The sequence below is a fragment of the Manacus candei genome, unplaced genomic scaffold (assembly GCF_025592945.1).
Source record: "Manacus candei isolate 608988 ecotype Guabito, Panama unplaced genomic scaffold, ASM2559294v1 h1tg000126l, whole genome shotgun sequence".
NCBI classification, from domain to species: domain Eukaryota; kingdom Metazoa; phylum Chordata; class Aves; order Passeriformes; family Pipridae; genus Manacus; species Manacus candei.
In genome coordinates this window covers 1-72,089 of record NW_026138174.1, presented here as the reverse complement: position 1 = coordinate 72,089, position 72,089 = coordinate 1, and the positions used below count along the sequence as shown (strand labels likewise).

General features: G+C 41.6%; 1 protein-coding gene across 1 annotated transcript; it reads left to right on the top strand.

Annotated features, from left to right (window-relative positions):
* The first annotated feature begins 20,335 nt into the window (after positions 1–20,335).
* On the top strand, positions 20,336–71,174 carry EFHC2 (EF-hand domain containing 2). The gene is made up of 13 exons (XM_051770880.1): positions 20,336–20,449; positions 30,238–30,423; positions 34,682–34,832; positions 42,511–42,734; positions 45,752–46,006; positions 47,572–47,682; positions 48,010–48,148; positions 56,240–56,405; positions 57,419–57,561; positions 61,518–61,714; positions 65,790–65,923; positions 70,288–70,485; positions 71,048–71,174. The coding sequence occupies exons 1-13, from the start codon at positions 20,408–20,410 to the stop codon at positions 71,142–71,144; spliced, it is 2,043 nt and encodes a 680-aa protein (XP_051626840.1). The 5' UTR covers positions 20,336–20,407; the 3' UTR covers positions 71,145–71,174.
* Positions 71,175–72,089: the final 915 nt, after the last annotated feature.

Genomic DNA, 72,089 nt, shown 5'->3' with positions numbered 1-72,089 from the left:
TTACAGGATTTGGCTGAACAAACCCACAGCTGACTTGTCCCAACCTGGTTGGTGACCAACCCTCCTCCTGTGAGCAGAAGACTCCAGTGGTCCCCTCCAGACATCACATCAACAGGACTGTGAAAGTCAGATGTTATCCCACTCAGCCCCTCCGTCCTTCTGGGTTTAGCCTTGTGTTCCCTCACATCTGAACAAATGACATAAATGCTTCCTATGCTTGATCTCTTCATACTGTTCACACTGAGCAGGAAAAAAAATGCCGAGTGTTTGTGATACTGTGATTAATTCTCGTTTTTCACAAAAAAAAAATAATAAAAAATCTTAAAAAAAATATTTATTGTGTCGGCATAGGAAAGGTTAGAGATCTGCCAATTTTTTTTTTTTTGTGATATTAGGTTTGCTTTCAGAAATAAGATCCTCTGGTAGGTGACATACAGGAATTTGTGTATGCGTGTGGTTTGCTTGGAGCTGTTGCAGCAAATTCTTAAATATGGAACAGCCAGAAAAATGCGTTTATTGCTTTTTTTTTTTTTCCAATAAGCACTCCTACACTAATTTAAAAATAGCAAACTGGGGCAAGGTAAGTATCACAGAGCCTGATGTGAAAAAGTACATTGATAGAAAATAAGGAATAGAATATGTGATGAAGATTGACACCACAAGTGAAAAGGAAGATGAAAAAAAATAACACAGAATAACAGAAGATGCAAAGTGGTGAGGGAGCACCGAGAGAGATGGGAATGGAAAGTTGGTGACAGATGAGGCTGATAAGGCAAAGGGCCTAAAGGAATTCCTTGCCCCAGTAATCACAGAGGCAGCAGAAGGCAATATCCCAGGAACTGGGATTTGTTTTCCCGAGGGAAGGAAGGAAAATGTCAAAAGGTTTTACTCTTGCACGGCAGTGGGTAATAAGGCAATTAGTACTATTAAAAAGTTCTCAGAGCACCCAGACTGGAGTAATAAATCACATCCCAAGATTGTAAAGAGAGAGGGAGATGCTTGAAAGCTTTTGTGGGATAATTGTGATAACTTACTGGAAAGGGAATTACTGAGGACTGGTGAGTGTTTAACGAAGTTTTGGCATTTACAGATTTGTAAGCTTGACTGCACTTGACTTCAGGAGAAACTAGACACTGGTGAGTCATGGCTTTGTGGATTTATAAGTGTCAACATGAACATACTATTAAAAATACATTATTCTAACATATGTGCCACAAGAGAAGTATATATAATACAAGCAATTTGGAGTCTGCTGCACAAAAGATTTCTACAAATAACCTCTATTAATAGAATTTCTCATTGCAAATCCTTTCTTGTTGATAGGAGAAGAGGTTTTGGCAATGTTACACTCATGAATTAGTTTTCCAAAGGGTTTCTGACATTTTTACAATTTCAGATGTTATTTTTCCCTACATTAATATACATTATAGAGGAAGTAACTGTTAACCTTTTGCAGAGCTCTGTAAATATGTGAACTATGTAAGGTCCCATTACCCCCATCCATCCCCAGGGAATGGGGCTGTGGGGGATGCCCATGGCAGGGGGGACAGGGTATGGCCTGGCAGCCCAGGCTTATCCCACCCCCAGCCTGGAGCAGCTGGAGGCACTGGAGCAGCTGGAGATGAAGAAGGGCTGAAGGAGTGAGACCAGGCAGGAGGGAGGGCACAAGCTGCAGAGGGTGTTTCATTTCTATGGGGACCTCTGCTTGAGAGGAAAAAAGGAGATAAGGAAATGGAATGGAAAAATCTGAACCTCTCGAGGGGAGCAGCCTCTGCAGAGGGAGGTTGAGCAAACCAGTCCAGCTCCAGCTGGCAGGAGGAATCATCTGCCAGAAGACACCAGCTGAAGCATAGAAAAGATGCTTTCCAGAGTGCTTTCCACAGTGCCCAGCACCAGCAGCACAGCTCTGACTGGGCTGGCTGGAGAAAACCAGTGAAGCAAGAGCTGTGGGAGCACCAGCCTGTGTGGGAATAGTCACCACTGGGGAACTGAGAGGAGCGTTCAGGGACACAAAGGCATCCTTCAGGTCTTCTCTATCCACAGCAGCCACTCTGCCCAGTACACTTACACAGCACCTGCCATGGGGGGCTTCTTCTCCAGGACTTGTGCAGGCCCAAATTCTGAACAGAGTCGGTGGGACATGATCATCCCTGCAGGGTGGCCAGCAGACCCTCATAGATCCTGCAGTTCTTGTGTGGTTCCCAAGGCTGGGAGACTTGACAGGACCACCTTGCAGCTGCACTGCAGAGGCAAAAGAGCTGCCAAGGCCAACCCTGACAAGATGCCTGGAGACGTGGCCACCCAGAGCTGGGACCTTGGGCAGCTCCCATCTGAGGAGAAACCCCCCTCCTCCTCAGCTTCCCATGGACACCAGCTCATCTTCCAACACGGCCTCTGCTCTGCTTGGCAGCTGCTGTGCTGTTTTGGATGTCCAAACTCATCTTTGGCTGAATTTCAGCACTTGGGGGAAAAAAAATAAGGCACATCTGAGTCCAGCTGGAATTATCTCACTGAGGGCCAGAAAATCTGGGAGTGACCCAGTGCGTGGCTGTGTGTGAGCACGTGTGTGTCCAGACACACACCACCCTCCTGGGGTTTGTGCACTGGTCCAGCAAACATGACCCACCTGAGCCCTTGCTTCACCTCAAGGTGTCAATTCCTGCTTTTCCACGCTGTGGAACACGGACAGGACACAGCCATACCCCTGGTGTTTTGCAGCAGCATCTCTCCCTGTGTGGAACAGAACCCCTGAGGCTGGCAGGGACATCAGGGCCTCAAAGCACCTTTACCTCAAGGGATGACAGGCATCCCAAAAAAGCTGGTTATTCCTGTGCAGTGGGAGGTAACACCAAGGACATGACCTGACACTCCCCTATTTTCTGACCAGCTCTCCAGTAGCCTCACCTTGTTGTTGTTGTTGTTGTTGTTGTTTTAAAGGATTCAATATGTTTCCCTGTGGGTGTTTTCCCACTTGAATTCTTGATCTCTACAACAAGCCTGTCTGAGCATCCCTACCTCTGACTGTAATTGTACCTCTCTTATCTGTGTGCTGACTTTCTCGGGGCTTTCTCAGCAGCCTGACTCAAGGTTACAGAGCTGTGCTGTGTCACAGCTGGGCCTTGGGTCCTACATACACAGGCAGCCCAGCTCCCTGGGGGAGGCCACAGAGACAGGGGGGCACAGCACTGCACTGCTGGTGTGGGTATTTTGGGAAAGATAAGCAAGCCTACACACACAGCTGTGCTGTGCTCCTCAGGTCACACAATGGATGGGCATTGCTCCAACTCCTGTTGACCTGGGGGTAGTAACAAGGCAGGGCCCACCTCTGTCACCCATTATTTTTGTTCCTCTTGCTAACATGTCACACCACCAAGGAGCCACGTAACATGCAAAACTGGTGTTTGCTGAGTGAAATCTGAGCACGAGTATTTCTACAAATTGCTAAAAGTGAAACCATTCATGTGCAATATGTATTATTCTCAGTTTGGGGTTTCAGTTTCTTCCAGCCTACTTGCATCGGGAGGCACACAGTCCTGTTTGCTCTTTGCTTCTTCCTCACACCAATCCCCTTCAGGGGATGGACTTGATCTCCCCAGCCCCATAACCTGAACTGCAGTGGTGGTGTGAGGCACCCACAGGTTTTGTGTTGCTTTTCAAAGGCTGCCAGCACTTTTCGTGGGTGAGCAGCAGCAATGCCAGCTGATTATGGATTTCAGAGAGGGTTCCTGTTCCTTTCCATTTTTCAGAGAAAGCAAATCGAGTTTTGTGCAAGAAGTTTCTCTCTGAAGAGATGAGGAGGTGTGGACAGTGAGGTTCACACCCAGAGCCACACGTGCAGCTGAAGTGGCCTCATTGGTCCTACACGGATGAGAAAATGCTCCTGAGTGATTCCTAAAATCATTGTATTTTGGTTTTGTTGATTATCTGCGCTGCTTTTCCTGATCTCCAGCTTTGTAAGAAGTAGGAATTCTGTTGTGTAACTACCCAGATTACCTAAGGTACCTTTCCTTGGCTCAGCAGCTGGGGACTTGTGCCACTGCAAGTTCCATGGGGGATCAGAGGCACCAGTCGGTTAAAGTCTCCAAACATTTTTGTTGGAGCGAAATTGCAAACCTTTATCTCACTAAAAGAATTTACAGATTGCACATGGCACTGTTAAATAAGAGTATCAATTTAATGTCTGTCAGGTCTCCTTTCAGCGAACTAAAGATTGTGTTTGCAGAGGGATAGAGATGGTTATCAAATGACCACTCCCATCTCTTTCTTTTATCAAAATTGCCTATTTTGTGGCCAAGTGGCCCAAAAGCAAAATAATTTGGAAGAGTTATTTTAAGGCAAAAATCAGGTTCTCAGAAAATCTGTCTCCCAGTCTTCCAGCAGGTACAAAGTTGTTATAAAGAGGATTATCATCAACTGCTCATCATGTCCATCAAAAGAATGACAAGAAGAAATCAGCTTAAACTGAAGTAAAGAAGATTTAGGTTGGGGAATAGAGAAAACTTCCTAATGATGGGAATCATGCAGCACTGGAAGACATAACCCAGAGATGTTCTGTTCAACTTTTCAAGGAGAATATTTTGGAACCATCCAACACTGATGGTTCAGAAGTGCTCAGCCCTGCATCACTGCATGAGGCAGTAAGGATTGGGAGGGTGTCCCTTCCAGTTGAGAATTCCTGTGACTTTGGGATGCACTAATCTGGTGCAGTGAGAGGCTTTTCAGGCAGCCTGGTGCTGCTGAGGGATTCACAGAGGCACGGTGAAGTCCTTCAGGCATTTTGCCCTCTCAAGCATCCAGAAGTTCACCTGATGGACCTCTTTAGCACAACTACCATCCCTGCATGCAAAGAATTGTTTGCCCAAGATGTTGTAGCTCTGGGTGCCACCTCATCTCGAGTGGGGCAACAGAAGGGGCAGGACTCAGGTGCCTGAACCAAGGGGTCCAGCAGCCTTTGGACACCTCAGGATATGTGAGCCATCCATATGGGGGTTTGTGTCATCTCTACCAACTCTATATGGATGATTTGGACACTGGAGAGTGTTTCACTCGGGGCAGGATGTCTCTGTATAAACAATCAAATCCTAGCCCTGAGATCCAGCCTGTCTCTACAGCAGAGAGTCTCACTCCAATCTCAGTATAGCTCATCTTTGAAAACAGACAAACAATTCCCAACTTATCTTCTTCCCAAGTGTGAAACTGCTGAATCTGAAATGTTTTTAAAAACTGGACTGGATTATTTTTCCAAATATCATCTCAGTTACTCAAACCTCCTGTCAATTGCCTGCAGCAAAGTAAACGTTGCACCCTGGGAGTCTCTCAGCTGAGAGGGGAGTTGTGGCCAGAATGACCACACTCCACGCAGAATGATGCCCTTTCCCTTTCCCAGCAGCTCGATTAGATATGATAGGAAAGGCAGACGCTTTCTGTGCTCAGCTCTTGCTGGCAGCTTGGCCCTGCACAAACCTTTGTGCTTCAAATGAACCAGTGCCACCATAGCAATCCTCACCACGGCTGACCAAGCACCAAAACCATGGAAAACTGTGGTCAGACACATCACAGGACAAAGCACAGCCCCTCTCTCTTGGCACTGGGCTGACATCATGCTGTGTGTGACTTGTCACTTGATGTGCACACTGTAAAGTTGTGACTATACAACTTCCTCTCACCTTTGCATTCTCACCTAAGAGAGAAACTTGAGCAAAAAATAAAAAAAAAAAAAGTGATTTCAAAGCTATATAAATTAGCAGAGGGATCCCAGGATCTGTTAGTTCCTGAATTTATTTAGATTTTTTTTTTTAACTGCCTAATTTCAGTTTGATGGGTCCCTTTGAGAACGAAGCAGGTCACGTTGCTAAACTAAGCAAGAGCTTGTCTTCTTTGTGATCTGCTTCTGAGTCATGTTTGTGCTCAAAGGGAACAGTGTCATGCATTAATTGAGTCTCACTGGTTTAATTTCTGATTGACAAGTAAATAGATCTTGTTCTTAAAAAAATTGCACGACAGAAAAACCTCCCAGTAACACTCTGACAGTCTTGTCAGGTACATTTTTTTCCCCTCTCCAGATTAGCACAATCTGCAAATGCAGTTGACATTGCATCATTCTGTTCCAATGGATATTGTTATAGTTCATAGTATTAATCTGATTATATTGAATTTTGGCTCTTATTTATAATTAAATTAATTTCTTTAACACAGCTGCATGTTTAACATGTAATAACGTTTCTAACCACGTCAGTGCTTTCCCAAAGCAAAATTCATTGAATCTGCCAAACTTCTGGGTGTGGAATCCAGAAAAAAAGTGGTGTGGACATAGCTTAAGGCTCAGCCTTTCCCAGCTGTTTGCAAAATGCAGAAATGAATTTAGGCTTGTTGATCTCTCCACAGGGAAGAAAAAAGATGGGTTGCTTACTTTGCTGATTACAGAAATTACAGAGAAACCAGCTTCTCCTTTTTCCAGTTCTGAGAGGGTGCTGGGGGAAGGAATACTGGTGGGGGAGGACAGGATGTAAAAGGGGATTTTGGCTGGGATCTCTTATGTGATCTGTGTATAGATGTTAACCCATCACTGTAGCTGGGCAGCACAAACCAGCCCAGGCCACTTTTGCCCCATTTTCATACTTACTTCTTGTTAGGAGACTCACAGCACAGGGGAAATGTGTGAGATGAGCAATCACCTGAGCAATGAATGTTTTCTGTGGGAAGCAAAATACCTCATAAATGCACGATTTCTTAGGAATGGATTTTTGGTTGTTTGGTCATCTGCTGGTCGAGGAAAACAAGGTGTGATAACACAGTCCATTTTAGATTAATGTTTTGTATTCCTAAATGGTGTCATTGTACCTGTGAAGTAAATGAGTAATATCCCTAATCAAAGGCATTTTTTTTTCAATAGTCAGTTTGGTTATTTTTGCAAAAGCAGTTCCACTACACACTCAGTAGTGCAGCTTCACTGATATCAGGGAATCACCTCCACAGTGTGGCACATAATACAGAAGAAGCACATTTCTGTGTCATAACAAAGGAGGAAATTACAGTGTTGAAGTTACAAAGCTCAAATTTAGCCTGGCATACGTTTTCCCCCTTCCACAGCTTCTCCCATACCTTGTTCTGGGTGAGTTACTGCTCACCTGGAACCCACAGGCAACCTTGCAACAGGTGACACAACACCAGCTTCCCTTGGCCAGAGCACAATTAGTCTTCTCTGGGGGAAGAAAGAGCTGCAGAGAGGGGTGTTGAGGGGCAGAGCTCCAGTCAAACTGATCCCACCTGTAGGAGATCAAGAACTGCCAACAGTGGGTGTTAAAGCAACCCTGGAACACAGGATAACTTGGAATGAAAGGGACCTTGGGGGCCTCAGATAAAGATGAGCTCTGAGATCAACCCTTGTTGCTCACGGCTTGAGAAAGACAGGACTTGGAAACCTCTGAGATGGAGCCTGCACAACCTCTCTGGGCAACCTGCTCCGCTTCAGGCTTCTTCTGGTGGGGAACAAGTTCCCCTTATGTCTGGTCTTAACCTCTTGTTTCAACCTATGCCTGTTTTCCCTCTTCACCTTGCCATGCACCCCTGAGGAGCCCGTCTCCTTCACCTCAGTGAGCTCCCTGTAGGTGTGGGAAGGTGGGTGCTAGATCCCTCTAAAGCCTTCCCTTTTCATCAGCTGTCTTAAGTGGGACAGGTAAATCTCAAGAAGCCATTGCCACTTTCTATTTTATTCGAACAGGAGTCAGTGAAATTCCTATCCCATGGATATAAATAAATCCATTATTAACTAAGCAATCGTTCTCCTGTTGTATTGAAATAAAGTAACATCTTCTCTCCCTTCTTCTTCATAAAACAGAAAAAAGAAAATTTAGGAGAGAATCTTCTTCTGCATCTCAAAGTCCCTTTTATATTGTCTGTCCAGCCAGCACAGATCAGAAATGGGGCTGCGTTTCCTCTGTGCCCAGGGAGTGACAGTCCCTTTACCCAGGGGATGCACCCTTGGTCAGAAAAATGATCCATCTAGTCTGGAACCTACACTACCTCCTAAACTAGAAGGGATCCTCTAAATAATAGTCTATGTACCCATGATTAAAACCTACAGTGCTGTACAGAGGGATTTAGATCACAACTACATGAGAACCCTTAATCCTGGCATCTCCTGTCTTTGTAACTGGAATGTTTTTTCAATAGTTTTTTTTTAGATCCTGTATTAATATTAATATGCTGATGAATTGTGTAACACAAAGAGTGGCAGTTGCAGTATCTCTTCGTGATCTAGAAAAGAGGTGGGGGAGCAACATTTGAAGGTGACACCAAGTTATCCAGGTTAGGCTGAGCCAATGGAGAGAAAAGAATTCCCAGAAGTTCTGTCCAGTCTGAGCATGTGGGCAGTGGGACAATAAAGGCTGAGCTGGTGTTCATTAATGCAAAATCATGTCCAGGGAATGGACTGACCTGAAGCCATCTGCACAGTGCTTGGTCCTAAGTCACAGACAGCAAAGTCAGGGAAAGACTGGGACATTCACCTGGAAGCTCAGTGTGAACAGTGGTCAAATCACCAACAGGCTTCAGAATGGGATGGAAAATAGAATCAGTATTATGACATTTAGTGCCATTGAGGTTTAGGGATTCCCCTGGAATACTGGATCTGGTCCTGGTCAGCCTAATGCTCTGCAGAGACCTCCTCAGAGGAGCTGATTTAGCTTAAGGAGCTTACTCAGATCTCTCTTCAGACAAGAGCAAGCTCTGGCTCTCTCCTAGGAGATATTTCAAGGATCTCACAATAGATTACTGTTCTCCACCATCCTTCAGAATAACCTGGTTTTCTCCAGTAAAACAGAGGCTAATGTTACCCTTTATCAAGACACAGAAATGTAAGGTTTGATTAATGAAAATTGTTAGGGAAGTTGGGAAAAAACCCAAACAAATGAAGACTGAGGAAGCTGTTTGATTTACACAGGGAACAACCAGAACTATACAAGCTAAGGAAGCCAAGACCAGGTAGACCAGGCACCTCTCCTGACTTTTTCATAGTAAGACAGCAAAACCCCCCAGTGACACAGAAAGGTAGGGGATGAGAGGAGAGGAAGGCTGTTCCACGGAATGAGGAGATGAAGCTTCACTACCTTGACAGTCTTGCAGAATTAAAGAAAATGTCATCTACTGCACAACTGATGAGACTGCCAGCAGTTAGGATAGAAGGGTTTAAACATGAGCAGCCTCAGGGCTTGGGTAGCTGTGCTTCAGATTATGGCTTAAATTTCTTCATATAGAAGCTGGATTCTCTTATTTGCCATTCTTCCTCCACCAATGAGCAGTTTATTCACTGATTACCCACTCACACACCTTCTGTGTTTCTCTCTGAGGTGTCTGGTCCTGGCTTCCTCCAGAGGCAAAATATCCCACCTGCTGGATGGGTCCTTGTGATCTCCTCAGCCATTTCTGGGTGGGAATACAGTTGCCAGCTGTGCAGGAGGAAAGGAGACCACAGGGACAAGTCTGAGTGTGCACTTTTGAGCAAATGATGAGCCAGATTGTTGCAAGTGAAAGGCTGCCCATCCTCTCCCTTTCCAGTGGGGTCCCTGCCAGGCCATTACTGCAGAGACACACCGTAATATCCTGGGTGAAAAACAGTGCTGAAACAAAACAGTGCACACGCTCATTTACAACATCCTACTGACCCTGGGGTGCATCAGCTGCACCTGAGCTGTACCTGGCAGAAATCTGTATAACCTATTGTGACATGCACTGGGAGATGAGGATGCTCAGGAGTGTGATGCTCTTCCTCACCATCCTCACTGCTAGAGAATTTCTCTGGTGTAACTGGATTACTTTTTGTCATGCCTTATCTACTACGGCCAACAAATCTAGATAAAGAATTTCCCCCCATTTCCTGCATTGGCCCAAATATCTGGGATGCAGAACCACATCAAGATGTGACCACACCATCAGTACTGTGAAGGTTGTCTCCCTCTTATCTGAAAGGCTTTTGGGATCTTCTTGGCTACACCTTTTCCTGCAGTTTGGCTCAAGAAGCATGGGATGCTCAGAGCTACTCAGCAAACAGCCCCACCAGCCCACATCCTGCTCCCTACGTCCTTCTCTTCTCACTGCACATCCTCTTTTAAAAGGGCCACAACTGCTCCCAGCTGCAAAAGCACACCTACCACTCACCTCTCCCTCCCAGCTCCCTTCAGCTGAGGTGCTCCCTGTATTTTACAGCTATTACAGACCCCACAGTCTTCAGGGTAGGCACCTGCATCAGCACTGGCAGTGGAAATCAGAGGGGATCTCACATTTTGCCTGTTTGAAAACTCCCTCCAAGTGTATTTGTGATAGGTCTGCCCAGTCCCTTCTTGACCCCCAGCACACACACACACACACACACACACACACACTGCTGTGTGGCCCTTATAGTTTCTCTTGTACCTGCACCACCTGTTTCCTTGTCATAGAAGGAAATCTGGTGGATTTGCAAAAAGGCAAATCATATCGAGCCTCATCTAATTTTTAGACTTCATGGAAATATAAATCACCTGATTGGTTGCTTTAGTGTTTTCTTATGAATCACAGGGATGGTGATTGCTTCTAACTCCCTGGATCCACAATTCCCTGCCCCTACTTTTAACAGAATCTTTGTGTTTGTCCTCTTCTTGTCTTCTTTAAAAAAGGTACTAAGCTTTCTGAGCTTCTCAGCATCACCTACCAATTTTCCTACCCATAGAGTAATTCTTCCCTCGGTTTCCCTTTTTGTTACAATGAAAAATGTCCTTAAAATGCCTTATTAGTATAAGCAAAGAATAGAAGTATTTTATTTTGTGCTTTAGACTTTCTGATTTTGTCTCTGTACACTCATGCTGAGGGTTTTTTTAATGTTCATTTTTAGATATTTGACCTAGTTTCTATGTTCTGTACACTCCCTTCTTGCACTTGAACTCATTGAAGAGCTTGTGATTTCACAAATATCTCCTATGCATTTTCTATCCTCTCTACATACTGGGAGATTTTGTAATTCTGTGGCTACTGTCTTTTGTTTGGTTGGGTTTTTTTTAAATTTTATGAACCATCAACTCTTTCTGGAGCTCTTTTCTCCCATGGATTTGATTGCCAGGGGAATTTACCTGCCAATATCTTCCGTGTTCATTAAAGTCTGCTGCCTTCAGGTTGATGTTGTCCTTCCTTCATTGTCTGAGGCTTACAAATCCTGTAAATCTCTTACCAACATTGTTCTCCACCTTCACACTCCCCCAGCTGTTTCTCTCCCGTGGTAGGAACTCCAGGATTCCAGGATCACCACCTGGGAAGCTGCTTTCTGTAGTGCTGTATGACAAAATGCCAGTGACACTTGCTGAGGGGGCTGTGCCCTAGTTTATCATGTTCTTTAGAACTATGAGAGTAATTAAAGACCCCCCCCAAACCAATCAACCCTGTTTTTATTTAAATTATTCTATCTGCTCAAGAAAGACCCTCATCTGTCTGAGTCTCTTAGTTAGGGGAAAGAAGAAGAATGTAATGGACGCGATTTTTTTAACCGCGTTATTTCCTGCTGCTATTTAGAGACCGGGTTTATCACGCTCTACACTCTTTGTCTGAGAAGAAATGTGTGTATCTGCTTTTCCCTCGCCAGTTCATATTTCTCCAGTTCACTGCTTTCCATTCCTTCCTCCTGTACACAGCCTCATGCAGACTCTGCAGAGCATCCTGGTGGGAGGGGAAGGGCAGAGCTCTGGCAGTCGCTGAGCCTTCCCTGCCTGTGAGACATGAGAGTTGCACAGAGAAGGCAAGACCTCCAAGGGGGATGACTTCACCTTTCCAAAAAGTCACATGAATTAGGCAATACGATTTTGCCCAAACCAGTAGCCACGACTTGACTATCAGGACCACTTTATTTCTCATTTCTTTAATAGGCAGCTTTTCTTCTTGAACACAGGCAGCTTAAAATTTGATGCCGAGACCACGCTGGATCACTCAGCTCAGTCTGATTTGATCTTGTCATCTTCTCTATGAACTGTCCCTACAATTTGAAAGAGAAACATCATAGCTACATTAAATACCAATAAAATTATGTGCAAATACAAAGATTAACTCATTCTAACTTGATTTTTCACAACATGATCCCGTCCTCCTCATCCACATAAAAATTATTCAGCCGCAAAAGGCCCTTGAGCGTAACATGACATTTACAGCATCTCTGACTATTTCTTGTTTATTTCTCATAAATTTCCTTTGGTAATAACTTAGTCACTCAGCAACACTCTAAAGCACACACATAGGTTACATGATTATCTCATATTTTATACAACACACGTTAAAGTAATTAATTTTCCCTGGCAAATGTCATACCATTTAGTTCATCGTTAGGAGCCAAATATTTGTGCAACGGTTTGTTACAAATATATGCACAACCACAGAACACTTCAGCTGCCTGGTATTTATTAAATGTAATTTAAAGGGACGCTGTCGAGGTTGTTACAGTCTCAACTTTCACGGTAGTTTTTGTATCAGTTCCCTTAACTATTCCCTTAAGTATTTGACCTCAACTCATTTATTTATTTGTCAACTAACCTTGCTACAGCATTTAGCACACAAAAACAAATATGGAGTGGAACGTGCTAGTGACCAGATAATGTTGTGCCCTGGCATGGCAGAAGGGTTTCATCTCTCACTTAAACCTTCTTTATCCTTTAATTGACAAGATCTGGAGTTTACCCCATCTTTAAGGTAGAAACACAGAAAAATAGGTACCTCCTTCATAAAAAGGATTGATTTTAATCACAAGTTCAAAATGAACTTCAAGTGAAGACATTTCTTTCTTTGCTAACAGAGGTTGCCTCCAAAGAAAGAGATGAAACCCCATCAGAACAGCATCTCTAATTCCAAAGGATGGAAGGCAATATAACCATGAAGCATCAAGAGCAGTTGCCTTGAAAAATACATTTTAAGGGCATGAAAAAACCTCTGATAGATGGTGAAGTCTGCTTCTCCCATCCCCTAAATTAGGTCTTACCCATACTCCTCATACACTGATACAAAAGCCCTTCAAAGTACATTTAAAGAGAGGGAGAGCAGCAGTGGAGCCTTGTGGAGAGAAATTGTGCTCAGAAACTCAACAGGCTGAACCAGACGGCTCCATTCCAGTTAACAGCCCAATAAATCCTATTCCCCACAGATCACTTATTCTTCAGCACGTTCAATCAACAGGTTTGGAGAGGAGGACCCGACACTTTTCTCACTTATTTTGGCCTTCGATGAGAAAAGCATCAGTGGAGAAAAGAAGCAGAACTAAAGCGGTACAAGTGGGGGGCAGGAGGAAGCACAAACCCAGGGAAGCAGAAAGACAGGAGAAAGAAATATTGAGAAGACACAGCAGAGCAACAGCAGAGATGAGAGTGACAGGAACAGTGCAGCACCTCGGTGAGAGAGAGTTCTTTTAGGTTATTGTGCATAGATACCTTTATTCAAGGAAGACACGCTCGGGCTGGAGCAGGCAGAGAGAAAAGCAGAGCTGGGAGTTCAGAAGAAAGATGAACTATCGCATAAGCAGTGTGCCAAAAAGTCTGGTTCACTAAACTTGGCCCAAAGCTGAAAGGAGATGTGATTGCTATCTGCAGTTACGTAAGGAGGAGGCTTCGAACAGCAAAAAAGACACGTTATTCAAAGGACAGTGCCAAAACAAGGATCAAAAGGATCTGTTTCCCATGAATGCCTTTAGGCTGGAAGTTTGAATAAAGTCCTAATCAGCAAAGGGATTAGGTTTGGGGTAAACCTCAGTTCCTAACTTATTCATAATTGAATGATTTCAGTCAGTTTTGAGAAGCTGGTATTGACCAAGACTTTTGATCCACACAGATGACCTAACTACCATTAAGACAGAGCTTGATTAAGAAACAATTTCTGATGTGGTGCCTGCAATTGCAGTGTTCTCTGTGATGGAGGGGGATTACTGTTCTGTTGTTATTCTGGCAGGCATCACCAGTTTTGAGACCACTACTTAGAAAACCCAAAATGCACTTGCTGCTTTGATATCTAATAGTGCCTTAATTTTTTCCTATGGACAATGAGCTATCATATATTGAAGCAGAATGGATGAATTCTCAAAGCAGCTTTGATCTGTCCTAGATCCTCAAAGCAGCCTGCAAGAATAGCTTGAAAGCTTTTTATTTAAAGTAAGTGGTATTTTCTCCCCTCTCATTTTAATTGAAATAGATGCTGAACACAGGGGAAATTATATTGTGAGCTTGATCATGGAAAGCAAGTATACTTCTAAACCAGCCTTGATCAATAGCAGTTTCTGGTAATTGACTGTAATCTCTCTATCTATTTATTGCCATGGGAATTTTAAAAATTGTTGGGGTTTTTTGTTGTTGTTGTGTTATCCATCAGCTGAAAAGATTAAGCTTGAAAATGGAGGATGGGAAAAGAGGGAGGAATTGATCAGTCATGCAGCCTCATGGCGTATCCTCAAGGCAACTTGCAAGACTTGGAGAAACGCCGACAGAATTTTCCTAGGCACAAGGAAGAAGACTGGTCAGGCTGGCTGAACAGAGCCAGAGCTGGGTTTTTTAGTGTCTTGAGGTGCCTCGTTGGCTGGATGAGAGACCTTTGACAATGGGCATGGAGAGACAGGCTACTGGCAAATGACACCACTGCAGGAAGGGAAGGAAGGTGTATTGACATTTCTGTTGAACCAAACCCTCCAGTTTTGTCAGAAAGGCAGTGTGAGAGGAAAGTCAGGAAATGTTCATGACATGGATGGATTCACTCCCATTGACCTCCCAAAAAGGTCAGGAGTAAAGAAGTGCAACTCCCCATCCTGCAGTGCCTGACATTGTCATCAGGGGCCCAGACACCGCGGCTGAAGCGACAGCAGCACTGTCCTGACTCTCATGGGGCTGCCCAGGGGTGGCTGCCCTGTCAGGCTGTGAGACAGTCACTGTGCCTCCCTGCCACAGGGGCTTTGTGTTCCCAAGGGATTTGTCTTCACCCTGGAATAGGTGTTATCTGCAGGGAGGGAGGGAGGAAGGCGCAGATGAGGACCGAGCTCGAGGCCTCAGCTGCACTTTGATGTTGTTACTCTGCTGCGAGCGCCGTGCTCGTACTTTCCTCCCGTCGGTGTGTGAGCTGTGTTACATACCATGAGTTTTCCCCACTCTTCCCAGCAACCACTGCATGCTGTATTAAACGTGTGTCTACAGTTTAATTGCAAAAAAAAAAAAAAAAGAAAAAAAATCTGCATTCTGCTTCTGAATTAAATTAGAGGCTCTTCTGTCAGGTTCATTTTACTAGCGTGCCTGCATCTCAAATCAGCCCACATAAAGAGGGTGAAGAGGAACAGAGCAGCTACTCTGTACTGCAGATCTCACTGAATATATGCAGCGGGGGCAACTCAGAGGTATCTACCAGGCCCAGAATATTTCTTTTTCCGTGTACTTTCCAAAGTGTGGGGGACTTAGGAAAGTGGCCCCTCATATTCTTCCTGATTTCAATGACGGGGAAGTCAGGCTGACTGCAAATATCCCTGAGAAGCTCACACCTTATGTAAATAAGAGCTGGGTATCAGATGAGTAGGAACTTCAAAACGCTTTAAACAGGCACAGCAAAGTGAAACAAGCCCACCAGGCTCGTTCTGTGAGACAGCAAACTTCTCCCGTCAAGTTTCCAGATGAGTTTGTGATGGTGTGATGGGATGGGGACAGAAGGGGAGGAAACTCAGCCTTCTGCACGGCCCCCAGCACCCAGGCTGTGCCAGGGAGGGTGACCCAACAGGGGTACTACAGCTCCCACCCTCATCCCTCGCCTCCTCAAGGGCCATGGCAGGTCTGAGCAAGGTGACTGATGTGCAAACATGCCTCATTAGGACAGGATGAATCGGAATAATTGGCCGTGGAAAGGTCATTCCAGCTAAGGAAACCCTCCAGTGAGACCTGACTGGATTTAACTACTTTTCTGTTCTCCTGTCTCCCATGGCATCACCAGGAGAAAAATGTGACGGGCCGTGAGCCATAGAAATTCACATTTTGCCTTCCTGGGGCAGTGGGGGCTGCAGGAATACTGCACCAAGCACTGTGTGGTACATGGCCAGTACAGATCTACAGCTGCAGAAGTGCCCAGTTTCCCCCATATGAGTTTTCTGGAGCACTCCATAGCTGCAGCCAAATACTGTGGTCTCAGCATTGTTTTCTGGCCACCAATTAAGTATCTTTGCAGGTTGTGTGTTCATTGACCGGCGAAATCAAAATGAATGAGGTAACAAAAGACATGGGAAAACATAAGGAATCAATATTTTTAAGGACTGTTCTGACTTTGTACAGTCCAGCCTTAACATGGTCTGTAAAATCAGTTCCAGGAAAAGGATGAAGTCAAAGGTATGATAGAAACAGAGACATGTCTTCACAGACAAGTGACACTAAATTGTGCTGATTTTAGTCAAACTTTCCTGGTCTCCTCATCTTTCTAAATTTTCCTATTCTAAACAGACACAAGTTGGAAGCGGGAGATCTGGTCTTCCACTCATACTAATGGACTAACAAGCCTGGAGCCGACAGAATTTAGTCAGAGGAAAAACAGTATTTTTAAAAAAATTAAGCCTCTTTAGAAAGTTTCTCATTGCTCATTTACAATTTGAACCCCCTACTCATTTCAAGTTTGCTAGTAAAACTCAATCCCAATACAAAGAGACTAGAATCTCTGTGTTTTTATCACAAAAACAGTGTTTTCCATATTTTTCCCAGCTTTAGTTTCCCCCCCTGCTTTCTTCCTCCTTTGAACTGCACAACTAACGCAGTCCTACGTACATCCACCACTATCATCTGCAGAGTAGTCAGAAGACACAGTTAATTTACTACTGCCAGCTGCTTGCTGTTGTTGTCATTAACAATCTCCATTTAATAAAAGGCTTTTATCAAAATTGGTTTTCCTGGAGTACTTTTATTTTTCCCAGAAAAGGCATTAAAATTAATTTGTTTTCACTCGGTCTGTACTATTGAGCGAATACAGCAAGGAACAAAAAAAGATAAACATGTGAGAGAAACCCCAAAGAGAAGGTAATGTAGAAAGAAGCAATTCTGTTCTAAAGTAGATTATACTGCTTTTTTCCCCCCTCCTCTGCTTTTGAAAGCAAAAAATATGATTGAAGACCGGTAGAAAACAGCAGATTGTAGCAGTGCTTTGGTGCACAAGGGAGATGCTCCCCTTCTCCACGGCTCCCTGTGGCTCCTTTACTGGGTGAGGCAGAGGTAATCCTGTGCAGAAAGGTTTGACCTGAAAGTTAGGGACAATTCACAGGATTTTCTGCTGGAAATGCACTGGACTCTTTGCTGGTGCTCTGCACTTCACTGACCTTCCTCCAGCAGCGATGCTCTTCCCTTTGCATGTTTTTCACACAGAGCCTCTGCCCGCCCTACCTTGGAGCACCACTTTATTTTTGATATCACAAGGGTATTAAGACATTTCGACCACCCTGCTATGCAACGAGCCACAAAAACTTAACAGACCAATTCTGGAGGATAAATGAAGTGAAAAGGGACACCAGCTCCTCACTACTGTGTTTTCATGATGGTTAGTTACTGACCCAAATGAGAAGCTGTGCCATTAGTTCTAAGAGGCCTGTGGGGATTCTGCATGAAGCTGCAGCAAGGCTAGTTCATTCATCTCAGAGAGACAGATCCTTCCTTCCTTCATTCCTTCCTTCCTTCCTTCTTCCTTTCCTTCCTTCCTCCCTCCCTCCCTCCCTCCCTCTCTCCCTTCCCCATTTCAAATTTCTGGCAAAAAAAAAAAAAAAAAAAACCAAATCAAAAAACCCCAAAGAATTTCCCCTGAAATCACAGGTTTTGAAATCAGAATATTTTTGGCTAAATACCAATTCAGGGAACTGGGAACTGTACAGGGAGTCCCTCCCAGGCTCATTCAGACTGAACACAGCACCCATGCTGTTCCATGAGCCTCTGTTTCAGGGAGGAGGGATGATATGTTATGGGAATTTCATGGTCTGATGCATCATAGAGTATGAAATATGGCATGGGAGATCCACTCCATCTATGAGAATAAGGACATTAAGCAACTGAAGTACAGCTCCTCTGAGACAGTAGATCAGAATTGGAATATTTGGGTTTAAGCTGCTTTATCCATAAACTCATTTTTCTGTAAAAAGCAGTTCTAACTAAAAAAAAAAATATATTAATGAACAGCTTTATGTAAAATGGAGGAACATAACATAGCATGGTTGCTGTTCTCTGGAACTGGCTTTGGAAATGATCTGGAATGCACCCTCCCTTATTACCAAGGAAAATGTTACTTCCATTAAAGAAAGAAACAAACCTTCCCCCCACAAGCCATCCGTGAGAAACTCTCAGTGTATTTTCTGTTTGAAATTTAAATTTGAGCATAATACCACCCACTTCACGAAATGAATGTGATTAAAATGACGGTTCCTCTTATTTTCAATTAAAATACACTTTAAATGTTTACCTTTCTGCACTAAATGCAAATGCAGATGCTCAATGCAGCACTGGGAAACCAGAAGGTGGAAACCCACTGACCCAGTTTCACCGTCCCAGTGGACTAAAAATGCAAAAAAAACCAAGGGAAAAGCTGTAAAAGCATCCCACACCCCCCTCCCCCAAGCCCACCAGGGCCTCAGAGCAAAATGTGCTGTGTAACAGTCACAAAACGAAAAACATCAAAAATTAATTGGTGCAGAAAACGGCAAATGAGGTGGGATTTGCCCCATCCGTGACCCCAGTTCCAGAGGTACTGGGGGGGGACCATGTCCAGCCAGGTCACTGAGCTTTAGCAGGTGGGAGAGAGCGAGGGGGCAAGGCAAGGTTTTGGGACTGAGGCACATTTCCACAAAATCACAGAATCACTTGGGTTGGAAAAGACCTCTGAGATCATCCAGTCCAACCTTGGACCCATCACCACCTTGTCAACTAAACCACAGCACTAAGTGCCACGTCCAGGCATTCCCTGAACATCCCCAGGGATGGTGAATCCACCACCTCCCTGGGCAGCCCCTTCCACTGTTTGACAACCCTTCCAGTGAAGAAATTCCTCCTGATGTCCAATCCAAACTTCCCCCGGCACAGCTTTAGGCCATTTCCAGGTGATTACCTGGGAGAGGAGACCAACCCCCCCTGACCCCCACCTCATTTCAGGCAGATGTAGAGAGCAATAAGGTCACCCCAGAGCCCCCTTTTCTCCAATTTTTCAGAGATTCCTGATGAAAATGGCCATGAATTTTGAAAAATTAAATAAATGGATTTAGCATGCATTAATGTTGGATTTAGTATGCATTTAGCATTCAGTAAATAATAATGTATAAAACCCAATATATATAAAAAAATATGCTACATATAACAATGTATAATAAATAATACATTATATATAATGTATTGTATATAATTTTTATGATAACATGTATAATATATAAATAGTATATATTATTGTATATAATATAAAAATAGCAATATATATTATATATTATTGTGTAACATAGATAATAATATATAAAATATTTATATATAAAGATAATATATCATATACACTGTGCATAATATGCATTTTATATATTATAGATATATAATTTATATATTTTATATGTATATGTAGAATATAGATCTAAAATATATAATATATAATATATGAATATATTAAATAGATATTTTATATTCGTTATAATATATATTACGTAATATGTAATACATATTTCATAAATGTGTATATATGCATATATATGTATATATATGTATATATATGCATATCTATATGCATATATATAAAAATGTATCATATATAAGATATAATATATATTTAATAATATGTATTTACTATCTAATCAATTAATATTAGATATTATATATTAATATATTTAATATATAATATAGAACTATAATATATATAATATATATAATATATATATTATATAATATATTATTATATATAATATATATTATATAATATATTATTATATATAATATATATAATATATTATTATTATAATATATATAATTATATTATATATTATATATTACATATATTTTAGATATGATAGATCTATAATATATATTTTATATATGTGTATATGTTTTATATATGTATATATTATATATAAAAATACATTTTATATATTATAGAATGTATTTAGTTCTCCTTCGCCCCGAAGGGTCGCTAACCCTGACTCAGCCCCCCTCCCGTTCTGGGTCCATCCCTGCCGCTCCCCCCGCACTCCCGCGGTTCCTGAGGAGGAGGACGGCCGGGCCCTGCCCCGCTCCCTCCCTCCCTCCCTCCCTCCATCCCTGCTGTATCCCGGGGATCGGACCTGGACGAGCCCCCGCGGCCCCCGCGCTCCGCTCCCCGCCCCGTGACGTCACACCCCCGTGACGTCACGGGCCGTATCCAGGCAACGGCGCCCTGGCGGGTCGGGGCGGCCATGGCGCTGCCGCTGCTGCCCGGCTTCTCCTTCCGCCGCAACGTGAGTGACAGCCCGGGGCAGGCCCTTCCCCGCCTCCCCACCGGCCCCGGCGCAGGGCCGGCCGCGGGGGCGCTGCCGGGGGCGGCCCGGCCATGGCGAGGCCTTTGCCCGTGTCCCGGCCCGGCAGGTGCCGGTGGGTGCGCCGAGCCCCCCGGGCTCGGTGCGGATGCTGTGCAGCAGCACGGAAGGGTCTCGGTGTTAAGCAGCGCCGGAGGGGTTTAGGTTGGACATCAGGAAGAATCTCTTCACAGAAAGGGTGATTAGACGGTGGAAGTGACTGCCCGGGGAGGTGGTGGAGTTGCCGTCCTTGGAGGTGTTTAAGGGAAGGCTGGATGTGGCACTCGGTGACATGGGCTGGTTGAGGAGCGGCTGAGGGAGCTGGGGGTGTTCAGCCTGGAGAAGAGGAGGCTCAGGGATGACCTTATCACTCTCTACAACTACCTGAAAGGAGGTTGTAGCCAGGTGGAGCCTCTTCTCCCAGTCAGCCAGCGACAGGACAGGAGGACACAGTCTTAAGCTGGGCCAGGGAAAATTTAGATTGGACATCAGGAAGAATTTCTTCACAGAAAAGGTGATTAGATATTGGAAGGGGCTGCCCATGGAGGTGGTGGAGTCACTGTCCCTGGAGTGTTCAAGGGAAGGCTGTACCTGGCACTCAGTGACATGGTCTAGTTGAGTTGATGGTGAACAGTTGTGGGTTGGACTTGATGATCTCAGGGATCTTTTCCAACCTAATAGATTCTATGATCTGGCAGCTGCTGTGGGGCACTTGAATCTCTTGTTGGAGCTCTAACAGAGCAAAACGGAGAGACACATACTTCCTCTACAAAGGAAAAAGTCTTTGCGGAGTGTGGTGATGCCAGGGATGCTGATTTTGTGTTTCAGAACTGCCAACACTGTTAGTGCCACTGGCAGGCTGAATAGATAAGATGGTGTTTTCATCATAGCAAACAAAATGCTGTGTCCTATGAGGAGTAGCTGAGGGAGCTGGGGGTGTTTAACCTGGAGAAGAGGAGGCTCAAGGGTGACCTTATCACTCTCCACTACTCAGTGAAAGGAGGTTGTAACCAGGGGGACTCGGCCTCTTCTCCCAGTCAGCCAGTGACAGGATGAGAGGACACAGCCTTAAGCTAGGCCAGGGAAGGCTTAGGTTGGACATTAGGAATAATTTCTTCACAGAACAGGTGATTAAACGTTGGAATGGTCTGCCTGGGGAAGTGGTGGTGTCACCGTTCCTGGAGGTGTTTAAGGAAGGCCTGGACGTGTCACTCAGTGCCGTGGTCTGATTGACAAGGTGGTGATTGGTCAAAGGTTGGACTTCTTGACCTCAGAGGTCTTCTCCAGCCTAATTAATTGTGCCATTCTGTGATCTGGCAGCTGCTGTGGGGCAGTTTGAGCACTTTTTGCATCTCTAACAGAGCAAACCAGGGAGAGACAGGTATCCTCTGCATAAACCAAATTCTTTGCAGAGCAGGGGAATGCCATGGATGCAAACACGGTGTTTCATAGTTGCCAATGCTATTAATACCAATGGCAGGCTGAATAGATAAGAGGGTATTTTTAGCCTAGCAAACAAAAGAGAAGGCTGCCATCACTACTTCAAACTTGTTCATCAAGGATAGCTAGAAATTTGCTGAACACAATCTGTACTGTGAAGCAGTGCAGGGAGTAAAGAGAGGATTCATGCACTCTAGTTGGTGCTTTCAGGAGGCAAACTAAACTGCAGATTTTCTTAATAATGCTAAAATATCTGGAAGGAAATCTGTCGTTTTCACACTGTGAACATGTTATGACCAAGGTTGCCCAGATAACTTGTGGATGCCTCATCCCTGGAAGTGTTCAAGGCCGAGTTGGATGTGGCTCTGAGCAACCTGGTCTAGTGGAAGGTGTCCCTCCCCATGGAACTGGGAAATCTTTAAGGTCTCTTCCAACCTAAACCTTTACATGACTCTATGATAGAGCCCTCACTTCTGTATCCTGAATGCTGGGGTGTTTTACCAGCTCCTGAGTCTGACCACCCTATGAGGGAGTACATGGAAAGTGATAATGTAGTTCAGGAACAATTTGCAAATGATTTGTCAGGACAGGTTTTAACACCAGTGGTACCACAAACATCAGTACCCCTTCAATATGAGGCATGAAATTCCTTAGGAATTTGTGGACTCCCAGCCTCACTCGGTGTGTCAGCACTGCACAGGTGTGTGCAAACACAGGACCTCTTGCAAGAGGAGCCCAGTGGGGATTTTTCAGGAAACTCCTTCCCCCTGGAAAGAACAGGCTGGGTGCTGTTGTTTTAGAAACAAAAAAAAAAACACCCAACAGACCTGGTGGTGAATACTCAAGTCTCTCCTGTTGAATTGGAATTTGTATTGTAAAGGGTTGGTTGTGTGTATAGCACTCGAGGTGGTTGCCAAGTGCACCTGTCAGCAACACTGAAATAGGTGTGTGCCACTGGTGCCTGCTGGGTGGAAGCAGCTCAGTGTTATCCATGACCTTATTGGTCTCCAAATTTCAATTTAACTTAATTGATTTAATTTAACTTTACTTGCTTGGGAAGAGTTACTTATAGAGAGTGTTGGACACCCCATGTTGAAGTGCATACAGTGACTATGTTATGAGAACTGAAGGTGTGAAAGCTGTCACAATTGCCACAAGACAGCATTGTAAAACCATGGTTATACCCTTGTTAGGGCTCCAGATTGCTCTTTTCATCAGTCCTTGAGATAGTGGAGTTAATAATTATAACTCACCTTTATTGAAAAGCATCTCTTGATCTCCACTTAGTTGTTGTTGGCTATTAGATTTAATTTTACTTTCATATAACTCCACAAATGAGATGCTGAGAACAGCATATAAAGGGGAAAAAAGTGTCACTGCTATAGATAAATTGAAAAGGAAGAAAGTGTTTTCACCTGTTAGGACTCTGAGCGTCACCATCACTGTCTCTTATTGGGCAGAAAAAAACAGTGGCAGAGCATTCCTTGAAGAAGGATTCATAGAGGACAGGGGATTGCTGTTCCTGTCAGCCCTTGGGTTATAATTGTGGGTATTAATTCCACCCATCACTGGTGGAATTCAAGCTACTTGTACAACCCTCTTGTCTCTGCACCCAATGCTTCCACCTGCCTTATCTGTAGGCCCAGGAGAGGCAGCAGAAGGGAAGCACATCCGTGTTTTGTCTGCCTTGGATGTGTTTAATAAAGTGGCTGAGCTCCCTCCGAATAATCAGAGCTTTAAGGCAGTGAGGGCCACAGTCTGACTCCGAGGCATCAGGATGACAGTGACAAATGGGGAGTGAGAAATCCTTTCAGAGCACTTAGTCCTCTGGATCTAAGAGCCTCTGGCCTTTGTATTACCCTCCACTATGATCGTTGTTACTTCTAGCTTGCTTTACCGGGAATGCTGACTCCTTCTCCACTCAGGAGCAGAGACGCTTCCTCTCCGATCGGGAGTGAGGGCAGTGAGGCTGGGCAGCTCCCAGCTGCCTGTGGTGCTGGCACAGTGAAAGGCAGCACCTTCTGCCCGGTTTTTCCCATTTTTCCCTCCCTCAGCTGCAAGTGACAGCTGCCCAATTCAGCAGCATCCCAGAGAGCGATGCTGCCGCTGCATTCCCACATAGCTGGGACAAAATCTTGCTGCTCGGGCATCACAGCTGGTGCAACTGGAGGGAAAGTCAGGGAGGTGATAGGTGCTCCTAGAACTGATGGAGTGGTTCCTATGGGAACATAAGGTAATGTTTCCTTTGTGCTAAACGAAGGGCAGGGATGAAAGCTTCAGGCACAGCCCAAGCAGTGCCGCGTTTGATCGTTGGTTCGATGGCCTGGAGAAGAATGAGGGCAGAAGGTGTCAGGAGCTTAAAATATTTAATGTCTGCAAAGAGAGGCAAAGGAACCACCTCTATTTTTGCAAATATCTTTAAAATCAAAATTACAGTATTTTGTGTACACTTAAGTCCATCCACCAAATAAACACCCTTCAGCTCTTTTAAAACTCCTGTTCCTTTCCCCTTTGCTGAGGCTGGGGAGGTCAGAGTCAGTGTTGGGAGTGCCCCTGTCTAGTGCTCCTCTGTCCTGGCAAATGCCTTAGACAAATGCCCTTGTTGGCCTGGTAGTGGCAGGGTGTGGTACTTACACAACATTTACCACCCTGTTGCATTCAAGAGTTTATTAATTTCTTTATTTTCACAAGCGTGTGGGTCACTCGTTTGGAAATTTCTACCTGTTGCATCCCCTTGAAAAGGGAAATTCCTCAGTTATTTTCTTTTGTACCTGTTTTTGAAGCCAATGTTTAAAAGTCTTGGGGAGACCTTGGTACTGTGACTTCTGCCTGCAGAGCCCAACTGGTATTGAAATTGTGCAATGATGACATTTTCAGCTTTGTGCATACAAGGTCTATGTGTGTTACCTGTTTGTCAGGATAGATTTTGATAACCATGTTTAATTCTGCATTCAGTGGAAATGCAGCATATAATAGGTTTCCTCTGTTACTGTGAGAAAAAGTTTGTTTGTTTGGAGCCTGGACCATGTTAGGGATGACACTGGTTACAACACAAGTACTAACTTTGTTAGTGTTCCTGGTCTGCCTCCCATTCTCAAAGGCAGCTGCTCCTTCTGATTCCAGATTGATGTCCTTGCCTTATGTCAGCAGCCAGTGGACAGGACCACATATTCACATGGGTCAGATTGGACCAGTGTATTTTCTTGCCTGAGGTCTGAAATCCCTCTCAGAGAGAGAATTTCGTGCAACAATTCTACATGGCGTTTCTTAGAGAATAAGCCAATAAGTTTATAGATCTCAGGGGAAAATACATCCTTGAAAATACCAGTTTTGGGTATTCCTGTTGCAAACTTCAGTGACCCAGCAGAGATTCCACTTCTTCCTTGTTTATTGCAGGAGCTTGGAATTGCCCTCAACTGTGCTACTGTTGCTGTCTCTCGGTTTCCTGGTTTATTTTGTGCTGCTCTGTTACCACTGGCACCAAAAAGGGACACTTCTTTTTCTTGACAGAACATTTGCCAGTTTCTTTATAAGTAATCCTGCCTGCTGTCCCTTTGTCTTTTCCTGAACTCCTTCCACTACTTCCTGCCCCTCAGCCCTGCTCCCCCAGATCTCTCTCTGTTCACACCTCCCAGACCCAAATCTTCCTGTAGCTGCTCCTCATGGTTTCATTTTGGATCCTTTACTTTATCCATCTGTTGTCTTCTCTCAGGCTGTACCAGTTCAGGCAGTAAGAGCAAGCCCCTAGAATCACAGATTGGTTTGTGTTGGAAGAGACCTTTGAAGATCATCCAGTCCAACCCCCTCCCATGAGCAGGGTGATCTTCAACAAGATCAGGTTGCTCAGTCTTGTCCAGTCTGAGCTTGAAAGGTTCCAGGAATGGGGAATCCACCACCTTTCTGGGCAACCTGTTCCAGTGTTTCACCACCCTCATTGTAAAAAGTTTCTTCCTCATATCTGACCTAAATTAGCCCTCTTTTATTTTAAAACTATAACCCCTTGCCCTATTACAGCGGGCCCTGCTAAAAAGTCTGTACCCATCTTTCTTAGGATCCCCCTTTAAGTATTGAAAGGCCAAAATGAGGTCTCTCTAGAGCCTTCTGTTCTCCAGGTTGAACAACCCCAACTGTCTCAGCCTGTCCTTATAGGAGAGGTGCTCCATGCCTCTGATCATTTTTTTGGCTTTTTTCTGGACCTGCTCCAACAGATCCACGTCTTTCCTGTGCTCATCCAGCTGTTAGTGTTGATGCACCTTGTTCTGCAATGTGTTAGAGGGGCACCAGAGTTGCTGAGTCTTAAGGTGTTCCTTCTTTGACAGTGCCACTTAACCTCTGAACGTCCTGAGGGCTCTGCAACAAGGCAGGGATGATAGAAGAGTTTAAAATCTGAATTTGACCAGCACAGTGTGCAGCATTTGCATTTATTTCCATTGCTTAGCTGAAGCAACAGGAGACTGTATCAGTTCAGAAGTACCACAGTTCATCCTGATACAGGTTTTGGGCAGGGCATCCACAGTGGGAATTAAAAATAGATATGGGGTAGAGAACTGGGCTGCTACCAGTGACTTCTGCCATAACTCCTCATGGGACTGGGTTGAAGACATGTGGCTCTTGGGACAGGGTGTGCCACTGAGGGCTCCCCCATCCCTCCAGACATTTCCAGGTGTATTTGGTTCAGCTGAAATGTGCAGCTCCCTGATGAGTTTGCTGTGACTGTTGCAGAGCAGGATGGAGCGAGCACAAGGCAGTGTTCCCCAAGGACTGCAGTGGCTGAGTTTGCAAAGCCAGTAACTGCAGTTAGAGAACCCTGACCTTTGCATTAGCCACTATTGAATGTATCCTCAATATTTTTCAGGCTCACTGCACAGAAAATGTCCAGCTTTGTTCAGCAGATCTACAGCCTGCTCAGTTTAGCTGCATTAGCACAGTAGACATAGTCAAGCTCTTTCCCTGCTCTCTAAAAGATTTCTTTTAGCAGTAATTTAATATTACTGTGGAGGTAACATCATGTTCTGTCACTATTTTAGGCTGGATGTGGTCTGAGTTCATTAGCTGAAGTTTCCCAAATGTCATTTTTCTCTTTTGTGATCTTCAATTATAATTACTCTTTTTCTTAAACTTTCTATTTTTGTTGTTGTTTTGGGCTTTTTTTAAAGAAATAGCTGTACAGACTTTTAGAAGAGATTGTTTTGCCTAGGGATTTGGGTGTTTTTCTGGAGCAGGGGATTATAAGTAATTCTTTGATTAGGATTCTGAAATAATCTTTCTGTCAAACCCTAAAAAGTTACAAAAAAGCCACAAAAGATTCTTAACAGGACTGAAGCTGTTTGGCCATGGTTTTTCATAGCTAATTGTGAAGGATATTGTGATTTTAGCCCTAAATTCTGGAAAGCAGCAGCAGGACCAAACCAGGATAACTCTGATGAACGCTTTACCATACTGTAGCTCGCTGAAACCCAGACACATGTGAACAGCAAATGCTTCTAGAAGAAGCTTTGAGGACATGAAAAGCTTTCCTTTGCTGAGGAAATCTCACCCTCACCGTGCTTTTCTAACTGTACCTTTCTCCCTAACTCATGCTTTGGTAAGAGGGGGAAAATAATCAAATACTTGCTGTGCCAGAGAGTGAATCTCTTCTATAGCACCTTCAGTATAAATCAGGTGTTCTTGTCTAGAAACTTCCCTTTAAAAACTCGGCTTGGCTATAGTTATTCTACATTTGAACTGATAAAAGCAGGAATCCCCCTTCCTTTCTGACTTCTCCCCAACTCTTCATCAGCTTACTGAGGAACAAAATTATTGAAAAGAGAAATAGAAGAAGCAAGAGCAGTTGAGAAGCACCCAAAGGAGAGGGAGAAAACCATCCCAGGTGTGGATGTGTAACAAAGCAGGTGCCAGCCCCTGTCAGTGCCTGTGAGTTCCAAATTCAGGTACCAGGAGAACTACTGTACTCACATCTTGAGGAAGGGGTGGAATGACCACATGAATGATGTCTGAGTGTCAGTGCTGTCATTGCACACTGAGACATGACATTTTATATATCAGGGTGCAAAAAACTGTGCCAGTGTGAAATATTTTATTTTGGGCATTATTCCTGCAAATGGGCAATTCTTTTTTCAGTGTGGTTAAATTCCTGGCTTGAGCAATGCTCTGTGTTAAGGGGAACCATGGGCTGCTAGTCAGTGCACAAGCATTTCCTTTTGTTGATTTTTCTCTTTTATTCAGAACCCTTGTTCTTGAGTTATATGGTGCAGGAGTACTTGTTTTTTTCCCTTTGTATTATTCTTTAAACTATGATACTTGTCATGTGCCCTTTTATTCACCTTTGTTCAAAACATTGCTTACCTTTTAAGCATCTTTTCTGGGGACGTGCTTCCATACCACTGATTGTTTCTGTCCTCAGAATGTGAACCTTATCTCATTTTGCAGTGACTATTTCAAAGGCTAGCTCAGCTTCTTTTAACCTAAGCAAGGTATGGCCATTGATTATTATGGTATTAAAAATACTAATTTGTAAAAATAGTAAGTATTCTTTTTCATACCACTGTCCTTGCAGAAGTATTTTAAGCAAAGGTTAAGCTAAAGCAGTGATTGAGCAGTTTGTGTCAGCATCTCTCCATCCTGTGTCATTGGATTTGGAGCACCTTGAGGCAGGGGAACAGTTCAGATTGTGACCTCCAGTGTGCAGTAGTTTGTGTAGACCAGCATTGAATGTTATGTGCCATGAGGCTGGTTCACTGCCTTTCAGATTCCTGACTCTCTTTCATATTGGCAGAATGAAATAACTACTCAGGTACTTTCAGGTTTTGCTGCTTCACTGCTTGCACTTGTTCCCAGAACTGCTGTGCTGAGCGTGTGTTACGTTATCTTGGAGAATTGAGTGTTGCCACAATGCAAAATGATTATTTGTACCATTTTTTGATTTATGATAGTAACTTGGAGCTGTCTACCCCTTTCTGGGGAGCAGTGGTTTATATATAAACCTGTGATAATCAGTGATGCCAAGTGTAGTGGGGAGGCAGTTTTGTCCCTCTGCTACTTTACCAACACACCTGCTCTGGTGCTGCTGTGAAAAATGTTGCTGTCCAGCCTTTTCCTCTACCAGGGCCTTTACTGTGCTCACTCATGACATGAGTTCTTTCCCCTTTAGCCTCATCTTCTCTCATGTTCACCCAGTCCCAGGCCGAGGGAGGGCACAGCTGTGGTCCCCTCTGTTTCCCCTTAATAGGTGTGCTGGGGTGCAGTTACCCAATGTCTCCTCTCTGCCTTCCCAGATAAAGTATTTTGAGGATTCGAGAGGGCAAGGAAGGGAAGAATAGCAGAGTGAGAGGAGCTAACAAGGCAGGATCGCTGCTCGTGGAAGGAAGTGGAGCTTTCTGTTGGCTTTTCCTATTTCCCTGTCCTGTCCTATGAGACTGATACCTGGGTCGTTAGGGAATTGCTGCCCAAGCACAGCACAGCTGCCTCTGTTGGAGGGAACTGGCCAGCAAAGCAGGCAGCTCTTTAGGAAGGACATTCTCACAGACAGGAGTGATATTCATGTGAGACCAGAGGCATTTCTGTGTTATTTGAAGACTGGCTCCAGCCCCAGCCAAGAAATTCGAGTGGGCAAGATGGGTTTCTTTGCAGCTGGTTGTTCCTGTGTTTTTAAGCACTCCATCCTTAATTGCCTGAAAAATTAGTAATAATATAGAGAAATCACTACAGAGACCTTGTTTTGAAATAAGCCCAGATGGAATATATATTCTGTCATTTGATTCAAGTCCAACCTCCCAAAATTCAAGTGTATGCACTAGTGCAGAGGAATTTATTTCGCACTCGGGGACACAAGTGCAAATAAGATCTTTGACGTGAGTAACGAGAGCAGGCTGTTCTCTGAGTGCTGCTGAACTGTTTCCATTTGCCCTCTGGTGAGCTGAAGAAAAGGCTCTTCCCCTCTACCTTTTACAACAGTTCTTGGGAGTGACTTGCTTCTTTCTACCACACACCTCGATCCTTGTCCCAGGGAAGGAATGTGTGTGGGAAACAGTCAGTATCGTCCAGTCTCTCAGCCTGGGTAAATTACTGGAATATTATTCCATTTTTGTCTGTAAGACTGGCAAATTGACCACTGAAAAATGTCACTTCACTTGCAGCATTCCAGTTGTTACAAGCTTTTAGGTTCTGTGTTAAAAATAATTATAGAGAAACTTTCGCGTGATTAATCCTCCTTGCCTAGGCAGTTAACTGTCATGGATTTAAAGACAAACACACAGGCAATTTTTTCTCTCTTTCTTCCAAACTTTTGACAGATAGGGGGAGAAAATTTCCACAAGTCCCAGCGCTGGGGTTACTGCAATAATGTTCCCATGCTGTTTGAAGAAAAACCTGGAATAGGAGGTCAACCATTACTTGATCAGAGGCTGAAACCTAAATACACTGAATTTCCTGACGGGATGGGAAGTAATCCTCCAGCTTGGATAGCATTTGACAAGCAGGTATGTAGAAATCCATATCTGTGGTTTTTTTTATGAGTAGCTACAATATGACAGAGTATAAAGTGAAATTCAGATATTTCAGAAGATTGTTTTGTGTGTGCAAAAAAAGCTCCTAGATACACAATAAGAGGGGTAGCAGGTATTTTTTCATTATATTCACATATTGGACAATTAATGTAAACATATATCCAGCAACATATAAAAATATTTCTCTGTTGGGGTGTATCTTATACAGGATGTAACAAAACTAAGGGAGTGGTCATCATATTTCTTTTTAGTGAGAATGGTGACAGTAAAGGAATTATTTGGCAACCTGGTAAGAGTGAATGTAAGATAGACTCCAGTCCAGGAGAAGAGGTGCATGGGCACTTGGGAACCCTTAAACTCAGTGAAATGCAATGTGCTTGGGATTCACTTATGCCGTTGTATTTGCATGCTCAAAGTCCTGTTAACTTTTGTGTGAGCTGTTCATGTGTAATAGATTATGGCCATTATAGACCCAGCAATTTAAAATGAGTATTTTTGCATTTTATTTTGCAAGAATGTAGTGACACCTTTAAAGTTAGAGACTTATCAAATAACTGTAATCTGTGATGACAGGAATTCTGTAGCATACTTGGTACTTTCCGTCTTTAAATTTACATTGAGTTCTACTTAGTGATATTTTATTTCTAAAAGCAAAAAGCCTTCTATCAGAGAAGGAAAATGATCCAGAAAAAAGAAATCATTCAGCAGATCACAGAAATGTTGCATTACTAAATGATTACTGCCTTTAAGTTTTGGAAAGAATGGCTAGCCTTGTAATTTTTGCCTTAAAAGAGAAGCCATACAGGTAATTGCAGTACAATTACACATTAATCTTTGGCAGACCAGAACTACAATAAGAAGGTGTAAGGCCTGAGCAGCTACACATGCCTTTGGTTGGCATTGCCTCTGAAATCCCTGTATTGTTTCAGCAACATGCTCAGGTATGAACTGGTCCAATGTGAAGGTTTCAGCTATTCCTGCACTTGCCTTAACTTCACCCTTCTTGAAACAAGAAGGAGTGTATTGGCTTCTCAGGGCCATGTGTAAGTTGGTAGGCCTTGGATCCAGGTTTATGGAATAAAAAGGTTAGGTAGGAGGCAGAGGGACCTGCCACTGAGCATCAGGCCCTTGGCTGGTGAGAGGAGCTCGCTGGCCTTTTGACATTCCTTATCTAATCAGTTTGTGCCTCCACAGGGCAGTACAGATCAGGAGTTTGCAAGTTTGGAATTGGCCTCTGGAGGGCTCATGTGTTTGCATTAATTGCAGACCGTTAAAGGGTACTGACTACCCAACTAATTTAGCTGCCCCATTAAAGACCCTGGAATGCAGCTCTGTCCTCTGGTGCTGCAGTTGGTAGCTCAGCAGAATGGACTGAGTGAGAAATGGGTTAGCAGGTGTTTATCTTTTGAAATGTAATCTGTTTTCTTACCATTTTTCTTTGGCTTCTAACTTTCAGCAATACCAGAGTAACTGGAGGAAGGACAGACACAAAACTTCATTATTAAGTAGGCTGAGAAATAGTTTTTGCAATTCCATATGCCTAATAGGAAGCAGGTGTAAATTTAATTTCTTCTACAATTAAATACACACACAAGGCCTCCTGGGCTTGAAGTGATGTTTGTAATTTGGCTTCCACAGGTGCCAGAAAAGCCTTATGCCAATGTTACAAAGTACCACAGAATTTATTCAATACTTGTTACTGTTGGTTTTCAGAGGTAACATTCAGTTTCTTAAAGCATGGGATGGGAACTTTGCACACAACAATGTACTGCAGATGAGACATGAGTTAGGAAGTGTTGCATTTTGAGTGTTTTTAACACTAACTTTGCTTCATAATGAAAAGTAAGTCATCTTCTTTTCTGTTCCTTCCCCTCCTCACCCTCCCTGAATCATCTGCTTTGATCTACAAAATTGCAGTTGGTTGCTGCATATATTTCAGTCATACAGTAGCATGTTGATAAGGGTATGAAGAGAATAAAATTTAAATGCAAACCTGCACAAACTCCTCAGATGGAATAAACCAGGACATAGATGAATGCTCAGAGAAAGAAATAAATCCAGTGTAGTAAGGGTGTGATTGTGCTTGGAATTCTGTGCAGACAGCCCATTGTGCCTGGCTGGTGTCTCTTGAGACAACCATTCTCAGGAAAGATAAGTGACAAAATTAAGAACAGTTAGTAATGAAAGAGGGCTTTTGAACAGTGTGTTTGTTCAAAAGTCTATGTTCTAGTGGGATTGGCAGAACAGGGAGAAGAGGGTACATGATTTTCCGTTTCCAATGTTTGCATGGCTTATCAGCAGCTGGGCAAGGAATGAAGTTCTGATCCTTGTCAGCTGAACCCCAGGATGGTCAGTACAATTCCACCATAGTACCTCTTAAGTCCCCTGGAGTATTCAAGAGATTTATACAGAGCTCCTAGTCATTCCAGAATAGTACTTGGAGGCCAGGAAGGATAACTTGGTCACCTAAAATTGCACTCTACACCAATGTTTAGACAAATGGAAGGAAGAGGAGATGTTATAGGTTGATAGAGTTTGTGTTGGCTTTGTTGTATGTCAGATGTTTCTGTGTTTGATACATAAACCAGTGAAATCCACAGTTAAAAAATGTGGACAGAATGAATTTTTTATTTATTTTCAACTATTTAGTCTGTAGGTTGTTCAGAAGCTTTCATGTTGTACTAACTAAACAAGCCACAACTGATGGTGTATAGATTCTTTTGTGTGAAGATATAATGCCATCAGGTTTAACAGATAAGTTATGTCATTTGATTATAATTTGAATTTTATTTCTCTAATGGTGGAAGGTCATAGTGCAGGAGAGCTGATGCCAAAAATGTGTCTGTCATACTGTTTGATGAATGATGAAAATCAGTGGGATCTGAGCCTTTGAAACAATTTTCTAATCTTGCACCTAATCTGCCCAAGAGAAGGGAATGTGGCCTGTCAAGAGGTCTGAGTAGGACACAGGGTGGTGTTCTTGTGCTCCTGGGCAAGCTGCTGGCTCTCTCTCTCTGCAGATGTGGGAAAGGAGGTTGTTTTTGTGTTTTAAAATGTCTGTCACCAGTGTTTGTGGAAGTATGTTGAGATTCCCAAAGGCACGTGCTAAAGGAGTGCAGATTATTAACCAGTGTGTTCTGTCGTGTAGGGAGCTCAGCCACCTTACTGGATTTCAGACATTTCAAGTAAAGGTCTGATAGATGTTTGTTGAAACATAGGGAACAGCTAAGTTGTCTTTTTTTCAATGCTTCAGTTTGTCTGATAAATCAAGAGTAAAGGTAATTGAATTTATTAAATATAACCAATATGAAAAATGAGGTATAAATTAACACTGATTTGACCCAAATGTGTTGGAGGGGGCAGGATGGAAACCTGTTTTAAGGAATGCCTTTCTGCACATACTTAGCACAGCAAGCATCCTGGTAGATAATGCACTACCCAGTAGATGTGTCTTGCATGTTCCCTCAGAATTGGTCTTGTTGATTAAAGACCATAAATGATACCAAGAAATGCAGAAGTTGTGTAATGGTTTGCCAAGTTTGAGCCGAGACTTCCAGACAATAAAGGCCACTGTATAAACCACTGAGCACCTCCCCTGTGAAGGTGGAATTTTTGGCATTATTGCTATTGCAAGAGTCCATGAAGAGCAGTTGCTGTGCTCTCTGAGATTTCCCCACTCACTGAATTGCAGAACCAGGTAAGTTTTGAAATGTCAATATTGCACAGCTGTAAATGGCTCCTGAAAAATGTCATTTCTCTCTGATCGTCTTCAATGCCATTCATTTGAAAGCTTTCAGGATCTGCTTAAAAAGAACTCTTTCCACTTACCTCAGTGGTAAAGCCAATTGCTGTCATGATGCACTTTATTTTTCAGTAATTCATACAATAGCAGTCTCAAAATTTGCTTCAGTACTTGGGTAGCTCATTGTGTTATCAAAAATGCTTTGTTGGAGAGATTTTTTCCAAGCAGCCTGCTACTAGTTTTATATTTGATTTATTTCTTTACTTTAGAGTTCCATCTCTGCTTAGATGTTGTGATAATAAAAATGCCAAGCAAAGAATTTTAAATTTATGTGATTTAATGTGGATTTCTGTTCTTACATTTCAGAGAAATAAATCTACCTCCTGAAATGTAAACATTATATAATCTATATAATCTATACAAGTTTACTTGATGTATTTTGCAAAAGTGTTGGAGATTTTGCTGCTTTATATTTATTTTTTTTAATAGGTGTTGTGTTTTCATGCCTATTTTGAAGAAGAAGTGCCTGACAAAAATCAAGAGCTTTACAGAATCAGACACTGTAAAATATACTTCTACCCTGAAGATGATACAATTCAAGTGACTGAACCCCATGTGCTAAATAGTGGCATAGATCAAGGTATCTATTTTTAATAGCAGTCTTTTTTTTTTTCCTTTATATTTTTCTTCAGTACAGTCTTGGGCCATTCCAAAGGATACATAATGTGAGTTCTCACAGCTGAAATGGGATGTAAGTGCACAGCTATAATTGTCTTTTCTTGTTACAGATCATGATGTGAGGATTTTTATTGTCTTAGTTTCTCATCAGGCAGGCTTTGTAAGGCTGAATCCCCTCCCATACTCAAACATACAATTTTTTCTCTAATACAGTTGTTTGAAATCATAGGATGGTAGGTCTTTGTCAGTGTTGTGTCACTTCTGCGGAAGCAATTTGTGTTCTAGGTCTCCATTCCCGAGCCTGGCTCCTCCCATCTTGGCACTGACAGTGAGTTCTGTAGCAGCAGCTCTGTAATTGTTCATTAGCTACAACAGTGTCTCTGCCATTGTTGAAGAAGAGCATCTTTTGTGCCTCTGACTCTCGGTTCTTTTGTGATTAAAGTGTCCTTGGCACAGTAATTTTTCCTGGATGCCTCTAAGCTAAGAAGCTGCCTTGCCTCAGTGTGTCACATCACTGCACTTGGACCAGCCTGAGGGCTTTTGGAGCAGGGTTTTTCCTGAGCTGATTTACTGGGTTATTAATGGACTTGGTTTACGTAAAAAAAATGTGACCTAGCGGTCAACATCCTGTTGCAGAAGGGGAGCACAGCTGCTGCTTCTTGGTGTTTATGGGTCACTGCCAAAATGAAAAGTTTTCAAGGGATATTATCCAAAGAAGCAGGATGTCTTGGGATGACTGCGCCTCCCAGTCCCCAAAGATGTTTTGTACATTCTGGTGGATCTTAGCACAGCAATTTTCAAAAATAAGTTAACCATTTCACTACCCCATTCTTTTCCCTGATCAGCAGATGCTACCAATTTATCTATCTGCAGAGCAAGATCAGTCTCGTCACCAGTGACAGGACCCGAGAGAATGGCCTGAAGCTGAGTCAGGGGAGGTTTAGGTTGGATATCAGGAAAAGGTTCTTCACTCAGAGGGTAGTTGAGCACTGGAACAGGCTCCCCAGGGAAGTGGTCACAGCACCAAACCTGACAGAGTTAAAGAAGCTTTTGGACAGCACTCTGAGGCACATGGTGTGATTCTTGGGGTGTGCTGTGCAGGGCCAGGATTTGGACTCGATGATCCTGATGGGTCCCCTCCAACTCAGCATATTCCGTGATTCTGTGATATTTAAAGGTGTTATGTGCATCCTCACTGTTAGACCTGGGATAAAATTGCCTGTTAATCTCTTCTTAAGCCAATGCTTCAGGCCCTGCTTTCCCTGTGTTGAGTAGTTCTTGCCAGAATTCTTGTAGGCTTGTCAGCAGGGACTGATTTTGAATTCAGAGGAACCTTGTCCTACTCCTTCCTGGGCAAGTACTTTTCCAAGATGTGAGGAAAAGCATGTGGGAGCTCTTTCCTTGGGAAGTTACAGTTACTTATCCCTTCCCTGCACCTGAATGCATGAGGTGGGAGACATCACTGGGTTTAGGTTTTCCTTGACTTGTGCATCACAGGAGTGGGAGTGGCTGTTTCTGGATTCTGTGGTTTGGAATGAATGTCCGTTGACAAAGGAAGCAGAGTTAACCTGAGAGGCAGAGGTGACAGCTTAGAGAGGGAAGGTGGAAGCCAGATTCATTAGAGCAGGATAAAGCAAATCCAAAGGTGATTCCTTTGAATGAGTAAATTTTCATTGTCTTTGTGGTGTGGGTTGTGCAGGCTGCCTCTTCAGCCCTGATGTTCCTGGAAGTCTAGTCCTGTTCCTGTGGTGACAGGGAGGCTACAATTTCTCCCTCTTTTCTTGGTTGTATCTTGTGTTAGTTGTTGTTGGAGTCACCTTTGGTACTGGATCTAAAATTAACTGAATGGTATTAGAGAGGAACAAGAATTCTCTCAGTCTTCCATGCAAGGATGTTTTGAAGGCCTCTACGACTTTGTCAGAGTACTTTATGTGGGATAAATATACATACACAACATATTTAACTGATGGATTAAAAAGAAATGCTCCAGGATCTCCAAAGTACACTTAATTTATTTATTGCTAGTACCTGGGCTGGTAAGGAAGCTCTGTGTATTGTCTGTGTTTAGAAAGGAAAAGATACTGTAGGTTGAAAGGCCCAAAGACTGTTTGGGGTGTGTTTAGGATTCACAGATGATTAATAGATCTGGGGCCTATACTTTATCATAATCATCTACATAAATATTCTTATTATCCTAAAGATTAATATGATGTAGAGTGAAAAAGGTGGTGGTGATGCTTATCAGAGGATTCTCCACTCACATGCACTTGGGCATTGACTTCATGCTCCATAACTGAAGACTAATGACAAAGTTGTTATATTAAAGGCACTAAATATTTGTTGTTGAATATATGCAAAAGCAGTGTTTCTTTAAAAAAAAAATTCCCAAATCACTAACTGTTAATCTTATTGCATTTTTGATCAAAAATTTTCCTATTTCCTTTTTTATTATTATTATCTATGTCTCTATTTCTCTATTTCTCTCTCTCTCTCTCTCTCTTTCTCTCTCTCTCTTAGATTATTCAAATTTCTTATCCTGACTGGGACTCTGTAAGCCCAAGAACAAGAAATGTAACTGCCTGCATTGTGAAGCTGGTAAACTGAAGCACAAAGGAATGAAAATCTTACCCATGATCATGCAGAAAAGGTTGTAACAGGATGAGGAACTGAACTGAGCTGAAGTTCAAGATCTTAACCATAATGCACATCTGCTGAAATACAACTTTGGAGCTAATTAAAATTCCAGGGATTTGTAGAGAGTTCATCTGTAGGAGAACTTGGGTTATTGAAAGGCAAACAGCACTGAACAAAAGAGCACAGGTGTGGGGATGTAGGTGAAAAAAGAAGTGTGGGGACATCAGGAGCAGGATAGGCTCAGTCTACATGAACAGTTGGAGAGTTGCTTTGGAAGGAAAGAGGTTGTGTAAAGGAGGAACAGCAGAAAACAGTGATGGATAAAGTGCCATTGAACTGATGAAGGCAGAAGGTGGTGGTGACCTTAACTTGGATGTTTGCCCTGGCAGGAAAGATGTTAAAGGCAGCTGAAATGGCTGTTCTCAGGAGCCTTTTTGGAGAGCAGATAGGGAGGGGTGGGGTAGATCAAAGGTAGATCTTAGCTTGGCTGGTTAATGCCTTGAGGCCAGGGGATTACCAGTGCTTGTGCCTTAACCCACAAATGAGAGTTTGATGGTCTGAGTGGGTGTCCCTGGGCATGGTGGAGGTGGAGAAATGCAGTAATTTCCCACTGTACTCTTGTTCTAGTTGTGGCTGTGCAGAAAGAAACTTGGAGAGGCTTACACACTGCAGGAAGATCTGGTGAAGGAATAGCTGTCAAAAAAAGTTAGAAGAATTTCTAAATTCAATTATGAATTCACAAAACTAAACCAAATTTGCTTCAGAGAAAGAAAGTGCCCAAAGACGTGCTTTTACCATTGATCAAAATCTCAGTGTGACAAAATAAATGATCTGTGAGAATTGTGTTTCAGTGTCTTTAAAAACTGCTTTGTGAAATTGGCTGCTGTACTTGGACATGAATTTGGACATATAAAGTTGCTACTAAATAACTGAAATTTAAACTTAGTTTAATTTTGGAAACTGGAAAATTTTAGAAACATTAGGAGAAATCTATACAAACAGAGAAAGGAATGCAGAGGCTGACTTGAACTTGAGAAACCAGAATCAAAGGAAAAAACACCAGGGCAAACACAGTGCACAAAACCCAAGTAAAGATAAGGGAGTACAGAATGAAGAGAAGGACAGTAAACTCAACCACATAACAAACTCCAAATGCTTCTTCCACAGCTGGGATGATAATTATTCTTTCAATATAAAGAGAAATTCTCCCATAGAGAGCCAGGCTGGATATGGCAGTGCAAGTGTTTTGTACATCTCATTCCCGGTTAACAGGACTGTGGCTGGCTGATACTGTCTTATCAAAAGGTCATTTATGCTCCCATGGGGTTAACTGTAGCTTCCAGTGCACTCCAGACCCTGCGAGCCAGAGCAGAGAGGAGCAGCTGGCTGGTTTCCCCAAGGTCAGCCAGCTGAGGAGGAGAGTGGAGCTGCCTGCTGGCCGGGTTCCCAAGGCCGGCTGGATGGAGAGGAAAAGTGCAAGCAGGAAAACAAAGTTACAGTCAGCTCCTCCAAATATATAACCAATTATCTTAGAGTTTAAGCCTCCCCCCAGGCCTTGAAATAATTGTGATTTTGCCATACTTGATGGTGGCCAAATCATGACCTTGCTGTGTTCTGAGACAGATGAATAAGGGAATGTAAGAAGTGTCCTTGTTTATTGGGGTGAACTCTTTGTGTTGCAGGGATAGTAGTGGTGGCTTCTCCTCCTTTCTGTACAAACTCCAGATGTTAGTCATTCTACTCCTCCCTCTAATGCACTCTTGAGTTGTGCAGAGAGAGAGAGGAAGCTCTGGATACCACTTAATTTCTTCTGCAGGACAGGAGAACAGCAGAGACCAAATAATTTGCTGCCCAGCTTCATTGTCAGAAGGCCTTCACTACTAGGGAGGTCTCCTTAAGCAGCTGCTGTGGTTGCCAAATAATCAGAAGCCCCAAGAGACAAGAAGATATACTACAAATTATGGTGTGGGAGCTCAATGCCATCAGCAGCTCCCTTTCCAAGAGCACAGTAAAGGAAAACATTATTAAATTTCGAATTCAACAATATAAAATGTATCCTGTATGTGCGTATGTCACGCACAGTGATACCTTATGAAAGCAAAGGATTGCTACAGATATTATCTTTGCAAGACATTTTCCATTTGGAAAGAAATTCTTATCCCTCAGAATAAAATGGGCTTGTGTATTTTACCCCGAAAAGTGATATGAAAAACTAGCTGAAGGCTTATTCACCAAATCTGAGGTGAGTAAACCCTCAGAAAACCCCTCGTATTCGAAAATTGTCAACTGTTACATTTTCACTAAAGTTATCATTCAAAAGGATTTGCATGTTCTGACTTAGCACATTATCTGTTGATTTTTGTAGGAGTGAGGCAAGGATTGGCCAAAATTAGGTAAAATATTCTAAAGTTTGTAGTTTTGTTAATGTTAATGCAATGCACTTTTGCATCATGTCAAAATGTGCTAATTACCACCTTTTCTAACATATTTTAGTGAGGGTGCATCTTAAATAGGTGTATAGTATGTTCAAGCAGATGGAGGACAAAATTTGTTCTACAGTCAAAGGTCAGTAACCAGGATGTCGGATTTGGTACATGTGAAACATCAGGATGCTGAATGGGTCCTAAATAATTATTTTAATGGGAACAAAAACTAAATCTGCTTTGTTGCTTTATTCCCCTGAAAAATTAAGGGCTTGTTTTCATTGTAGGAATTAAAATTTAGCAAACAACTCTGATAATGGTAGTAGTGAAAGGTATTTCATAGAAATTAGTCTACAGGGAAATAAAGTGAACAATAAAAAATTTCCATGGACTAACTTAAGAATAATGCCCTTCAAACACCAAACAAGGCACACAGTGATACCTTTCTCCCTCCTGCTCTGCCTTTATCCCTTCTCTCCCCAAGCCCCCCTTCACTCTCATCTACCTCCAAAACAAAACAACAGTGCTGGAAAAGCATCAAACAGGACTCAGTGGGAAACCAGATACACGTCTAAAGGGCACTGGAAAGAGATCCAGCTCTGTAGTGAGTGATAATGAGATGGACCTTTCAGCTAATTGTGTCTAATAATCTATTATTGTAGTAGCAGGTTGGTATTGGAACTATTTTTAGCTTTGTAATTTTTCACGTTTACTGTATTTAAGTCGCAGCACCTTTTAGAGTTCTTTTAATTTCAAAGTTGTTGGGAATCTATGTGGCAAGTAATTATTTTAATATTATAGGTTGGTGGTTCCTGTCTGGTCTTAGCCAGTGGGTGGACACATTGTAAAGGTGGTGTTAAGAGAGGTGTCTGGGTTGAGAAGCACAACAAAGAGCCTGAGGTTGAACACTGGGCCACCTTTTTATTCTCTGTAAGGTATTTTCACCGAAGTATGTTGAGGTATTGATATGGTAAAACTTCGACTGTTGTCCTTTTTGTTCTGTTGTAGTGTTAAAAATAAGAATTTAGTCCCAGCTGTGCCAAGCTGCTGTTCTTTGTGAACCTGGAATAAATCATAGCTGGTCATACCTGCAGCTGCATACCTGTCTTTAATGTATGTCTTCCAAATTAGTTTAACCTACTAAGGCTGGAGCTTCTAAGCTGATTCTAAAGTACTCGTAAGTTATTTGTAAAATACTTGTACTATCACAAAATTCTCAAAGTTGAAAGGGATATCTTAGGATTGTTTAGTCCACCCCCTGCTCCAAGCAGAATCAGCTAGAGCCAGATGCCCAGGGCCATGTCCTGTTGGGTTTCAAGAATGGAGACTTTGCAACCTTTTTTGGCAACCTGTTCTGGTATTTGATCATCCTCACTGTAAAAAGGTGGGTTTGTGGGTTCAGATGGAATTCTGTGTCTTTTAATTGGCTCTCATCCTGTCAATGGGCACCATGGAGAAGAGCCTGGCTCCATCTTCTGCCTTCCCTCCCACCAGGTATTTAAAAATATTGATAAGTGTTCCCCCCCTTGAGTCATCTCTGTTCCACACTGAACAGACCCAGTTCTCTCAACCTTTGCTCACATGAGAGATGTTCCAGTCTCTTACTCATCAACAGTGAATACTTTTGAAGCATCACCCAATTCCTCAATGTATTTGAGAGTTTTCAGCTGATAAATAGCCAGTAGCAGTTTCCTTCTCTTTTAATGTGTTAAATGTAACAAAATTCAATGCTCTCAGAATAACAGTCCTTTCATTTACAGACTATGAATAAGAAAATTCAAGTGTGTACTTTAAGGGAAATTAAAATATCCCTCTTTTCTCTCCTCTCCCCTTCCCCACCTTTCCTTTTCTGTTGCGTCGTGTTCCTGTTAGAATGTGGGTTGTGAGTTCCTGGCTTTGTATTTTTGAGATGGATTCTTTGCTGCAGACCAGTAATCAGCCCAGCTTAGCCCTGTTGTCTCCACTTCCCATGTGCTCCTTGGGGAAGCTCAGTTGAATGTTCTCCATGCTTGATAGGTCACACTTTTTCCTTGCTAGGGCAGTTTTTTCTCTAACCTTAGCTCTGTGTGGCTCTCCTCATCCTGCAGAGTGTACAGACAAATCTTGTCCCTCCCAGACACCCTCACCACGTTTTATGCACAACTTTTTATGTGTTCTTTTTTTAAAGAAAAATTAACGAGACTAACAAGTACTGGAGACTGCTCTTGCTTTTCTGAAAACGTGAAGAAGACATTTCTTTTCATAATGAAGAAAAATACTTTTAAAATTACAAACCTGTTAAGTTTGCATCAACAAATGGAAATTTACTTCAGTGGTTTCCTGCTTGTCTCAGAAGGTGGCAATTTTCTGTATTAACTTCAGTCAAATACTGGAACTTGAGGTTCCAGAAGACAATCAGTGTATTGTTGTTAATAAAAGGATCCTCTTACCTAATAATTCTTTTGCTCAATGAAGGAAAATTTTTTTTGTCCCTCATGACTTTATCTGTTTAGGTCCTATCAACATAAAAAATTAGCAAGTCTGGGGAGGGATCCTTAGAGCAAATAGTATTTACTGTATGAATTTATCCTAATTGTTTCACAGGAACTATTCTTCGACGGCATCGAATTCCACTTCCACCTCCCCATGAAGATCAGTTCTATACTATACTTCATTTCAATATCAACATAGAAGTAAACTTTTATTCCAGAATATTTAAGATTGTAGATTGTGACCTATATACAAAAAATTTCCTGAAGAAGATGGGAGTGAGAGTAAATCCTCCTGGAACTCGTCCGCATGATCCATACATCACCCAGCGACGACAGGTCAGATGAGGCAGTAGCAGTGAAAACTTGATATTATTAATATGCATTATATAAATTCTTTCTTTAAAAACATATAGGAAGTAGTTATTTCAAAATAATAAATCCCAAGACAAAACTTGCTTTTAAAAATTCTGGTATATGGCTCATTGTACTTTATAATTAAATATAACCAGTTTTCTCCTGATGTGTTCACACACCTTTTAAAACAGAACAAAATTAATAGGGAAAAATAAAATAAACCTTTCAGTATTGAAAGGAAAAGAAGAAAAAAAGTGTACCTATTCCGTGTTCTACTTACGGATTTGCTTGAGTTAATTTAATGATAATAAACACTTTTAAAGTGTTTAAAGGAAGACATAATTGGAATTGTGGTTCAAGCACCCCCATGGCTTCCTGCAGACTCCTTTGTTCTATTCATATGTCATCTTTCATCTCTACCCCACACGTTTATAACAGCTCTTTGCATGTTTAGAGCAAATTCTTCTGCCATACAGAACCCAGAGCCCTGAAGTTTTAAGACTTGTGAGGTTTTACTTGAAGGTAGTTCCCTCCTTTATAAGTATATGGGAACACATACACACCTGCTCCAAAAATCGCACTCACAGCTCCTACATGCTGTGTGGATTCCCCCTTGCAGGATTTGGGGTCCCTTTTTTTCCCTGTGAATAGTAGTGGGAGTGATGTTTTCTGCAGGTAATAGTGACAGTTTCTTTCAGTTCTGTTTTTGTTGATTAATATGAGTGCAGATGGCACTTGACCCGACTCTGTTAGGACAGTTGGCCCATGATATGCAGCCTGTTGTGACAGATCCAGCCTGGCCCTCTGAAAACAGCAAATACTCCTGTGTCTGTTGCATTCAGCTTAATGCTCATATTGAGGAAACTGCTGCAGGTCTCAGCAGCAAAAATATAAGGTAACTATGGCTGAGATATGTAGGACAATTTCCATGTCTCTGAGGCTTTCTCAGGCCAACACGTTGGTTTATCTTTATTCATGCTGCCAGCCTTTTTTGCAGCATTTATAATACATCTCCTGGTTGTGGTGACTCAAACTGGCCATGGGTTACTTTTCTCTTACTCAGGCATTGTAGGTAACAGCTGCGAATATTGACATGTGCTGAGTTGTCTTGGTATTGTCAGACTGTGTCAACATTATATATGGTACTGCATAACTTGCTTAGATTTAATTTTCTTTAAGCAACAAGCAAACCAGTCAAGTATTGTGGATATTTGTGCCTAAAAAGAATGGAGAGGGGAATAAGATTTGAGAAATAAGAGCATCAGAAGACAAAAAGTTACTAAAATCTATGTCTTCATGTTCTCAGTTGTTGAGGAATTACAGAAAAGTTATCTAGCGAATTCTGGCTGCCTTATGCTCTCACTTTCCTGTGCCTAATCTGTGGAAGGTAATTTTTTTATTATTACCCTGGACTGCTTTGAGTAAAATTGGGTTGGTTTGCACCAAACTCCTGACAGGTGGCCAGAAAACAAATGTACCAAGGAAAGTAAGGAATGCGATGGGGTAGAAAATGACACCAATGAAAAGTGTAGCAAACCACTTAGATTCATATTGCACAGAATCACAGAATCATTTAGGTTGGAAAAGACCTCTAAGATCAACTAGTCCAACCTTTGAACAATCATCACCTTGTCAACTAGACCAGAGCACTAAGTACCACCTCCAGTAGTTTCTTGAACATCTCCAGGGATGGCGACTCCACCGCCTCCCTGGGCAGCCCCTTCCAATGCCTGACAACCCCTTCTGTGAAGAAATTCCTTCCATATTTTTGGAGATGGTATCCCATAGATGATGATGTTATCTGGCTCTGTGGCCATGTTTGGTTGCTCATTGCATCTTCAAGGTTCAGGAAGGAGCAAAACAGAACAATAAAAAGGTAAATAACTGAGCTGTAGCATATATGGCTGAAATGGAAAGAGTGCTGCAAATCACCAGGGATATTGGGAGGCAAAACTTGGTTCTGCTCTCCTTATTTTAAGATTTGATGCTCTGAAAGAATGGACTTTCTCCCTCTCAGATTTTTAAGGCCAGAAGATGTATTACTGGATAAATAGAAATTTAGACAATGACATAAATTGCCACAGTCAACAGTTCTTTCTGTGATTCTATGATTCAATGGTTCAAGCAGTTCAGCTTACAGTGTCCCATCAGTGTCTGTCACTATTCTTCTTTGGAAGCAATTTTGTAGAATTTTTTTTTAGATTAGAAGGGTTGTATTGCCCCTTTTAATGCCTTTTGGACAGGATGGATTTTGACTTAGGAAAAACACCATGTTCAGGTCATCATTTATATGTGTGAACCAACAGTATATAAATGCAGTCCTTGGATTGGTTCATCATCCTGGGATCCAGTTTAATGCAGTGATGCTGGTTTTGCAGCAACCACGACTGTAGGTAGCACCTTGTCATAGGTCACATCAGCTGGAATGTAACTTTTTTTGGGGACTTGCTGTTCCCTTTCAGACCAATGGATGTGTACTGAGAGGAGAACATATGCACCCAGTACCTGCCAGCTATAGAACAGGAATCAAAAGTTAATAAACCATGTTTTAAAGTTGAAAGACAAAAAAATACCAAAGGGAAAAGAAAGAATCAATTCTTTATGCCACATTATCTGTGAGAAATAATTTTTAAGGAAGTAAATCAGGAAGGGTGATGCTATTTGGAGTTGTAGTCATCTGATTACCATGGGCAATTTGTTGAAAATCTGAGATGTACTATAAATAATTTGACAGTTCTCTGATCTGAAGGACCTTATTGCAAGAAAAACAAGGATTAAAACCAATCCAGAATTGTTTTCATATATTTTCATAGGGCACAGTGACCCTGAAAATACTCCTTTGGTAATGGCATAAACAGTGTTTCATGTACTGTAATTGTGTGGTGTCATTTGAAAACCCTAAACCCCTGTTTTAAGGTTGGGCAGTACCATGCAGTTGTGATCCTGTTTTGAAGAGCAAATAATTAAAAATATGTTTCTCTTAATTTCTCCTTTCTCAGAGGATTCTGGAGAGTACAAATCCAGTGCGTCCTTACGAGCGCTTTGACACTTTGAAACAATTTCTGGAGTATGATGGACAAGTTTTAGGTTTTACCTGTGCCTGGAATGACCCAGAATGTCTGCAAGATGGCCCACGAGAACTTGTTCTTCGTTATTATTTGGCTGATGATACAATTGATATAAGAGAAGTTTTACCAGTGAACTCAGGCCGGGATGTAGTTCCATATTTCCTCAAAAGAGATAAGCTTCCAAAGGTGAGGAATGAAAATTTCAACGTCATTCAAGTTCTTCCACTAGTTAAGAAATATTGAACGCCTTGTTTTGAAAATCCTGTACTAGAATTGCAATGATATATAGAAAGTGTTTGCAGAGTATTAATCTTAATTCCATGATTTAGGTTTTGCACGTGTATTCATGTAGTAACTTTGTAAGTGATGGAAAAATGGCTCAAGGCTTGTCATGTTTAAACTAAGACAGAGATGACCTATGATTTTCTTTCTCCTATATTAGTGTATTAGGGTAAATCTATTAATAAAGCTCTGCAGTAATGGAAGTCCAGAAAAATAATTAATATTGATAAGCTCATGTGAAACTAAGGGGAATTCAAATTTGATCCATGACTTATATTTGCAACCTTTGGAAAAGTCAGTTTTAGTATTCCATAGGAATACTACTTTGTAGGAAATGTAATGCGATTTCTTAAAATTGAATTTCTAGATTTGGGACCTTAAGCAAAGCTAGTTAAAATCGATGGGAATCCATAAATAAGCTTTGTCGGGCATTAAGCAGGTGCTTATATGAGAAATCTTCAAATTTCTCAGAGAAATCTTCAAAGGGTTTGAGTCTTCTCTAACCTGTTATGATTATAAAATTAATGAGCTGGATACGCTTCTGTGTCACTTCAGACAGATCCTGATGACAGAATAACATCAACCAACAGATGGAGTAAAATACTGGGAATCTTTTCCTCCTTTCCTTCTAGCACTGATAATCTATTTGTGATGCCAGAGATGTACATGAGATTTTACAGTAAAAACCTATCAGCAAAATATTACACTTTTCTCACCCTTGTACATCCTGTATTCTGATAAGCTGATTTATCAGTGGCTCTATGTTATCAGACCCCTTCTACCATTGAAGTGCATGTTGCAATTTTAAAGGCTGGCTTCTTCCTCTGGAAACTTTGAGAAGGGCAGCAGAGGACATCAGTCAAAAGTTGGGGTGTCAGGGAAGGTGGTAAGACAAAATAACTCATTTTGATTCCCCTGAACCAGCAGTTAATTAATAATTAAAAAATTGTAACATATTAAGTTTGATATTACTGGGATAAATTACTATTGTAATTTTGAAACTCACAACAGAAACAAATATACTAACAATTTTGCCAACAGAATCAAGCTGACCTGAAGATCCTATGTGTGTGCAGTGGTTCAGACCAACCCTGAATGGTTCTTTGCATGTTTTTATAATTATTACCAATCAAAAAAATAGCCTTTAGAGCAGATGTTGACAGTGATGTGGTGCCTCAGGTGTGTTGACCTTTGCTTTCTGTTTGCTTTCAAGAAAAAATAAGGAGACTTTACCCTTTGATACACAGTAAGATTCTGGATGCTGCTTCTGGAATATGTACTGGCTTTTGACATACACACTGGCTTTTAGGTTTGGTGGTGCAATCTTACCTTAGAATTTACTAAAAATTCTCCCAGGAAAATACTACAATAACAGCCAGTCTGTAACAAACCTACTAATTCTAAGGTACCAGAATTCTCTTTCTTCACTCTTAACTGTATTTCTGAAGAGTTGGTCCCTTCTCTTGCAGGATGCTCCCACTGAGATGTTACAGCCGGGCACAATCACCAATTACACTCTTCTCAATGTGTTGGGAAAGTCAGAAAGAAACAAAGGCTACTACATTCGGGACACTCTGCAGGTCAGATATCATTGAATGCCTCCAGCTGTTGAATATCTTCGTAGTAGTTTTTGTAATTTCTGTGATTGTTATCCTCTGCAACAGAGGGTTATTTATAGAATTGTGCTGCCACTGGAGAATAGCTGAAATGAAACCTCCTCAGGTTTACTGTGTGTAAATCACCCGTTTGTAAAAATGAAGTAGCTTAACATGGGGTGAAATATACTTGCAAATGGACTTTGTAGGTTATGTGTTAAATCACACTCACTAAATGTCCTGGGTTTTAAGGAAGGTTGTGGGATTCTGGGATTTATGGAGCTGCTGTATGAATGTTCCCTCTTTTATTAGACAGGAGCGGTGCGTCAGGAATTTTACAAAGACTGCGACTTGAAAATAGGGGCAGTAATTAATGTTTGGGGAAGGAAGATGGTAATCTGTGATTGTGATGAGTTCACTAAAGAATATTACAGGAAAAAGTACGGAACTGGTAAGCAGTGATAATTATCCTTTCCTTATGAGCATTTTTATACTCCTGAGTTTGACAGAGCTGTCTTCAAATTTTATTACTGACAAAACATGCTCATTAAAACCTTTCACAATAACAATCTGTTGTAGGCCATTTGCAGCAAAGCAGTAATTTTACAGGTGATCCAGAAGAGCTTTCTTATGTGTTACTCCATTGAAAACTAACACATAATGCACGTGTTCTTTTCCTAACTGCCTCTGTCTTAAAAGGACAACGACAAAATAGTCATATTGATAGACTGCCATTTCTTCTTCTCTCCTTCCCCCTCCCATTCCCATAGCTGTATTTGCAGTCAGAAAATAATAAAGAGCATGTAGTGAGCGGGTAAGTAGAATGAGCTCAATTATTCCCCGTCTTACTGTGTTTCATTTTATGTGGATGTCAGAATCCTCACATAATAAGATTTTCTGACATGACAGTACTATTCTATCACATTATTGGTTTTTTTTTTACAATGCAGTTTTGTGTATTCTGGACCATTAGGGTATGTATCCTGTGAAGTTTCAGCACTAAATTCTGGAAACATTTAGCAACTATGTCCATAATGGAAAAGCATTTTGGAAATGAATAGTGGTTTTCATTTATCTGTTTTTGAATGTCCTCAGTCAGACTTGCTAATGGTTCCATCATGGATGCCTTCCTGCAAAAAAGACTTCATTATTTTCTGGCAGTTTATTCATTCAATAAATGTAACTAAACATCTAACTGTTTGGAGATGATTGGAAGAATTCTATGGCCTTTCTCTGATATTGTGAAACAAAATATCTGAGCAGGCTATTTCTTTTACCTTAACTTGTGATTGGATAGAGTGTGTGGATCAGAGCCTGTCTGCTGTACTGGGAGAATTAAATGATGTAGCACTGCCATTCAAATACTAAATTTTTTAATTGGGAAAACATGTCTCATTAGGATTTTTTAATAATACCTTTGCATGTTTGTACCAAAATAAACCTGATCTTGCACTAGCCAGTGTGTGAGGAAGCCGTGTTCAATAACCACAGTATTATCTATAAGAATCTATAATAATAGGAGTCTTAACTCCAGAGATGCAAAATAGGGGCTTCTTCCCTGAGAAGCAATATCCTCTATCTTAGCAAAATATCCTGGAACAGTGAATGGGGATTTCTTACTCAGGGCAGGCAATAACTGAAATGCAGCTGACCATCCTGCACCAAATATGCAGTGCAACCAAGTGTTAAACAAATGCAAAGTCCCTTTCCCTCCTCTAATGCTGGCTCAGTAATTACTGGTGATGTCTCTGGATGTTAAAATGGACCAGAAGTAGAATCAGGGAAGGTTTTAGCTTAGAAGCAGGTTTTGAGAGAGAATGAGTGAGTGTTCACCTTTTACTCTTGGTGAGTAATGCATTTTCTTTGTGTCTGGTGGACATGCAAGGTACTCTCAGTGGGCTCAGTCCCACAAAGTGCTCGACATTCCGCCCCGATCCAATTAAACCCTGAGACGTAGTTAATTGCAGTTCAAGTCCAGGGAGACCATTTACTTGAGTAAGCAAGCGGATAAATTAGTTCTTACATCAAGGCACAGTACTCAGCACCTCATGGCATCAATCCAGATGTTTTGTTATTGTGTTTTCACATCACTCCCCTTCAATTCATACTCTTCTGCCAAAGGCATTAAAGAGGCCGACGTTTATTTTTGAGTCTGCAGTTTCAGTGTAAGTTGCTTGCCCATGGAATTTGCCCTTTAGGAGAATTAAGAGTAGTGTAGATTTTCTCTTAAAGATCATGATTATGATATCCTATAATATCTCCAGTGTGAACTTCTTACTTCAGTTGTGAAACAGACTTTCAATAAAAACAGGTTTCAACTGTTTGTTATACATGTCCTCTTATGTATGGAGCCCATCATGGTAACAATGCCATCCCTCCATGTTTCTCCCACCTCTTATATTGTTCAAGTCTGATGGCATTTCTCTCATCTGTTCTTGGCTGTAATGCTCAGAGGTGTCTCTCCTCTTCCTCTGAAAGTAGAATTTCTTGCCTGTTTTAATATACTTGTGAAAAGCAGAGTTTTTCCATGGATAAACATAGCTAATGCCCTTCAATAGCAAGCTAATGACATCACTGTAACTTAGAAGTGCTATGAATGCAAGAGAAAATGCATTAATGAGCAATATTACCTGTCCAGACTTGCTAGTGCAGCCTCAGAAGAGGAGAAAAATATTCTATAGCCATGTAGGTGTTGTGGTCACCCTGCTGAAATGGGAAAGAGACTGATGTGCAGTGGGGGGAAGTTGATACTTGTCCTTCTCACTTAATACAGTATCTTAGCACAGAGTTGAGTATAAAGTGTTCTTTCTTAAATAACAGATTACTCCTGAAGGAACAAAACCAGTAAAATCTGGTTTCCTACTGATTTTTCTTTGCTGTGCCGGCACCTCCCAAGCCTTTGTGTTCTGCCTTTCCACGGCACCCTGCAATCCCTCTCCTGTCCCAGCTCTCCTCACCCTCCCACCCCCTCATTTCTCAGGCTCCTCTCTGACCCGCTGCCTGGGCAGAGCAGTGTGTGGGGTGATGGGCTGGACAGTCCATGTGTGCTGTTGGCCCGGCAGCTGCTGCTGGATAACAGCTGACTCCTTGCTTTCCCCTCAGCGGGGGCATTAAAGCCTGCTGCCAGTTTTCACTAGACTCGTCAGAGGTCAGTGTCTCTGCTGTCCAACCCCTCCACTACACGTGGTGGAGACTGAGCAGCAGCTTCTAAATTTTCTTGTGCGCCTTTGGATGCCTTTTTTCCCTCAGGTAACTGTAATAGTCGTGAAGTAGGACTCTGTAAATGGAGATTTACTTTGAATCAGGATAAACACTGTCATGTTTCAGCTGCATGGAGTTCTGTGAGCAGTAAATTTTCTTTAATCCTGCACATAAAAGTTGTGAAGATGGTTTTATTGCCTTCTTATTTTACTTCTTACCTCAGTTGTGAAACAGACTTTCAATAAAAACATGTTTCAACTGTTTATTATACACGTCCTCATATGTATAGAGAACAGCATGGTAGCAATGCCATCAATCCATGTTATCACCACCTCTTATATTGTCCAAGTCTAGTGGGATTTCTCTCTCCTCTTCTTGGCTCAGAGGTGTCTACTCTTCCTCTGAAAGGAGAATTTCTTGCCTGCTTGCTATATACTGATATTCAGTATGGTTATCACTCTAATCCAAAGTATGTAGCACTTGACTCTTCCTTGAAATATGGTCTTATCTAGCACATGAGGGTTTTCCTCCAGTTCTTTGATGAGGGCAGAAGGTAATCTTGCAATTGTATACCAAAATCTTACAGTGTATATTGAAACTGAAAGCTGACAAGCTCATTTGAGCTGGTTTAATGCTGCCTCTTCAGCAACAAATTCTTCTTGAGGAATTTAGTTTTTCTAACTAAGAAGGCTTTGCAAATTTTTTATATGCTAAAGATGTGGCTGAAGTTGTTTTGTTTCTTGCAGCTCCCAGTGCTTTTTCAAATCTCAGTCAGGTTTTGATGTCGTGAGAAAGCTACAAGTATGTGGTACATGTTTGATATATGAGGTGAAATAAACCCCTGTGTACTGCAGTAAGAAAGAGTGAAACTGTCCATGGGAAAAATACCTGTGCTGTTCTTCCTGGAAGTAGAAATTTGTAATTCTGGACTTTCAATTTACTCTCTCTCTCCCCACTGTAAATTCACACTGAAAATGTTGCAACCTGGAAGAAGAGAGCATTGATTCCTTTTCCAGATTGGACATAGGTAATTTTCTTAAGCAGCAGTGATTGCCTTTGAGAGGAATGCATTTTGTGTGTAAGCGCCTGTCTCATTCTGCCCTAATCCTGTGTGGCAGAGCAAAGATGAAATGAGTTTTGAGCTCAGGTAGGTGGCTGTTCACAAGTTGCAGAAATGAGGTTTTGTCTGGTTTTGTGAACTGTATTTCTCCATGGCACTTTCCTTCTGAATTTCCTCACTCACAGGAGAGAATCTGAATACATAATCCTCTAAAATCCTGGAAAATATAGGTGGCACAAGGCTGGATATTTGCACTGTTCTCCTTAGTGAATCTAGACAGATGGGGATTGGTCTCTTCTCCCAGGTAACAAGCAACAGGACAAGATGAAACGACCTCGAGTTACACCAGGGGAGTTTACACTGGACATTAGGAAAAACTTCTTGACTGAAAGGTTTGTCAAGCACTGGAACAGCACCCAGGGAAGTGATGGAGTCACCATCTCAGAAGTGTTCAAAAAACATGTGGCACTTAGGGACATGGTTTTGTGGTGGACCTTAACAGTTGGACTTGATGATCTCAGAGGTCTTTTCCAAAGTAATGATTCTATGAATGAAACCAAGTCATTTTACTTCATGTAAAGGGATGGGATGGGAACCAAAGGGCTGAACTTCTCTTTGGACTTCGCGTCCTGCACGCTTTCGTTGCGAGGGATTTAACATACCCTCGGGGGGCAACACACTATTCCTCCTAATTTGTAGTTTCCTTCTAGTTTATAAATCTAATTTTCATCCACATGTGCTAAAGTACATAAAAAGGGAAATGCTTTAGCGTTCCTTAATGAATGCCTTATGCACGAGTGTGAATGTGCAGACACTGCGACGGGCACGGAAACACAGGAGCTTCTTGTCCTCTGCGTCCAGGGTGCTCCGAGCGCTTCTGGCAGGACCTGCGGCAACCCAGGAAAGAGAAGGGGCTCGTGTCCGGTAAAATACGCTGTTACTTGTTGCGTAATTAAAAAATTAACGCTCGCGTTGATCAGCGGCATCAAAGGCCCTGATCCGCCGCCGTCCTGCCGCGCTGCCACTGGATGGCGCTGCGGGAGCGCGGGAGCCGCCGCCCGCCGTCCTTCCCGGTGCCGCTCTTCCCGGCGATGCGATGGGAATCCTGCGGGGAATCCCGCGTGGTACCTCTGGAGTTCAGTACCTATGGGCATCGGGGTTTGCTTTCGTCCTCCGTGTATGCCGATTTACAGGCTGCTTGTTTGCGGTATCAAGAATTGCCTGTAATCAGCGGCATGCTGTGGCGCCGTGAAAAGGTGGTGCTTTGGTGACAAGCAGTGTGTAGAAAATAGGGAATCTCACGAAGTTTAATGGGAATCTCATGGGATTAATAGGATTTAATAAGATCAAGTGCAAGGTGCTGCACCTGTGTTGGAGCAACCCCCAATATCAACCCAGGCTGGGGGATGAGCAGGTGGAGAGCAGCCCTGGCAAGAAGCATTGGGGGGATGCTGGTGGATGAGAGGCTGGACATGACCCAGCCATGTGCATTTGCAGCTCAGAATTCAACCATGTCCTGGGCTGCATCAAAAACCCATGCCAGCAGGTCAAGGGAGGTGATTCTGCCACTCTACTCTGCTCAGGTGGACCCCACCTGGAATGCTGCATCCAGCTCTGGGGTCCCAGCATAGGAAAGACATCCTCCTGTTGGAACAAGTCCAGAAGAGGCCACTAAGATGATCAGAGGGATGGAGCACCTCTCCTGTGAGGAGAGGTTGAGAAAATTTGGTTTGTTCAGCCTGGAAAAGAGAAGTCTTCTGGATGAACTAACTGTGGCCTTCCAGTACCTGAAAGGAGCCTAGAAGAAAGATGGAGAGAGATAATTTCCAGTGGCATGTAATGACAGGACAAGGGGTAATGACTTCAAACTGAAAGAGAATAGGTTTGGGTTAGTTATTAGGAGGAAGTTCTTTGCTGTGTGGGGGGTGAGGCACTGGAACAGTTTACCCAAAGAAGGTGTGGGTGCCCCATCTCTGGAAGTGTTCAAGGCCACACTGGATGGGGCTCTAAGCAACCTGATCTAGTGGAAGATGCCCCTGAACTAGATGATCTTTAAGGTTCCTTCCAACCCAAACCATTCCGTGATTCTGTGATTTTGGTGCATGTCTACACCTTTCATGGTGAAGATGACTTTAAACATTTCCGAATGGACTTTTTTTTGCACATGAGCTTGTGTTTTTATGGAGAAAAATCCTAGCATGATTCTGCAGAATCCCTTTTTGACTGATTTAGGTGAAAGTATCAGCTTTTTGAGTCAGACCATGTTCTTCTAAGAGGCAAAGGCCAATGGAGATCTCGTATTTTCAAGTTAAAGAAAAACTCCGACATCTGAACATTTGCTTTATTTTTCAACTCACACTGCTGCAAGTCAGATCTTGAGTGTTGTGCTTTGATCTTCTAATATAGCCATGTTTAAAACATTTTAATCACAAACCAGTGTTCCAAGTGACAGTGATTTTGTCATACTCCTGTATTTGCACTAAAACCCATGTTACAAGTTTAGGTTATTCATCTCTCATCTGTTCTGGATAGAAAAGCTAAGTTTTAAAGAAAAAAACCCTTTATTTCATGGGATCTGCTTTTATGCACTGGTCACTTAAATCACTCTTTGCCTCCTGGGCTGTGGTTTGTGATCCATCTTCTTCCAGTTTGGCTCATGTGTTTGTCTTTCACTTACTAACCCAGCCAGCCCTCCCTCTCCAGCCCACCCCAGTGTGAGGTGATGCTGTTCCACATGGACAGTTCTGTGCCAGTTGGCTCTGACCCTCTTACTGCACCTGTGCTGGTGCAGAAAGGGCTCTGATGGTTGTGGGGGGCAGCAGGCTGGGCTTGAGGCCACAGCAAAGAGGGCCAGCTGGAACCTGGGCTGCCCAGAAATCGAGGAAAGTGCTTATTCCCGTCTGCTCCGTGCTCGTGAGACCTAATCAAGGTACTGTGTCCCATTTTGGGTCTGCCATGCCAGGAAAGACAGAGACCAGCCAGGGTGAGTTCAAGGCAGGCCCCAGGACAGTCAGGGCTGAGGAACACTTGGGGAGCAGGGTTTTCTCAGCCCAGGAAGGGCCCTGAGTGGCCACTTGTGCCCACCCATGCGGAGGTGCTGAGACCAGGCAGCCTGGCCCTTCTCAGGGGTACATGGCAGGAGGCACCAGACAACAGGAGTAAGTGGAAACAAGAGTGTCAGAGCTGGATATCAGGAAAAACTTTATTCACTGGGGCAGGCTGTGCAGGCTCTGCCCTGGGAGGTTTTGAGCCCCAACTGGACACAGCCCTGGGCAGCCTGGTCTGACCTGGGGCTGACCCTGTGCTGAGCAGGTGACCACACTAGAGACCTCCCAACATGACTGACCCTGTGTTCCCATGGCTGAGGTCTTAATTTTCCTCAGGTGTGCCCATTTACTTTTTCCCATATACAAGTTACTTTTTTTCCATTTTTCATTAACCTCATTTAAGCAGCAGACTGTGTTGCTCTTCAGTTTTATGTGAACCCCACTGGAAGCTGGGAGCTGTCCTGCCGTGGAAGGGCAGTGCCGGGGTGCAACAAGGGGCCAAATGGTACAGCAAGATTTTCACCAACAGAGGAATAAGGAGGGTCAGGAAAGCAGTGCTTTTAGGAGCAACTTTTATGGGAATTGAGTGCAGGTCCCTGACCAGGCACGCCTCTGCTGAATCAGGAGAGCTCCTGCTGTGTATCTGGGATTGTCATTGATCACTGCAGGGAAAGATTTGAGACTGGGAAAATGAGGAAAAACAAAGCTTCCAAAACTCTGGATATAATGAGATGTGGACTGAAGCGATTGGCTTCAATGTACCAAAGACTTCTTATATATGTATGCTTTAAATAATGAATAAAATTTCATTTATTCATGTATTTATTTTCCTCTGGCCGAAAACACAGGGCAGGAAACTCATAAACCAATTATTTACTTAATCATGTTGTCTCAAAGGATAAAACTGAAAAATTAATTTAGGATTTTTAATTTACTATTTTATCCCATTTTGAAACTATATTTGTCTTTCTTTTTGTCTGTGTATCTTAATGATATTTTTCAAACATTTTAAGATTATAGATGAAATCCTGAAACCCTTGAAGAAACAATAATTTTGCTGTCGGCTCAATGGAGTCTTTTTCTACCCTGTAACAGTAGGAGGGATCCTGGTTTGACTTTGATCAGTGCTCTGTTACACAAATAGGCTAATAAGTATTTATATTGGAAGTTTAAATGCTTAGTAGAATGGCTTCATCACATCAGTAATAAATAAGTCTTGCTGTCTTTGTTGTAGTGGATTTCACCCCAGTTCAGTTTAAGACTCCACCACCTCCAGAACCAGAAAAACCTGTTCCCCCTTATAATGGATTTGGTTCCGAAGAGGATTCTCTGAACTCCTGTAAGAAGCTGCTTCCCCAGGCTCCCCTAAAAGATTACAGGAAATTCCTGGTTAAAGACAGGTATTTTGTGTGAAAAATAATTTCAACTTTTTAAATTGTGTATTTTTGTGAAGGAGATAAATGCTACGTAGGGATGTAATTTTTTTTCAGCAAAATATGCAACTCATCAGGCTTTTAAGGGACAAGTGCATGAGGACTGGGTTAGCGATGTGGTACTTCAATTTGCTGCAAACTCTGCAAAATTTCTCTTTGGAGAAGGCAAATATTCTGACCTTCTCATCCCCTACCTTCTTTCCTCTACTGTCTTCAGAGGGGGTTTGATGGAGGTCTTAGTCCAGGTATTAATCAGGAATTTTGTGTGACCCAGCAGTCCAACACAGATTTGGTTTTGTGTTTGACCTTCTGATACTTTTTTTGGCTGCTGAATTTACTGTAGCACTTTTAATGCTGTAACCCTTTACTTTTCATTATGAAATGGTTTGTCAGGCAGCGGTTGTTGAAGCCTAACAAAAAGAGCAAAGTCTTGTGCTAAAGATTCACCTGTAGATCCCCTGTAAAAGAGGAAAGCTGTTAGAAAAAGGCTTGGGAATATATTCATACAGGTGCTGCAAATTATTTAAAACCCAGTCACTTAACAAATATCCAACTGGTAAGATCATCTGGTGGACCTGAATTTGTGGAGATAATCCTGGTATGACGTGCTATTCAGAATTTGATTTGAAAATATACATACTACCTAAAAGCGTTCTAAATGTTTTCTAAATTTTCTGGAAAGAAACTTGGAGCTTGATTTGCAACTGAACTTGAATGCAAATTCATTCCAGACTTGTGGCAGAGAAATAATTTTCCCCTGGAAATTATTCCTTTCTATCTGGCTGACTCCAGCTGGTTCTGTTAATTTAAGCTGAAAATGGTTTTTGACGAAGTAGTGAATCTTAGGCCATTTCCCTTCTAGGTCCAGGAATAACACAATTAATGTATGTTACAAAACTCGGGAGAAGGCATCTCTTAGGGGTGAAAACTTTTCACATGCTCTGTTTTTGACTTCTTAGCTCTTCCTTTGCCTGTTTCAGATATGGCATGGAAAGTAACACGCTGCGCTTCGGTGCAAAATTCATCACAGAAGATCCTATTGACAAGGATCGGAAATTCGTTATTTCCTACTTCCTGAGCGACGACACCATCTCAGTTTTTGAATATACAGAGCGAAACACAGGTAAGATGTAGTAGTGCCTCCGATCAGTCCCAGCTTCCCTGCTCATTTGGTTAGAGCTTCCAGTGAACCCTGTGGCCAGACTCAGCACTAGCAGAAGCAGGGATGTGGATTTTCAAAAGCAATGGGAATTACATCAGCAGGTCTACTGCATTATCTTGCATAGCTGTATGTCATAGTTCTTCCTCACTCAGAACTACACTGTTCATTACATGACAGTACTTCACAGTAGCCCTTGGGAATTGCAAGTTTAATGCATTAGAGCTTTTATTACTTTTTAATTTGAAAATCTGGCCTTTAAACACTTACTTTTGTTGTGGATAACATACAAGAATTGTATTGTAATGGATGATAAATAGGGACAGGAAATATAAGACATCAAGAATGAAAGACTAAATCCTTTGTTTTGCAAAATCATGTTATGAAACTTCTGCAGCATCCATTGTATAGAAGAAGCTTATGAAAACCAAACAACTGTGATACTTTTTAATATACTTTATCATTAATCATGGAGTGTTGAGTATGTAAAGAGTGAGGATTGCCCTGTGCTAGTCTGTATGTGTGTGTGTGTACAATACTGAACTGAATCCCAAGAGCCAGACTGCCAGTGTTTAAGTGACAAATGCTTTGTTACTTCTCAGTTGCTTGATCCTGTTGCAGGAGCATGGTCGCCAAATGTTGTCGTGGTTTAATTCTTTAGACCACTGTGGTCTGTTGTAGGCTGCCTCCAACTGAGAATATGAAAGGTTTTGTGATTTTCAAGCATCTTTTTATTTCCTTGAAGTGTCTTGTGCACGGATGGAAGGACACAGCACACAGAAGTCATTCTGTAACTCAGAGAGAGAGGGAAACTTTGGCTAAGCATGACCCTGTTGGAGAGATTGGTGTGTTCCTGAGGAGGCCACAAAACTTGTGCAGCAGCAGCTTCAGAGCAGTTAACATCCAGAAGGGCTCTGGCACTTCTTAGCATGTGGTATCGGAGGAGTGACTGTTAGAAGTTACTGTTGTCCTCTGATAAACCCATAGAGAGAGGAAAAAATCAGAAAATCACATTCTCTCAAAGACAAGGGAAAAAGAGTGATAGAAGGTTTCCTCAGTTACCATGTTATGCTCTTGTGGAACTGCCTGAATTGCCCTATATCAGCTTCTTGGCACGGAGCACCTGTGTGGTACTTCAGGCACTGCTGCAACGGTGACCACACCCTGTTCTCACTGTCACAGCAAGGACTGGCCCAGGGAGGACTGTCCCCTCCCCTTTGCTTCAGGCTCTGGTGCCAGCAGTTGACTTTCTGAGGTCCCCTTATCCCGCTTGCAGTTAAGGACTGAGTATTCCTGAGACCCTACACTTCAGCCTTTGCTGAAAATGACTTCTGATATTAATACTTTTCAGAGCTATGAACATCACATCCATAAAAAATGAAGGTGTGATGAATATCTAGAGCCTTCTGTATTCCTAGAGAACATTTCCTGTGCCAGTGGCCCTACTAAGTAATTTTGAGTACCCTCATAAGAGTGGGATTTTTGGGAATGTCTGGGTCTTTTCAATCCAAAAAACCTCTGATTGCATCTCTACTTGCATCCAACTATATTATGAATGCATATATAGGAGCATCACCTCCAACTAAATTACAAGCAGTTCTCTGAGAAGTGTTTTGAAGATGGGTAGAGTACTTGCCTGGGGCTTCATTGAGCATTCCCAGTGTTTCCTGCTTCACTACAACATCAAGATTTAGCACTCCTTATGGCAGCAGTGTCCTGTCATCATTATTTTACTTGTTTCCTGCCATTGAGTGGCCTGTAGTTTATGCAACTTCTTTTGTTGCAGCTAAATACACGTACAATTATTTATATATTGTGCAATGCTGCATTGAAGAGACAGGACAAGGAGTAGGGAGGGGGTAGAGAAGGCACAGCAGCAGTTGGAAAGAGGCCTGGGACTGCAGAAGTTTCTTTGTTCCCACCTTTCTTCTTTTCTTTCTTCTTCCTTTCTCTTCTCTCACTATCCCTCCTTCATTTTAGTCATGTCTGAAAGAAAAGTGAATGAGTTTCTTCAATGTTAAGAATGACAAGGGTTTGCAGAAGTGAGATAAGAGTGGCTAAGGAAAAGGAGTAAGGCATGGAAAATAGCCTGACCATCTCTTCTGTGCACAGGTCCAGAGGTTTTGCCTTTTTATTTACATGAACTGGTACAAACTGGCAAATAATGCTTCAGATCTCAATCCTAAAATGGAAGTAATAAGTTGCTCTTAGTTATGTGAGTTTAGCAACCTGAAGGTTGCAGAGAAGTACTTCACACTGTTAGTAACACTGTGAAACTCTGTGAAATCCACAGGGCTGGACATCTTGAAGCGCTTCTTGAGATGGGGGTCAAAGCATGAGAACTTTGGCTCCCCATGCAGAGGATCACATCCCCTTTTTTTACTCAGTGTAAGACCCAGCCAACAGCTGTACAAACACCTGCAAACTCTGATCTGATCTTAATGGAAGAGAGTCTTTCGTTGTGGTGTTTATTTTGTGCTTTGAGCCTGGCTCTTATAGATTTCCATCAGAACTCCTTATCAGGTTTCAGTGCAAAATCTCTAACTTAATGAGATATTTTCAGTCATTTTTCTTTATACCACTTGTAGTGTACTAACCTATAACATTTAGAAAACAATTACGGGACAGAAGTATTAAGATAAGTTTCCAATTAAAGTGCACAATTGCAAGGAAGTAGAAAGGTGAGAGTGAAGTTCCAATCTTACAGAGAAATGTTAAATATTAAAAACAATTGCCAGGATTATATAACCTAAAATTTTGTATTTGTTGTAATAGCTGGGTGAAAAGGAATGTGTTAAGATTAGAGTCACTCTAGTGATTAGAATTGTTTTTTGGTTCAAGCTGGATCTGACCACTACCATAGTGTATTTTTTTCTCTTTTGCTTTTGTGGTGCTAATAAAGCAATTAAGACAGACATTTGCTCCAAATTCTGGTTTGAAGAGTAGTTTGGGTTTCACATTCATTTGTGCCTATTACACTGTTCATCAGCCTTTTATTGGACTTGCATCACTACTTGATATTAAGGTGTCATTAAATGTTACTGAAGTGTGCTTTTGGCTGTTGGCTTGGAAGCTCAAATATCAACAGGAAACAAACCTCAGAGTTGTTGTAGGGCACATATCCCAGTGAAACCAAACGTGTGACAGAATGTTTTCTAGAAATCTTGGTACATGCAGAGCAATCTTGTGGTGCACCAGAAGATAATACTGGAAAGTGAAATGTTGCTTTTAGTATCTTACCTACCCTTGAGTGCCACGTGCGGTTTCTAGTGACACAAATAAAGTCATTGTAGTGTTTAAAGAAATCATGTGGCATACCCACCTCACAAAGGAAAGAGCAGATCACAATTAAATTGCATTGGTAGAACAGTGTGTGGAAGACAAAGACATGTCACTCCTATGTTTTTAAAAAATTCAAAAGCCCTTAAAAAAAAGTTGAAATCCACAGTCTTCGGACAGTGCTCTCTGAAGTTGTGGTTTTTTTTTTCCTTTTCTTGGTTTTAACACTTTAGGGATAATTGCCTGCATCTCACTTTTTGCGTCTTGTGTTTTTCAAGGGTCAGTTCCAAGGCTGTCAACAGGGTTGTGGGAAAGATTTGAGGAGGCACATTTCTGTCCCGTTTTAAAGAAAACAAAAACGGGGAAGGTGTTTGGCAGGCATTCAAATGAGACATGTCACAGAATATGCACAATGTAACTGTTGCTGTGGACACTGGCAGAGACAGTCCTTTCAGCAAGGAGAGGGAGGGGAAGAGAGAGAGTGTTATGAGACAAGAAACTGGAGAACAAAAACTGGTGTTTAAATACAAATCATCTGTTTTGGGGTGTTTTTTTGGTTGGTGCTTTTCTTGTGTGTTTTTTGTTTGTTTGTTTTCTGTAAGTAAATCCACAATTAATTATTTTAAATTCTCTTCCCACAGGGATACCTGGTGGGAGGTTCTTGGACAGAGGTCGCATTAAGAAGCCTGGGCAGGAACTCTTTAAGAGTGAGCTATCTGAATACTACAAGGCTCATGATCTGTTTGTTGGAGCCAGAGTTTGTTTCCATGGCCACAGCTTTCTTTTGGTGGATGCTGATGAGTACACGTTCAGCTACATGGAGAAGAATGCAAATGAGGTGAAGCAGGCTCTTGTTGCTTTCTATTATCTTTAAGGACTGTGGTTTAGCTATACATTTTTCTGAATTATTTGTACCCAGTTTCCTCACCCAAAGTTCACAGCCCAGTGCTCTCTGCCTAGCAATGGTTTTAGGAGATGCCAGCCAAGGAGTGCATGCACGTCTGGCCACTCTTTACTGTCCATTCCCCTCTCCTTTCTCAGAATCCACTCATGCTCTATGAGGGGTTGTTAGAAGGTATATCCCTGCCTATTCCTTCTTGAGACTGTTCATGGACCTCTTGTCCCTGAGTTGATGTAACCCTGGCTGAACCTACAGATACTGTGTAGCTTCCACAACTTGCTGTGGTAGCAAGTTGAAAAGTTCACCGCCTGCTATGAAAAACAAATATCTGATAAAAAAAGTATTTTTTAATCTGTTTTAAAGTAACCTCCCACTAATTTCAATGCCAGTTCTGGAGTGTGGTGAAGAACCCTATTCACCTTATGCACCACCTTCATAATTTTGTAAATCTAGGACATCCTTCCCACTCAGCCTGATCCTGTCCAGTTGAAGATTCTCACCCTTTTTAGTCTGTGCTTGCAAAGTAACTCTGAGATGTGGAGACTGGAGCAGTACACAGTACTCAAGATGTGAGCACATCCAATTTAGTCTTACTGATGAGACTGTTTTATTTCTTGATTTGATTTTTTGGGTTCATACTTATTTTTCTGCTGAAACATTTCCCTTGTAATATTAGAAATTCATATCACAGGAATTCAGACTTACAGTGTGTACTGAGTTTGGTGTTGCCTTCAGAGGAGAGAGCAACAATAAATTGAAAGCTGGGGTGCTTCTGCTGATGTATACTTTATGAGAATGGTGCAATTTCTTTGTAAATTAATGGGGATTAGCACCACCTGCCTTCCCTGGAGTAACGAGGAATATCTGCAAAGTGCTTGTGGATGTAAAATACTAGGGCTGCTAAATGCTTTAAGCAGTAAAATAGAAAGCTCTATACATTATGTGTCCTTACTGCTGGACAGTTTCTCCTTCTAGTAGAATCAAAACCAAAGATATCCTCCAAAACACAGCACATCATTAGATTAGTAAATGTTCCTTGGAACCTTTGTTTGTATTGAGTATCTTGGATCCAACAGATAAAGTCTTAGTTTTCCAAACTGAATGATTGGACATTAACAAAATAAAACCTGAAAAATAGGAAGAGGCAACATTGGAAATACTTCATTAAAGTGAATTTTGAAACATTCTGTTCACAATTAAGATTTTAAAGCAGCTGGTAGGAAAAAAAAGGTTGATTCTCCCAATGACAGCTTCTTCATTCACATCCTTTGACTAGAGTTCCAGAAGTAAGGACACACCTTGGTTGCCTCAGTTCATCAGGGGGTCACATGCTCAAATCACAACAACTTCAGCCGTTATAAGAGAAGAACAGAGCTGGAAGATAGTTTAAAGAAGGGGGAACAATTTAAAGATCACTATTTTTCAGTTGTTTCTAAAATTTGAAAATAAATAACTTTCCTTCTGAATAGACAGAGGTTTTCTTTCAGCACGACACATCAGTATGATTTTGAAAACTGGTGAAAGAAATCCATACGGGATGTTTTTCTTCTAGAAATTGCCATTTTGACCACGGTTCCATAGGCAAATGGTAATTTAGATGAAACTTTGATTGGTAATCAAAGTGCAGGTGGATATTGAAAATTTGTTTGACACCATATTGTGAAAGTTTCAATTTTCTGTTTCAAAATTGTACTTGTTGTATTGTTTTTAAGTTATAAGTAGAGAAAAATCACCGAGTCGTATCATTTTGACTACTACCTGTACTGAAAGTAACTTTAAATGTCTAACTCAAAACTTTTCAGCACTTCTTTTCCGATTTGAGGGACAAAATATTTATTTGGAAAGTGCAAATTTGCTTGCAAAACAAACCATGTGTGTTGTGCACAGTCCTACTGGTATTATCCAGGTCTTTGAAGGACTGTTTGAAGTAAGGAATTACTGTGCCTCCTTGGCAGGGAATTCAATGTCTCTGAAACTGTCTCATTGTTCTAGCTTTGCTGCCTACTGCAGCACAAACATGGAAGTGGATTTTACTTCCATCGAATCCAGCATGATGACCTCTGACTTGGGCAAGACAATCAAACAAAACTGGAGTGTGCCTACATGCTGATATGTCAGCAATTACATGAGAAGAGGGAAAGTGGGTAAAGTCATTGCCATGCTACTCAGATACTCAGTATCTATGTAGGTGTTTGGAATATGTGGTTTAGAAAAAAAGATGTAAAACCAGCTGTTTTGATAATGTGGAGAAGACAGAACAGTTTAAATACTCTGCTCACTGAGTCCTTCTGCTCAGTCTTTTCTCAGTGCCTGTTCCTTGCTTTGTCTGGGAGGGGACTGGAAATGTTGCTGTCTCTAAAGCTGGTCCAGCTGTTCCACACCACTGCCTTGCACAGCGCCTGCCAAGGCTGCACCTTGAGTTTTGGCATAGGCAGAAATTGTCTTCTCTAAATCTGAGAAAAACCTGCAACCACTGATGTATTGATTAACCTTGGATCAATCTGTACTGCTCTGGCAGTGTCATAGGGACTTTAAATACTCTTTTCTAGATTGCTTTGGACTGACACAAAGCTGTAGACACACTTCAGCATAATTGGGAGCGAGGCACAATTCCTGTGTCCTGGCCCTTAGTGTGACTCATACCAAATTTCAAATAATTGCTAGTTAAACCCACATTGCTTTCTGGAATAAATGGGAGAAAACTATTCTCAGACAATTCATTCTGCCTTTAAGGTAAGTAGAGCATGACAGATATAAGGACATCTCAGATAATCATACTTGAACTCAACCCCAATTTAATGACTAAATACTTATATGTTTTATGTTAAAAATGAGTTTAGCAAATAAACCCTTGTTAGAGCACTAATGCAACAATCTGAATATAGCTTGAAAACCACAGTGCTCCAGTTCTGTTTAATCTGAGTTCAAATTTATTTTAATGGCCTATTTAGAAAGAAATAAGCATTTAAGCATTCTTATACACAACAGGAAAAATTGGTTCCTAAGAAATTTCCAATCTGCTAATTATGAGTATTTAAGACAATGTGGTCCCATATGAATGAGCCTAGCTGTTGGAACATTTAATTGGAACCAATGGTGAAAAGATTAACTAATCTTTTAATAATGAGATTTATTATTTGAGAATCCAGTGAGATGCACTAACATAAAATGAGGACCAGGTTATTAGAACTGTACATTAAATGTTTCCACTTCTGCTTTAACAATGCAATGTTTGAAGCAAAAGTGGATGTCCTTTTATGTTGCTGGGATAAACTTTCTGAGAGTGCATGATCTGATGATTTTTGTTTGATTGTTTACGTTCTTGGTAGGAAGCAATTTTTTTTTCCCTAGCAAGCTTCCCTCCAAACTTAACTCAGTGCTGATTTATAAATCTGAAGTAAGAAAAGGAAGAAACTAATAATACTCAGCAGTTCAGTATTGCCCTACATCTTGACAACATGCCTGGTTGGTTGCAGAATGCTTGTCATAGAATGGCTTGGGTTGGAAGGGACCTTAAAGATCATCTCATTCCAACATCCTTACCATGGGTGGGGGCACCTTCCACTAGACCAGGTTGCTCAGACCTCCATCCAACCTGGCCTGAAACACTTCCAGGGATGGGGCAGCCATAACCTCTCTGGGCAACCTGTGCCAGGGCCTTGCTGCCCTCACAGTAAAGAATTTTTTCCTAATATCTAATCTAAATCTGTTCTCTTTCAGTTTGAAGCCATTCCCCCTTGTCCTGTCACTACATGCTCTTGTAAAAAGTCCCTCTCCATCTTTTTTCTAGGCTCCATCTTTCTTTTTGTCCCCAGCACTGGTCTCCATCTGCTCATCCCCCTGCCTGGATTGATACCAGGGATTGCCCCGACCCAGGTGCAGCACCTTGCACTTGGTCTTGTTAAACCTCCTGAGATTCCCATGGCCCACTTCTTGAGCTTGGCCAGGTCCCTCTGGATGGCATCCCATCCTTTGGGTGTTTATAATCTCTGTCTTGCTTTCCTCTCTTAAGTTCCCTGTGGCTGATGTTGGTGTCCTCCTCATGAGACTGAAGGACAAGACGGAATCTCGTTCCAAAGAAATCAGAAAGACATTTGCTACTACTGACCCTGAGCAGACCAATGTCATTGACTATGACACTTTCAGGTAAGACAGTGGATTTCGGGTTCTAATACTTAGTGAAGGCACATTCCCCCAAAATGTCTAGAGCATGGCTGGTTTTTCATGCTTTCCGTTTTTTAGCTGACAAATGGCACAGATTTGTTTTGCATTTACTTGGAGATTGTGAAAAAGAAAATGAAAAAATAAAAAAAAAAAGAGAAATGTGATAGTTTTGAGTAAGCTGAAAAGCACAACTGAAATCTGTCTACTTTTTGTGGAGCTGGCACGAGGTGTTGTGAAGAGGGCACAAGTCAGCAGTAATATATACACCGAAATATAAAGAAGAGTCCATTCCAAGAGTCAAACAAATTAATTAGTAGTTTTGAAATTAAAGGAGGAATGTCTGTGTTGCCTCCCAAAAATGATGTTATTTGGGTTTTGAATCACTGATGAAGAAAAAAGTCTTGATAGAACCAGAGTGTATTGAAATTACAGGAGGCAGTGGTAAGCATGTTTAAAAAAGACTGGAAAGCAGTAGTGAGAGCAATAATTAATACTTGGATAGTGATTTCAGCATAGATAGAGGGAGCAGGAATCTGAATTCTGGCAGTGATCCAGATATGGCAATGGACAAATATATAGATACTTGAAAAAGGAAATCATGCTCGGATACAAGCTGATTTCAGCTTATCCCACAGCCAGAATACTTGAGCATATGAACTGTTTTGGGTAAAGTTAATTATGTGGAACAGAGGAGAAAATTTTACTTAAAAGAATTTGGTTTTCACAGAAGTAATATACTGTGTATTTAGGAAGTGTCATAATAACTAAAGCGTACAAGTAGATGTATATATTGCTTGGAATGTCATCCCCATAGGAATGTTAAGGCAGAAACTGCTTCAGAAATACCTCAGAAAAACAATAGATCAGCTGAAGATTCTTCCAGCAACTCAAAGTGAAAGTAGTGAGAAATTAAAACAAGCTGCTATTTAGAAATGAAAAATAAGTGTTTAATAGGTAAGATTTAAACTAAGGCCACAGTTATTGGCAGTTTCTGGTCAAAATATCTCTGAACTCAGATATTTTACTCAACAGAAGCAAGAGTTTGAATTGTTAAATTGCACTAAGAGGGAAAATGTTATTACTAGAGTAAGAAGGGGAGAAAATTGAAAGGTAATCTCTATCTGGAGAAAGTTTTTAGCACTTCGAGAAGGGTTTTAATTTATGTAAACAGTAGCTATTTAAAATCAAATAATTATGGCTTTAATTTAAGTTATGAAATAATCATCTGCAAAACTTTGTCCATGCATGAAGAGCAGGTCAAAGGTTTGGAACATTTGCATGAGGAAGTCAGGGAAGCACACTTTTGGAAGGGAGGACTCTGCTTTTAAGTATCAGGGAAAGATTTTTGTTTTACCAAGAAGATGCTCAGTTGGGTGTAAATTTAATCATGGCTGTATTCTGTGCAGCTGTGAACAGCCCAGCTGTTTAATTTAAGGTGGTGGAATTCTGTGGCATGGAGAGAGATGTGTCTAATTATGTGGTATTGAGGGACTTTGCTTCAGCAACAAAAAATGCAGTAGCCCTCTCCATAGCAATAGAGCTGGAGAACCCACGTGACAAAGGTTTTCTTGGCCTCAATACTCACCTGGGCCAGTCTGAACACCCACTAATGGCCTCCATCCCTCCTGCAGAGAGAAGACAGGGGGTCTAACAGGAAACATGTATCTTATTTTAGAATGAAAGAAGTATTTTTAATGACAAAGATGACAAAGACAAGAGCACTTCTTTGCATCTATGAAAAGTCAAAGATATTTTTCTGTGAATAGAGTATGTATTTTTCTTTCATTTCTTTTATTGTGTACATCACTGTTTATTTTTAATCTGCCATGGCATTTGATGATTGTAAATAGCTACAAATGATTATTTTTAGTACAGGCAGTTATCTTTGTGACAGCTTCAATGATAATCCTCTTTTCTTATCTTAAATACAGCTAAAGCTTCACTGTGCTCTGAATTTGGCTGTTCAGATTTCTTCCTTTCTACCTATGTAATTTTATATGAGCTGCATTTAAAAATACACCTAGAATTATGATGTAGCGAAGCAGTATTATAATTACACAATTTACTTCAACTGCTTTGAGAATCCAAATCTATGGTACTTCATCCAGAAAATAAATATATGATGTACACTGAAGCCACCCCTTAAACTATCATTAAAACTATTGAAAGCTTTGTTAAAAGGAGAACAAAGAATAACAAACTTAGATGCTTGTGCATCACACAGCCCTCTCCAGTCTATTTTTTCCCATAAGCTACTGGCAAGACTGTTTGCTTTTATAGACAAAGAGCCATGTGGGTCTAACAAGGATGCCTATCTTCAATTCAGCTTGAGAAGCAGCTCCCTTAAGCAGTTAACTATTATTTGTTCTTTCTGTAATAAATTCAGATTGCAATCTGTCTTAATCTTCTAGAACAAAAAAAAAGTAAAACAAAAGATAGCAAAGCTGTGGGAAAAATTATTGCAGCTTGTTTCTTTTTGTCAGGAAGAGTTTGGATGTTTAGAGTTTAATTCTGTTTGTAAGTCTTGAGTTCCAATCATTAGTCCCTGGCAATCACTAAAATATTCCCTAGTTCCCAAATGAGACAATAATTTTATCTGTGGGTTCTGGTGATTTGATTGTCACTGACTGGATTGAGAAAATAAAAGACTTTTAAAATCCCGACACTGGAAAAAATCTGTGCCATGTATGGAAATCCAGTCTGTGGAAATATTCTGGTGGCTGATGTTATCTCCATGCTTCCAGCTCTGCCAGCCCACGGATTGGGAGTGCCAGGCTTATCAGGCAGCATTGTCCTCCTCTTTGTGTTTGCAGTAGTATTACTGCAGGATGCAAGAAAGAGACTCCAGTTTTGACTGGATCTCTGAGTGCTGCTGCAGTATAAATAATAATATTCAGTAAGTGGCATAACAATACTGACAAGATAATGATAGTATCAGTAGATGGACTAAGTTTTGGTCATTAAGTTTGCATGATCTCAAGTGGACTTTGCTTCTGTCAACAACTTGTCTTTTTCTTGTATTTATTTCCTGCCACTGCAAGTAAAGGATTGTTCTGATTTATTTAATATGAAAAAAGCAGCAGTTGAATCAAAGTAGACACTCTACAGTGTTTAGCATTCTTTTTTTAATAGCTGTGTAAGTGCAATCATATTATATAGAGGGATACCTTCATTTGAACAGGACTACACGAGCCTCTGAGAGGATGCAAGTGAAAAATTATGTTCCTTGTTAAAATTTTGCAAATTTGGAAGGGTCCTAAGTTTCTGTGCTTTCAGGTCACATGTGGATGTGAAGAGACCCATCACCAGATTAATTCAACAATTTAAGTATTCTGCAGCCAGCAGTTTGAGTCTTGGGTCAGAACTTTGTGAATCACTACTAATTTCTTCGATTGTTTTCAAGGATCAGTGTGTAATCACAGTGATTCAGTATCCTCAAGGGTACCACAAGTTACAGCACTAGTTGCATCAGCAATTATGTTGAAGTTTATTCATAATGCAGTTTATCCAGAAATATTATATGTAATTAATCTAATTTTAATTGAGACACATAGGCCTACGTTAATGCTTGCTGATAAAAAAATCTTGTTGAACGTGAGTGGACCAGGGGCAAATGTTTGGGATCATAGAGCCAATGTAGTTACACTAAGCCAGGTTTGACAAGAGAACTTTTACAGCTGAGGGGACTAACAGTGAGTGCCAGCTCTGGCCTATCAGATGGATCTCGGGAACATTTCTTCTGCCTTGGACTGTGCTTCATCTGAGCAGCACATGCAGTCTTGGGAGAGCACATCTCAGGCTCATCCCTGCATGGGGTAGGATTCTCTGCTTTCACTGTCCAAGCTTAAACTGGTCTTGCTGCTGCCTCCAGTCTTACATTCTTTTCAGGAGGGTTTGTAATTACAATTTGAATGTAATTTTCTTCCTCTCTCTGTGACCAATTTCTGCTTTTCCCTGAAGCTGCCCATCAGGCCCAGCTTTCACAATGCTTTGTGAACTTCCTCTGCCATTGTTATTTCTCTCTTTGTGTTTTATACTGCTGTTGTTGTGCGTGCTTTGTGTTTACAGAGAATTAACCATGTGCTGCAGAATGCAAAATACAATTAGGAACAAAACAGAGCAATACCTTGTTATTTCACTGTCTTGTTGTATAAATGCAATGACAAAATTCGCTCTGCTAATATTCCATACCAGGATGACATCTCTTGTAAAACTCTTCAGTCATGATTAGTATGTATTTTTGCATTATAGCCAACTGCTGAGGAAATATGGACATTCTTCCTCCCACAAATTTAGTGATTGGTTTTAACTCATTTGTTTAAAACTAACGTTGTTTTTGTGAGCAGAAATTGGATAGTCAGCGTCACTGACGGAGCCTTCTCAGAACACGAAATTATGACTCTTGGACGTCACTACGGTGTGAGAGATGACTGTCAAACAGACCTCACCTTCCTCCTTGCAGGGGCTCATGAAAAACTGAAGAAAAATAGCTTCGAAAATTTTGATCAACTGTCTGCAGTGTTTGTGTACTACGACCGTGAAAAGTAAGTTTCCTTTATTTATCCTAAGCTGTTATTTTGGAAGCTCTGCTTGTAAACCGACCGACCTGCTGTTTGTTGCTGAGCAAACGATATGTTGTGGCTAAAGAATATTATGAGTAATGTTGAGCCTCTCTCAACACTTGAGAGTGGACAAGAAATGGACAGATGTTTTACCTCTTTTTCATTTTGTGTGTGGACTCTTTATTGTAGGTGCTGCACTGAACGTTCTGTGACATCACAGGCAAAACACAGAAGTTTAAATCAAAGAGGAAAAATAGTGATTTTAGGGATAAAAGAAAGGATTTGGATTCTTTATGCCACTCATTTGCCCTTTTTGTTTTGTAAAGAATCACAGGAATCATTAAGGAATCATCTCTCCCTCAGTATGGGAAAGAAAGACCTTCAAGTTTCATGACTTTGTAATAGTGAAATTTCATAAAACCTTGCTTTCTTTACCTCTATCCCCATATTCCTTATGTGTTTTCCTATTCACTGAAACATTCACTTGAAGCAAACCTGGAAAATACCTAATGTATACTTCTACCCCTCTCTTTTTGATGTGCAGATGTGGAGTGCTGCCCTATGAGACATGCAGGACTATTTGCAAGTCCTTTAGGTTGCCACTGTCTGATGAAGTTCTAGAAACTTTACTGACCAGGTAAGTTAAGGGCAGATAGTGTGAGGTGCATGCATGGGTGCAAATCAATGCTAAATATCTACTGCCCACACAAATCTTAAGAATTTGTCATTTATTTAATATGAATCACTTCATGATGAAGATTTTGGCCCGATACACATGCAGACTTTACTGTTTATAGAATATTTATAATTGAGGTGCATCCATCTTAGCAACTTCTCCTCATTTTGTCTGGCTTGGTAAATCATCTGAGGTTTGGCACAATTCTGTGGAATTAGTCTTTTAGCAATCAGGTACTGATACCATTTTCAATGAGATTCACTTTTTTTGCTTTAGTTTTTCATGTGTGTAAGGTAAAAATGGTAATCTTATGAAAGCACATTATGTCAGTTTTAAGAAACACACCAAGATGAATCCAATGAAATGTCCTTGAATCAAGTAGACAGCATCAGTAGTCACTAAAATTGCTTTGTTGCTTCTATTAACCTCACCTGAAACCCATTTTATTATAATTTTTGAAAAGGAAAAGGAGTGTTGGCATGGTTTTGGTGCTTTTCCCCAGCATATTTAACTGTTTTAAGACAAACTGCTTGGCTAGTTCTGTTAATGGGAATAGAAGTGAAAAGAACTAGTATTCAGTACACTTGTATTGAAGACTAGAGTTCAAAGTAAGCTGTGGTGCTTTGAACACTAATGTCTTGTTGAGTTTGGTTTTCATGGCCAGGTTTTCTGGTAGTAGGTGTAAATGCATACTCATTGGTTTCTTCTTTCCCTTGTAGGAAATCCTTAAATGTTTTGTCTGTGCCTTCCATACTGCCTAAAAACAGGAGCAGATCTTGTCTTTTGTCATGTTTAGATGCTTTCAGGTAGATATGCTTCTTGATTTCAGGAGGAGTTGCAAACTAAGTATCTGGATTTATCAAATAATGTAAAGACCCTTGTCAGGTAGAAGTGTGGAATCCATTTTAAT

Excerpts from the sequence above, each read along its gene's own strand:
- EFHC2 (XM_051770880.1), top strand. The coding sequence starts at position 20,408 with ATGGCGCTGCCGCTGCTGCCCGGCTTCTCCTTCCGCCGCAAC. Across the intron at positions 57,562-61,517 it reads ATATACAGAGCGAAACACAG|GGATACCTGGTGGGAGGTTC; the intron begins GTAAGATGTAGT and ends CTCTTCCCACAG. Across the intron at positions 70,486-71,047 it reads GTGTACTACGACCGTGAAAA|ATGTGGAGTGCTGCCCTATG; the intron begins GTAAGTTTCCTT and ends TTTGATGTGCAG.